At 40.4% G+C, this 72,089-nt stretch overlaps 1 protein-coding gene across 1 annotated transcript; it reads left to right on the forward strand.

Annotated features, from left to right (window-relative positions):
* The first annotated feature begins 401 nt into the window (after positions 1–401).
* On the forward strand, positions 402–51,570 carry IPO8 (importin 8). Its single transcript, XM_082491598.1, has 25 exons — positions 402–581; positions 10,224–10,305; positions 12,952–13,108; positions 15,370–15,528; positions 16,481–16,637; positions 17,683–17,772; positions 18,593–18,687; positions 19,266–19,350; positions 21,896–22,030; positions 22,878–22,977; positions 24,678–24,754; positions 26,027–26,143; positions 28,429–28,518; positions 29,216–29,381; positions 29,992–30,152; positions 30,596–30,721; positions 32,530–32,596; positions 33,294–33,419; positions 33,920–34,017; positions 35,033–35,128; positions 36,610–36,839; positions 48,056–48,261; positions 49,733–49,966; positions 50,647–50,763; positions 51,462–51,570. Exons 1-25 carry the CDS (start codon positions 498–500, stop codon positions 51,467–51,469), a joined length of 3,063 nt encoding a protein of 1,020 aa, XP_082347724.1. The 5' UTR covers positions 402–497; the 3' UTR covers positions 51,470–51,570.
* Positions 51,571–72,089: the final 20,519 nt, after the last annotated feature.

Below are 72,089 nucleotides of genomic sequence, written 5' to 3' on the forward strand. Positions count from 1 at the left end.
GGATGGAGAACGGGGCAGGCGCCTCTGCATGCGGAGGCTGCGGCGGAGGAGCCGAGAGCCGCACACGCAGGAGGACTACAGCCTCCCCGTCGTCGGCCGCTCGCTCCCTCAGGGAGAGGAGGGACGCGGCGGCCTCCACGGCCTGCCTTCCGTACGGCGAGATGGCCGCCCCCACGAAGCCACGGCCCGGAAAACCACTCCCCGACCTCGCCCACCGCGAGCTGGCCCGGCTGACTATCATCCGTACAACAAAATGGCGGCCACCGGCTCGCCGACCTCTGCGCGCAGCCAGCCGTAAAGCAGTTGCTCGCTTCCCCGTACCCAGCTGTCGCAAACCGGTGAATGGCTCCGGAGAGGAACCGGAGGGGGTGGGGCACACGAGCCTGTGATTGTGGCCCGGGGGGGGGCGGCGGCGCGAGCGGCGGTGGCTCCTCTTCCTCCTCCTTCTCCCGCCGCCCCCGGGGGAGCGCTGCCCCCGCCGGCGCGGGAAGGGGAAGATGGATCCCAACAGGATCATCCAGGCCCTGAGGGGCACCATCGACCCCAACCTGCGCATCGCCGCCGAGAACGAGCTCGATCAGGTGAGCGGGAACACACGACGACGACGCCCGGCACCCGCCCCGCCTCCGCCCCGCCGCGCCCCGGCGGCCGCGCGGCACGGGGTCGCCCGGCCCCGTCGGCAGGGGCGGGGGGCTGTGTGTGTGAGGGGGTCGCCGTCCTCTTCTCCGCGCCGGGACCGTCCGCTCCGCCCGGCTCCGCTGCGCAGCGAGGAGCCGTGGGGCGGGGGTGTCCCCTCCCGCCTCCCCCGGCTGCAGCGGAAAGCGGGGCCGGGCCGGGCCGGCGGCGGCATCCCCCGCCGGAACCGGCTGTCAGAGGACGCCGGGCCGCAGCGGCGGGCAGGGGGCGGCCTGGCAGCAGGAGGCAGGCCCGGCCCGGCCCGCTCCGGCTGCCGGGACCCCTGGGGTGGGGTGTGCCGCTGCCAGACCTGCCGGCTCTGGGAGCCTCCCGCCGGGTGACGGGCGGGGAGAGCCGCCCCGGCCCCTGGGTGCCCGCCGGCAGGGCGGGATCGCCGCCCTCACACAGCGTTGCCCTCAGTTCGGTGACCCTGGAGCGGGGCGTAGCGCGGTGAATTGCGGCAGTTTTCATCCTCGGCGTGGCCCGGGGTCAGTGTGCGGTGCTGGGAGGCATTGGCATCGCGCTCCGCTGGGGTCTCGTCTCTTGCCCGCATAGATGAGGGGTGGCGGTGACTCCCGGGGGGTTGGTTTTTGGCCGGACCGGCGGTGTGCCCAGGGGAACTTTGAGAAAGGCGCGTTGGGATTTTTGAGGGTAGCGTTTGTATCACGGCATCCCGCAGTTCACGTAGCGGCAGTACGCACTGAATCCAAACTGTGACCACGGTCTCGATTTGGACATCTGGGGGGGGGAAAAAAAAAAAAAAAAAAGAGAAAGCTCCTTTGCACAGTATAAATAAAGCTTTAACCTCTGTAATTCGGTGGAATGTTTGATCGGTTCTGTTGGGAGGACTTGGATCTTGGATTTCTCAACGGTGTTGGTGTTTTAACAAAACGGCCAACGAGAATTGGCTGTCAGGAATTACTACTACTTCAGGATTGCTACTCTGGCATAATTTTCTATCTAGGCAACTCAAAACTCCTGAATTAGCTATGGCTAATGCTTGCTTTAGTAGTTGGCAAGTTCTTCAGTAAATTAATGGATTAAGTGCTGGACATTGAGAATGCTCTTGTGGATAGTTAGATAAAAATGCAAAATTTTTTTTTTTTTATTTGGCATAGTTGCTTTAAAAATTCATCACTACCTATTTTTATCCCTACTATTAAGGACTGAGAGGGAAAATATAAATATTTGTCATCAGCCTGTTGCACAGCAATCAAAACTACAATAATAAACTGCTGCATGTTTGGCAGGCTCAGAACAAAGAGGCAGCTGTCTGGATTCCTGGGTCCTGCTCCTAACACTGACGTTTTAACATCACCAATAAGTACTATGAAGCTCAGGAAAAGTTTTTAAAGTGTTTTAAGACCAATATCAGTAAAATGTTTTAAGTTCAAATGATGGACAGCACAATTTGCATGGAAGACCTGGGTTTTAATTTCAAGATTGCGAGTGTATTTATTGAGCACAGGTTGAGATACAGATTTTCTTTAAAATAGCTGACACATTTTCTCTTTTCTAACTATTATAAAGAACGGATCTTGAAATTAAGGCATACCTATTATTGTGTAGGCTTCCTGTTACTAAATGAAGCATGATGTATCTGATATAATGTACTGATGCAGTGTTGGTAGTTTGACATGACTCTTCAGATGAGTGGAACAAAATTTCTCCTGAGGAATGTCACTTAATGTGGGCCTTTGACATCTTGCAGCCTTTCAGTGCTTTTGAAGCAAGACTTCAAAGCGACTTGTCAGACTCCTGTGTATCTAATGATAGTGTTGACATGTAACTGTATTCCTGCAAGTACTGGAATCCAGATGCTGTTCTAGCTTTTATCTTGTTCTAGCAAAGGAACCAATCCACCAACCAACCAGAAAATCTCCCACAATAAGTAGTTGAAGTGGTAATACAACACTTGGCCAAACAGAACAGGGGTCACCTTTATTCTGTGCACTAGTTAAAGTGGTGCTGCACTGGTTAAAGTGATGCTCCTGATATGCGCTAATGGGTATTGAGGTAAAACTTTTGTGTTAGCCCATTTGCAGTGTACATTTGCTCTCAAGTTTGAATCCAGGTTGTGACAGGAGCTTGCCAGAGGGTGTAAATCTTAATAGTCCCCTAATATTGCACCTCTCTGCTTGTACCAATACAGAGTCCTTTAGAACAGTATTGTAACAGTCCTGACTCCATAGTTTGCTTACACTGTAGAGCGTGGGGAATGGAGTTAAAATGAATGAAAGATTGCCTACCTGTAAAAAGCCCCAGCATGTTTGAAGATGCCTCTTCGGTATGTTCCTGCACTTGTGTAATGGTAGAGCTAGACCAATGAAGTTGCTGTCTGCCTTCTGGATTATCATCTAACTGTATTCAGAAATGGAATCAAGATTCCTTTTCTTTTTTCCCCTTATTATATCTATTGGAAGGCTGTTTGTGAATTTTTTTCCTCCCGCAGCTAGAAACAAGTGTTGGTTTCCAACCTAAATTAATTTATGGTCCATTTATATCCATTTGTGCCAATCTTACTTCTTAGCTAGAATAGGTTTCTTGGTACCTGCTCTGACGTATTTGTCAAAGGCTGATCCCTGCCAGCCCGTTTTCCTAGCCTCAACAGGCTGTATTTCCTTTGCTGTATCATAAAACTGAATTTATGAAATCTAGTAATAGGAGAGCACGGCTCTTCTCCACACTTGTTTTCATTTGAATTAATCTTTCTTGTGTAATCTGGTCATTTGTGTTTGCAGCATTCCAGAAAGTCCCGTGCTCAATGCCACTAATACCTCATTTGATACATCCTAAAACTACAATTATCTTCTTTGTGTCCAATGTTACATACTTTTTATGACCTAATATCCTGAGCTCCTTTTATTCTATGGTTGTTCCTCGCTAAGAAACCTCAAACCTTTAGGAGAAATTCCTTTTATCCTTGAGTGCATGACCCTGTACTTTGTCCTATTACCCCACTCCATTTTTGTTGATGCAGTTATAAAGATCATTCAGTTCTTTGTAGGATTTTTCTGATCTTTCTCCTTGGATGATGTGTGTTGCTTCTAAGTCATCAACAAACTTCACTTCTGTCAGTGACCCAAACACAAATTTAAGTGTGGGATTTGTCTGAAATGTTATTCTTGATAAACTAGAGCAGTAATTTCCTGCCAGGTCAGTAACCTCTATCATGTAACTGCTGTCATTTCCCCATTAGCCTGTTGATTTTCTAAGTGTACGCATCTTTCCATCCCCCTCTTTTTCTTTTGTTCCTCCCTTCCTTTTTTTCTTCAGCGGTGTCACATCATAATCAGTGTGCACTTTATGATTGTGTTTATCAATCACATAGTACTTCTTAGAACAGTCAGTTGTCATACCAAGAGCTTTCTTTGATACTTGTTCTAGGCTGTTACTCTTGTTAGGTCTGTCTCATGGACTTCAGGGACTTTTGCTGGTTTTAATTTTTTTTTTTAATAGCTAAATATTGCTTTCATGTGCCAGTTCTTGAAGTGTTGTGGAATGTACTGTCTGATTGTCTGAATATACAAAGTCATCTCTGATTCCAATTCAGATAGGATTACTGTACAGTTTTTATGCATTAAACTTTATTGGCTCAACCTGCTGCAATACATTTCTTTGACCTGTAACAAAGGGGAAAATGAGAACACAATTGGAGAAATACAGATATTTATTTAAATATTGAGGAGTTGCAGAATTTGGCTTTGATGGGAACTGAGGAGCAGTGCTGGAAGAAGGGAAAGAAGTGTGAGAAGGTTGCCCAAAAGCAGCAGAGTGCAGGATAAAGTTGGGCTTCCTTCCATATCTTCCACATCTTTGTTGAGCTGGCTGCCACAGTAGGCAGGGATTCTAAGGCCACTCTCTGTTACCTAGAGGAAGGAGTCTTGGGTATCTTATTGCTGTCTACAACTACCTGAAAGGAGGTTGTAGCGAGGTGGGGGTTGGTCTCTTCTTGGGAGAAGAGTAACAGGCGATAGGACAAGAGGAAATGGCCTCAAGTTGCACCGGGGGAGGTTTAGGATGGATATTTTGAAAAATTTATTTGCAGAAAGGGTTATCAAATATTGTAACAAGCCGCTCAGGAAAGTGGTTGAATCACCATCCCTGGAGGTATTTAAAAGACGCGTAGACGTGGTGCTGAGGGACATGGTTTAGTGGTAACTTGGCAGTGTTAGGTCAGTGATTGGACTCGTCTAGGTTGGAAGGGACCTTTAACATCATCGATTCTATGATTTGTATTGAAGACCAATTTGATGAGGAAGTTGACTTGCATGATCAGAAGTTCTGTGGAAAGCGGAGTGAGTTTGAGACTGGATTAATTTGGCAGCAGAACCCACAGAGGAAAGAAGCTCAGGTAGATTCTTACACATGCTTATTTTCACTGTGTATGAAAACACACAGTGTTTTCACCTCCCTAAACCTTACCTTTGGATGTAGACAGGGAAAGAAAGTGTCTTTTGAAGTTCTAGTTTGTTTTAACAACTGTCTGTGACTGACAGTGTAAAACACAAGAGAGAAAATACTATTAACAACTGCAAAAATATTCCTGAGTGTGAAAAACACTGATGGAATTTCTAAGTAACACATTTTCAGTACACAGCAAACAGAAAACAAAGCTCAGTAAACCAGATAGTTAAGCATTCAAATCAGATGTACATAAGCCTTAAAATAGTCTTTGTAAACAAGTAATTATATATGTGTTCAAGGTACAAATTTATTCTGTGTGTTTGCCTTTGCAAACAAAGACGTAGTAGCTTGATTTTTCAGCAATTTTTATATGCCATACTTGGATGCAGAGGGCAGAGAAAGAGATGTTGTTTATCACTGGCAGAGAAGGATGATTGTGGCTTCACTTTCAGAACCTGAGGGAAGGCTCCAGTTTTCCGTATCCATTATCCTAGATAGTCCCATTGTTGTTCTGCGGGTGAAAAACACCTTCCTGTGCTGTTCTGCACTCAGCCACTGTGGTTGCCATCAGTGCAGTGGAAGGCTACTGACAAATGTGACTATGAAGCAGTTGCTTGCTGTGTGCTTTAAATGTGACAGCAAACAAGAGACAAGAATATACAAGACACAAGTATATACTGCATGAGAACCTGGGAGCCAAATCTGAATGTTAGATGCGAAAAGTATTTACTTTAGTAGGATCCATCTGGGGAAATTTTTATATATTTTTCCTGCTTTTCTCTCCTTTTATTGTAGTCCTTTACATGTGACAGTATTCATCTTGCTGTTTTTCAGTGGCCCATGTGAGGCTTTCTTGGGTGTCATCTGTTCTATGCCTAATCAAATGGAAGAGGAAACAGGCAAAAAAATGATGTGTTCTCTGACATTTTGAAGAGTGGAGCTGTGATGCTGAGGCAGGGAAGAATGCATGTTAGGCCAAAGGTGAAAGGACCAAGTGCAGAAAGCTGTACAGCTGCAGTGCACAGATCCTGCGACAGTGGACACAGGTGGAACAAGATCTGTGGGGACATACGCATCTCCTTGGTCATTGCTGTAAATTTACCCAGTTGTATCTTAGCAGTGCTGTATGACTCTCCCAGTTTAGCTGCTAGCCTTGCACGTGCTGTATCCCATCCTCTTAATTCCAATGGAAATTAAATGAGATTTTTTTTTAGCATAAATGTTCTGATTTGTGCTTCACGCAAGAGGAGTCAGTATGTGTTTTACACAGCTTTAAAATAATTGTTCTTTATAAGTACTCAGTGAAAGCTTATTTTTCAAAAACTGTTACTTTCTCCTTCAAAATAAACATGTCCCCCCATCAATCAGCACCTTCATAGAAAGTTTTACCAAATCACAACACTGTGAATTCAAAGCAATGTAATTATTCACAAACTGCTCAAAGCAGCGTGCTGTGTTACGGGAGTTGCGCTGAAGGTCTTTTTCAGCCATCTGGTGCCTCCCTGCGGCTCCTGGGCACGGCTTGTCAAAACTAGCAGCTGGCTTTCCGTTCCTCCCACGGGACTGACCATATTCCTGCCCTCCCTTTGTAAAAGTTCAGGTGTGGCTGTAACGGTACAAATAACTGTCTTGCTGAACTCATCCAGCTCCGAGGTCTCTTCCTTGCCTCTTTGCATTTACACATTTACAGATGATTGCTCTGCACCTGCTGGCGTGATATGTACAGCTTTATTCGCTGGTGGTCCGGGTGCCTGCTGGATGGTTTCCTGAGCAAGGCAGGGAAAGGATACATCCCAAGATCACAATTAGCGCAACAACTAAACCAGCGAGAATGTGCTGGTATAGGAAAAATGTTGCTGCGTGCAGCTTTTTTAAAAAGTCCTCTGTTCCAAAAATTGCAAGCGGCGTGTAGTTTTCCTGACCGGCTTTGTTGCCGCACAAGCGAGCAGGATGGTATTTGAGCTTCACAAATACAACAGAATCAGGTGTCTTGTTTCTAAAATGGGCACACAATCTCTTTCGATCTCTGCAAGCATTTGTGTTTCTGATAATGAGTAGAAAATGAAGCTGTGTAAAAAATGTGAATTATGGTAATGACAGTAGTACGGAGTAGAAGGATTTAGTGGGAGCTTGGTACTGTATTCTTGTGATCTCCTTAGGGGTGTTGGTATGTGAAGTATATAGAAACCCTCATAGCAGTGTGCTGGTAGGGATGGGGCCCCCTCTGAGACGCTGTGCGTACCTTCTGCGTAACATGTCTTTTGTCACTCCGGGCGCTTGCTGGGAGAATTTGCTGCACAGGCCAAATAACCGTATTTGTATATATCCTGGCAAAACTTCAGGGATAGCGGTTGTACGCCAGCACAAGTGGTACCAATAAAGCTTCCTGGAGTAGCGGTGACTTAATTGTAGATTCAGTAAAAGCTGTTTGCGCAAAGAAAAGGAAATAATTTATGCTGTTATCGCTGTGTCCACCCTAAATGTGATACTGGTAGGATTACTACAGGAAAACAGTAACAACAACAAAACAAACCCCAAAAAGGTTGCATTCTTAATCAATGTGTTCATAGTAGTAAAAGCTGTGTCTAGATTGGGTCTGAGAACAGCATATTGGCACTGTTTAGAAGAAAAAGAATGATTAGAGTTCACACACATTTTTTGGTTTTCTATGCTGCAGGGATTTCTCGTGCTTTCCTTATTTCCCTGGGAGTTGGGTGTTGAGTGCTGGAGGCTGCTGCAGCCCCCGTCAGAATGCACCAGTGTTGTACAGATTCTGTCTGGTAATGACTGAAGGACAAGCTTTGGACTCCAGGGTACTCGATTAAAAGGTGATCGTTTGAATCCAATACGCTTCAGCCAGTTAACATTGAAAGCTGGTATTTCAGCATGTCCATAGATAAATGGAGTTCCTGTGCTGTCTGCTACAGTTTTTAATTTATTTAGAGCATTTCTTATGGATAAGGAAAGAGAAGAGAATTGCAGGAAAATATGCTTTTGATTTGCCATTACCGCTCTTATCTGTGATCTCAGATTACTCTATAAATATCAAATGAGCCCCTGAGCACAGAGCAGGTTAGAATTACACTATCATTATAATGACTAAAACGAGGGCCAGAAAATTAAGTGATTTGGTAAAATTATTGAATGATAGTGTTGTGATGCAGCTGTTACACTTAGGCATCATGAAAGCAATGCAACTTTACCTCGTTATGGAAATGTTAGATCAAGGAACTGGGTACATGAAGAACAGAATGTACCTCTTATCTCACAGCTTTCGAATGAGGCAAAGTTTACGGAAGTTGTAGTGTGTTTGTACTTAAAGCGCAGTTCTGGTAACAACCACAGAACAGCCAGGCATAGTCTAGTTGGAAAGAAATACTATAAAAGGTGAAATAAAGAAAGCTTCTGCCATCTAGCCCCAAGAAACCTCTCTCTTTGAATGTAAAGCACATGGATCTAAGTGATGAAAGATCTGACCTACTAGTAACTACTGATGTTGCCGAGGCTTAGTAGTAACTGCACCATGCTAAGTCAGCGATTCTTCATGTTGGAGGACCCCTGTTGAATGACAGCAGTATAATGCTATCAGGTTTTCACATCTTTTAAATCTGGTGTGCTTTGCTCAGAAGTTCAGTGAGCATTGTTTTCTCTTTGAAATTCTTCAGCTGCATGGCTGATGTAATGTTTGAAAAGTTCCCAGGAAGGCTGTGGGTTTTGAAATGTTATCTGTCTATGCTTGATTTTAATTAAAAATGGTTATTCTGCTGTGTTTCCCTAGTTTTTATTTTTCTGTTAAGATGCACTAAACATCTAGTTTATTAAAAGGTAGCTGTGTAATATATGGCTAATACAGGTGCTGTGTACACTTGAAAATAATTTTAAATGGTTTTCTTGGTCTCTTCAAAATTCAGTATTGCTATTATATGTCCAGGGGGACCTTGACGGGCTTGAGAGGTGGGCCTGTGTGAACCTCTTGGAAGTTCAGCAAGGCCAAGTGCAAGGTCCTGCACGTGGGTCGGGGCAATCCCAAGGACAAATACAGGCTGGGCAGAGAATGGATTGAGAGCGGCCCTGAGGAGAAGGACTTGAGGGTGTTGGTTGATGAGAAGCTCAACACGAGCCGGCAACATGCACTCACAGCCCAGAAAGCCACCCGCATCCTGGGCTGCATCAAAAGAAGCGTGGCCAGTAGGTCGAGGGAGGGGATTCTGCCCCTCTACTCCACTCTGCTGAGATCCCACCTGGAGTACTGCATCCAGCTCTGGGGCCCCAACATAAGAAGGACATGAAGCTGTTGGAGCAAGTCCAGAGAAGGTCCACAAAGATGACGAGAGGGCTGGAGCACCTCTGCTATGAAGACAGGCTGAGAGAGTTGGGGTTGTTCAGCCTGGAGATAAGAAGGCTCGGGGGAGACCTTATAGCAGCCTTCCAGTACCTAAAGGGGGCCTACAGGAAAGATGGGGAGGGACTCTTTATCAGGGAGTGTAGCAATAGGATGAGGGGTGAAGATTTTAAACTGGAAGAGAGTAGATTTAGATTAGATATTGGGAAGAAATTCTTTACTGTGAGGGTGGTGAGGCACTAGAACAGGTTGCCCAGGGAAGTTGTGGAGGCCCCATCCTTGGAAGTGTTCAAGGCCAGGCTGGATGGGGCTTTGAGCAACCTGGTCTCATGGGAGGTGTCCCTGCCTATGGCAGTGGGTTGGAAAAGGTCCCTTCTGATTCTAGCCATTGTATGATTCTATACCATAATCTGTTTTGCAAATAATTGGTATGTATTGATGAAGCGTGTCAATATCCATTTGACTTATGAGTCTAAGTTAAATAATTCAAAGACAGATCTATAGTGCTTTTCATTATACATTCTCAGAATTATTTAAATATTCATTATCACTAATCTCTAATAGAGAGTGTTGTCACATTACTTATTCCACCCATGCGCTGTTATGTGCTCAGCTTTTACAAGTAATTACTTGGATTGCTGCAGATCTGGGTAAATCCAAGTGCTAAAACCTTTCATACCTCATGAGGAGGGTCAAAGAACACTGCAAAATCCTTAGTTTATCTTTCTTATTCAGCTTTTGGTAATACAGTTGTCTTTAAACATAGTGATTTGCTAACTGTGTTTTATATGTATTTCAGTCCTATAAGATCATCAATTTTGCTCCAACTCTACTGCAAATCATAGTATCAGATGAAGTTGAATTTCCAGTGCGTCAAGCAGGTGAGATAAATTCCTCGTTTCATTTTCTTTCAGTAGAAAGTCAGTCTGTTAGTTATTCCAACAGAGTATTGAGCTGTTGCAATCTAAGTAAGTTCATGTTTGTTCTGAATGTGGGAAAGGATCTGTCTTTGCCATTTCTTTCCTACACGAGGGTCAGATAAAACCAGGCGTATAGAGTCCTTCTTTGGCTTCTCTGTGTCTGTAGTGATCCCTACTGGATTGCTGTGATTCTGATATGAAATGAGAATGATTTCTGCTCAAAACTGGGTATGCAGGGAGCCTTGGATACTCATTCTCCTGGTGGTGAAGAAGTAGTGATGCTGAGACAAGTGGGAATTTTTAAATAAGTGGATCTCATTTGAATGCACGTTTCCCTATTTGAATACCTTTTCCTGGAAAAATTAAAGTTCTGGAAAAATGAAAAAAAGCCATAGTTCCCTAGGTCAAGGGTAGCCACATAGGCTTAGTCAGTGTCTATGGTCTCCACTAACAAAAGTAGATACGAAGGAAGGTCACATCACTGATAAGTAATAAATTTATAGTCTGAGCATGTCTGGAAAGATTGCCCAACTCTGTGTGTGAGTTCAGGTATGGTCATGTAGTTGACTTTAGGGTGCACATTTGTGTAAAATCAGGTTCTAAATTCTCATAATCTATTTTAACTGCTCCTATACAGTATTTTTGACAGATACAGAAAATATTCAGCTTTTTTAGGAGATCGATGAATATTTGTCCTGGTTTCAGTTGGGATAGAGTTAATTTTCTTTCTAATAGCTGCTATGTTTTGGCTTTAGTTTAAGAATGTCAATAACACATATTGGTTTAGTTGTTGCCAAGTAATGTTTACATGGGTCAAGGACTTTTTCAGCTTCCCATAGAAGCTGAGAGGGAGCATAGACAGGACAAGCTGGCCAAAGGAATATTCCATACCGTAGACATCATGGTCAGTATATAAATGGGGGTTGGCCGGGGAGCAGGAATCTGTGATCGCTGCTTAGAATGGGATGGGCAACTAATCATGAGGTGAGAGCAACGTGTGTTGTATCACTTTATTTTGTATATTCTTTTACTATTATTGTTATTGTTATTTTCCTCTTCTGTTACTGTTCTATTAAACTGTCTTTATCTCAACCCATGAGGTTTTTTCCCTTTCCCCTCCTTTTCTTCCTCTTCTCCCTACTGTACTGGAGGGAGAGGTGGGGAGTAAGTGAGTGGCTACATGGTCCTAGTTGTTGGCTGGGGTTAAACCATGACAATACTCTTTCATTCACAGCTCTGTTTTTATCCTATGGAACAGCATTTCCCATAGAAGCACTGTGGGGTTTGTTTTTTTTTTTACAGATCCTGTTAATCCCCTGAGTGCGTTGGGGCATGCTGACATATGCTGTTTGTCATGCTGGCATTTATTTTTTCAAAGATAATCCAACTTTGAATGGCATTGTTAAACCATTCTGTAGTAAAGTTTGATGCTTAATCTAGACTCCATAAGGTTATTTTTATAAATTAATCTTTCATTTCAGTATAATTCAGGGAAAAAAAAAACCCCAAGTATGTAACTTTTTAAAATTTTTGTTTAATTTTCTTTTTATTTTTTACAGACTAGGGTTATAAAATAGAAAAGTGCATATAAATTACATTTATAAGTCAACAGATTTCCCTGGGAATTTTTTAAAAGCCAAGAATTTGTATAACAACAGATCTGTGGACAAAGTAAATTACAGTCTTGGGCTGGTCTTTCTGGACCTGTTTCTTGTCTGAATATTCTGGCACGTCACAAACAAAGAACTGTTTTTCCTCTTGCTCCTGTGAAATCTTTTACAAACTACGTTTTCATACTTCATAATTTTTCATCACCAAGAAAAATGATTGTACCCAAGGATATCTTATTTGTACTTTAAACCCCTAGCTAGTAATCAGCCAAAATAGTTCAGGGATAAGAGCTTATTAAGAATGTCTTACACCATATTTCCTATGTTTCCTAAAGAATGCCTACAGGCATTTTAGTACTGAGGCATACATACTGCTTTATTTTCAGGTGAAGCTTAACTTTATTTTTCATGTTTTTTCGTGTGAGACAGAAGGCAACAATTCTAAGGGATTATGGGAAATCCTAATAGTGAGATAAAGCTTAGGGAATTCACAACAAACATTTCTGTCTGAATAGAAGGTAGGCCACGTGCCAGTTTCATACTGGGCATTTCCCCAAGCAGAGTGTCCCATCTGCGTGCACAATGATTTGTTTACACGAACTTTCCAAACTTCACTTACTGAGCTTGAGTAGTTATTTTAGGGATGAGTAAAAATGCAGATAAGTAGATTTTTGTTTGCTTTTTTAGAACAATGGAATGTTATGTCCATATGTAAGACTGCTGTAATAAAGAATGTACCCCAATAGAAGCTGACTGAAATACTACCCTATTCTGTTTAGGACCAGGCACTTGGGCCTGATCTTGTGTGGGATCATAAAAAACAAAATATTTCTGACTCAGCTGTGCTTAGTGCCTATAATTGTCAAGAACTCGTGCAGTGGTTTTCAGTTGACATTTCAACTCTTTGTTCTACTTTCAACAGTATTATATGTTGAGCACAGAGTAACGTGGAGATGTGTTAGAATTAAATTATTATTTCCCCAATCTTTATACTTAGCTGCCATTTACCTGAAGAACATGGTGGGATGGTACTGGGCGGACCGTGAGCCACGTCCTGGAGAAGTAGTATTTCCATTCAACATTCATGAAAATGATCGTCAGCAGATCCGTGATAATATTGTAGAAGGAATAATTCGTTCTCCTGACTTATTGAGGTACCTTATATCGTGTAGAGATATTTCTGTAGCTCATGTTTTCAGACTCGTAGTCCATATATAGTTAATGTGAGAATCTCAATTTCTTGGGATATGAAGCAAGTACTTCTTTTGAAAATGTAGCAATAATCAATTTTACCATATTTATTTGCACTTGTTTTTCAGAAACGTATTAACCTGGCTAAGAGCTCTGTGATGTGATTTCTCCTCTTAGGGTGTAGTTTAAAGTGTCTTCTAACGTTTGCTGTAGGGACAGCCTGTCTGTTTCAGAGCAGATAGTATAGAGGGCTGTCTGCACTGCAGAATTACCCATTCAGGGAAATAGTGCCCAAGATTATTTTTTTTTTTTTCCCCTAGTAGCCTTTTTCTCAATTACTTTTGCATTTTTTATATGTGATCCTAGTATTTAAATGTGTGTTAGCATTCTTGGTTTTAAGATGTTAAAAGAATGGAAAAAATGCTGTTCTCTTTTTGCTGGAAGAATAGTTAAGATTCACAGACATACTACAGTCTATGATTGTTCACCACTCTAATTAAAGTAAAGATGATAGGATTGGATTAGGCTGTAGTGTATAGACGTTCATCTTTGAAAAACAGAAGAAAATCTTCGTCTTCTCTCCTCCTCCTCTCCACCGGCTAGGTGCCCAAAGATGTCTCTTTTTTTTTTTTTTTTTTTGTCAATAGTCATATCTGGAGGAGGAGTGATTGTCTGTAGATTGAAATCAGGATTAGAGAAAACACTTAAAAAAACCAATGAAACACCAGAATGCATTAGGCTGCTATAGCATTGCTGTCACTGGAGGCCTTTATGAATAGGTTAGACAAACACCTGCCAGGACTGCTTAGATCCTGCACTGAGACAGGAAAATGAACTCAAACATTGTTTCCAGTTCAGCTTTTCTAACATGCTCTGACACAGATGTCCAGAGTCCCCACTGCAAGAAATAGCTGCTCCTTGCCAAGGTTGTGCTACAAGGTTAGGAAGCTCGTGTTGTTTCTGTAATAATGTAGTGAGGGCATGAAGTTTCCCCTGCCATCAAGTCATAAATATGAAGTCTAAGTTTATACAAAAGAACACAAAATAATGGAAATTTGAGGAGGTTTTTTTGCAAACTAGTTCAGGCATCATTTCATAACCTGATATTCAATATGCTCTGATATAAATGGGAGTTGTCAACAATGGCAATCTACATCTAAAAGGATTGTTGAAAACCTCAGGACAATCACCTGGAATAAAGTAGAGGATTTCTAAATACTGGCTAAACTTGTAGATTTCTCAGAGGTTAAAAAAGTCAAAGAAAATTTACTGGAACTAGTCTGATGCTGTAATACTGATTTTTCACTGTTTGCTTGTGAGAATAAGGGGGGAGGAGGAACCAAATCTGCAATGAGCACAAACTCCAAAGGCTTGAGGGGCAAGGAAGTTTGTACAAAGCTAAAAGGATTAGTAGGTGGAGGGCTCCTTATTGAACTGCTTTGTAATAGTGGCTCCTTATGTAATGGACTGCAAGAGGATACCTAAGGAAAACTAAATGTAGAAGAACCAATATTTTCTGCACTTTTTTTTTTTTTTTTAATTCCTTAGCAGAGCCAAGAGTACTTATTTACAGCTTCTAGTACAGTGCTGCTCGGCTTTCTTAGTCACACCTTACTTTGGTCAATTAACAAACCTGTCTTGCCTCACCATTGTGAGGGCATCTAAAAGTGTGTGGAGGGAGAGGAATGGTAAGATGTTTTTACCTAATTGGCTCTGCCGTATGCTTCAGAGGTTGAGCAGTGGTGGTCTAGATGTTCCCAGGAAAACCGTGATTTCATGAGGAATCTCTGACTTGGATCATAACACAAGCCAATATTGTTTAATAAAAATGTACAAATTTGTGTTTTTGTGGTTGCTTTCAGCCTCCTAAGCATGTAGAAGTATAAACATTCGTTTTCAAAGTACAAAGCTATCTGGTTTCATAAGCAATTAATTGTTTTCAAACATTGCCTGATGGGTGTGGAGAGGCAAGAGGAAGGGAGAAAAGTAGCTAAAACGTGCTGAAATTAGTTTCTTTCTCAAAGTTAAATCCCCTGGGATTTTTTTCCTCGCTTTTCTTCTGCTACTTCCCAGAACTCTTTCAGTGCTGTCAAAATGTGGACAATACTTAGGTAACATGTATATTGTAGCCAATAAACCAAGATTTGGGATCTGTCCTTTGATATTGAACACTATACCATGATCTTATTTACGTATAACGTATTTCTTTTTCCTCCTGCCATAGAGCCCAGCTGGCAAGGTGTCTCCATGCTATCATTACGTATGACTTTCCTGGCCATTGGACAGCCGTGGTAGACAAGATAGGCTACTACTTGCAGTCTCAGAACAGTGGGAGTTGGCTCGGGAGCCTCCTGTGCCTGTATGAGCTGGTGAAGAATTACGAGTAAGTTGAAGTCCATCAGTAGATGAGGAATCGGTACTTTTAGTCTCAGCTGATTACTGAGAATGACATTCTTAAGAGCACTGGCAGTTCTACAAGGAATTCAGATAGAAAATGGGAATTAATAATTGTCATGTGCTTCCTTTCCTGCAAATAAATGAAAACTGTTCATCATTTTTATATCTCCAGCGAATTGAAAGCAGAGATGTCAGCAATAATCTGTATGAATTTACTGACATTTTTTCTTGAGGCTTTGTATTTTTAATCTGATTTAACTGCTCTGTGAAAAAATTCTTAAATGTTTGTAACGTCTTTTGTTTGAAGATTCCCCAAATTCTGGATATATGAATGTAAATTATTTTCTACTTCTATGCCATGAATACAGCACTGTCATTGTCACATACTCTTATTGCATATTGTTACCAATACCATCATCCTAATAGTCTAAATCCACAAAGTGTAAATTAGGGTAAGTGTTGAGTACTCTCTCACTGCTTTTATGAAAAACAGTTATCTGTGGTTAGAAACATATGTATAAACTGCACAAAAGAAATGTACGTGGGGAAGGAGAAAATCTTTTCAAAACAAAAGAATTGTCTTTCCCTTTCAATTGCTGTTCTCTCCTATTTGTTCAGCACCCAACTTGGGTTTGGCATTGGTATGAATGTCAGAGAAATTAAAGCGCCTGCTCCTCTGAGCTGACAATTCAGTAGTAAAGAACATTAATTCTTCTTCCCAATAGCTGCATTTATATAAGGTAACACTTGCTGTTTTTCATAGTTACAGAATTTGCACAAATTGTTGAGATGGGGGCTAGAAGAGGGGAGAGTGAATGAGTGAGTGCTGGATATTAATTTGATTTTTTTAGGGTACAGAAATTAAATTGCTGGTGAGGAATAGGCATTAGAATCTCCAGTGTGTAGATCCTGGACCAACATTTTTGTTTCCTTTGCAGATGCCGAAAAGCAGAGGAGCAAGGTCCTCTCATAGCAGCAATGCAAATATTTTTGCCTCGGATTCAGCAGCAGATGATCCAGCTTCTGCCTGATAACTCCCATTACTCTGTACTGCTTCAGAAACAAATCTTAAAAATCTTCTATGCTTTTGTTCAGGTTGGCATCTGTGTAGAGGAAAACAGAAACTTTTACTTTGCTGGGCACAATGACCCCCTTCAGCACACTCTTGGGTGTGATTGAAAAATAATACCAATTTGGATGGGAAAAGTCATATACAATAAACAGCTTTTATAAAAGATGATCTTTATAGATTTTTCTATTTAAAAACTGGTCACATGATCCCCCCCAATTAAAGTTTTGATGAACCTAGGTACTTCTGCACATCCTGTCTGTCAGCTTACTGGAGAAATGTTCCTTTCAAGTCACGCGTAACCTGATATAAACTATATGGGTATATAGACTCTGCTGGATGGCCTCTGAAAGTGTCAGTAGTGCATAGTGTAGTATAATTGTCAAATAGTGCACTTCAGTAGGTGGCGTTTCTCATTATCTTCTGAAGATCTGACAGAGATTATTTATCGAGGCACATGCATTTCATCGAGATGAGTTTGGCTTTTACAGGGACGAGTTTGGTGAGGAAGTACTTTTAGAGAATGAGAAACAAAACAAGATCCTACAAAAGGGGCAGCCTCAAAAATCTTACTGGGGGTTAAAAAGCTAAAATAGTTGGTTAATAGATGTGGGGAGGATTAAAAAGATCCTGAGATCCTATTTTACTTTTCAATAGCTTGCCTGAATATTGTCACTTCGCTTCGGATTTTGTAGAGAAGAAAGATTTACTAGATAGTAGCTAGGTAGTAATTAGGAGTGCATTTCACTTACTACAAGGCTATCGGTTTACCTAAGCCCTGTAGTATAACTACTGCCATGGTCCCTAAAAGTCAGCTGGGCTATTGTGAAGAAGAGGGAAAAAATAAGAATTAGCAAGTTCTCAGACCAAGGAATTTTCCTCAAATAGTGTCTGAAATTACAGAAATTCCATTGTAAATTGTGCCAAGAAGGATGCAATTAGAGCAGTATTGATACCTAACCTAGTTAGTTTTACTTAAAACCTCATCTTCCTCAGAATGTAACTACTGTAGAAACATCTTCTACCTTTCTTGGAGAAAATTAGTATTTCATGACGGTGTTTTTATTTCAGTATGTGTTGCCACTCCAGTTGCTGAATAACCAGACTATGACTCAGTGGATGGAGTTCTTCCGTACTATCATTGATAGAAATGTACCTCCGGTAAGTTTTAATCTTGTAAAGACCTCTGATACTTGTGTGTTGGCATTTGAGGAACAGTCAGTGTGAAGGTTTTCTAAGTGTTCGTTTGTTGGTTTTTTTTTTAAGATGTCACCTATTAAAGATTCTTATCCTTGGAATAAGTGGTGTTTCTGACAGAAACGTAGGAGGATCATGTAAGCTGTCAGAATTTCATTGTATGAGGTTGTGACACCATGTAAACTCCAATCTGGGATATGTTGGAAGTTTCCAAATATTTTAGCCAGTTTTTCTCAAACAAGAATCAAAAGCTTATCGCAAACCCATCATTTGTCTCCGTTGCTCTTTTTCTTCCATCTGTCCTTCATATTTCTTGAAGAAAATAAAAGTAGGAATTAAATTCTTGTTTGTGTGTGTACAACATTAACTGGCATTTCCTAAGTTTTTTAGAAATCTATTTCACAACCTTAACATGTTTTTAATAGCTTTTGCAGTAGTATATGGTTAGGGTTTGTATATTTGGAGGAGTTAGCATCATGCTTAATTTTTAAGCCTGAGTTGCACGCCACTGTGTAGTATTCAAGTATATGTAAGAGTTTCCATTTTTTAAATATGCATAATTTTGAAAATCAAAGTACAGTCATTGTACAAGTATTGCACATATAAAGTTATATTGACTAATTAAGATAAATGAAAGTTCCTGAATGTTATATAACTGTTAACATAACCAAAGCTCGAGTCGATGCTGTGAATTTGGATTAGTTTACTCAGCAAGGAATGTTTAAAGCATCGTTTCTCTCAACAATACATGCACCTAGTTTAAAATAAATGTATTTATTTGTAGGAGACTTTGCAAATTGATGAAGATGATAGACCAGAGCTGGTGTGGTGGAAATGCAAGAAGTGGGCATTGCATATTGTAGCTCGTCTTTTTAAACGGTAACAAACTAACAAACTGATTAACAACTAAATTTGGGTTACAAGTCTGTAATATTACTTGAGGTGCGATTAGACCAAGACCGTTCAGTCAATTTCATAGCTCATGGTCACCAAAGAGGTATTCCTGCTGCTGTCCTCTGCCTTGCACTGGTGCAGCAACTGGTCTGAGCTCTTAGTGAAATGATTTGACTCTCTTCAGAGGGCAAGAAACTACCCCTGCAGAGAAAGTACTTTTTTTTTTTTTTTTTTTTAACTACATCCAGCTACAAGTGCTTATATTCTTAAATATAAAGGCAGGGGAAGGTTTGAAAGGAAATCCATAAACATGGAAGTTACAGAGCTTGTAACAAAAAGGGGAATATATTTATTTGTCTATAGTATCGTACCTTATGAGGTAAGAAAAGAAAAGGGAAGTGGGGTATTATATGGGAAATAATGACTTAGAAGGAACTTGTTGGAAAGGATTCCTTTGGGAATGGGAGACTACTCAGGGTCCTTTGTGTTTTAGAAAGTACTGTGTTTTCCTGACACAGTAGACTTCTTACAATGTAAATATCTGTGTGCTCTCCTTTTTAAAGGTATGGAAGTCCTGGAAATGTAACTAAAGAATATTTCCAGTTCTCGGAGTTTTTTTTAAAAACCTATGCTGTGGGCATACAAGAGGTAAGTACAGTTCATTTGTTTCTGAATTTGGCTGAACAAATGTATCATTTTCAACAGTGTGCTCATATTGAAGTTCATTCGTTAAATAAAAATGAACAGATTCAGACAGGTTTTCCTCTTAGTGATTGAGAAGTTCTTTAGAACTCGGTGCCATACAGCTGAAGTGCAATAGCACAAATGCTCAGCAATTCAAAAAAAACCCTGCAGGAAAATTCTCAGTAAAGGCAAGTGCTAATAAAATGGTTTTATCATCACGTATAAACATTCTAGATATAGCTGAGAGAAAAAACTATTGATACAGAGGCTTCATGTCATAGAAGGGTGTATTTTCAGGCCAGTCATTAGTAAGTGCTTTTGCTGCAAACAACTGAGGCACAGTAATACAATGATACTGTTTTATTTCAGGAAGATACAAGCAGATTAGAAGGTGACTGAAGAACAGCAATAGAAGTTGTTTTATACCTGGAAAGCATATTTTATGAAAATATAGCATAAATTCACAGTTTGCAAGGAAACTATTTTTGTTGGGGAATGCTAATTATTTGTCATTAACACATTGTTGTGGAGACAGTTCAGTTCCGATAAAGTAGCATAGAAGAGGGGCAGTTCCTATCAGTTTTCTGTTTTTCGGCCAGCTCAACTGTGGGCCTCTGGGAACGTGGGTTTCCAGGCTTCCAGTATCACCCTGGTTTGGTGGAATGGCTACAGCAATTGGGTGCCTGAAAGCACTGAGAGCGCTGGCTCCCAAGATTGGATATTTTTGGCAGAGCTCTTCCTGTTTCTCATTCAGCCTGCCATATACTGGATGACTGGGAGCAGTAGTTCCCAGGCTTCTGGCTCAGCTAAAGCTCTTGGATGTCCAGGCGTTTGGGTTACATACTCCAAACAGGCTTCAAAGAAGCTGGGAGAATGCAGTACGCTCTCCTGCTCATGATTTTGGGCTCTTGATTACCTTTGGTCTACAAAGCTTGAAAAACACCTGGGAATGCTGTTTTTCAAGTTTTTCATTTCCAAAATGTGTTGCTCCTCAGCACGCTGCCAGGTGAAATACCACTGACATGGTATCTGCAGGCTCCTTACAGTTTCAATTTCCAGTGTCTTTGATGCAGTGTGCCAGGCTGTTGTCGTCACTTCAAGACAATTTTAAACTAAATTTCAAAATACCAAGATTGTCTCCAAAACAAAATTACTTTTCTCCATCCAGTTTTGCAACAGAATAGTTTATCCGTCAGCGTCTTAATTCGGTGTAAATATGTAAATGTTAAGAACTAAAGAGAGGAATGGTTGTGGTAAGGCTGTAAGCATTAAATGAAAAGAAACGGGAAACAGTCTAATCTCTATTCTAAACTCCTTGCAATGTTTGGCTCCTGAGTGGAAAAATAGACTCCCGTGAGCAGTTGTCCTTTGAAATACCTAAAGTTTGTCAGTTGAGAGATTGGGCTATGTAGTAGAGGGTGCAGTTTAGCTTCTGAGATAAATAAACTGGACAGTCTGCACATTTCTGCCATTTTTGGCTCTTAAATGCTGATTTGTCACGTTTCCTTGCAGCGTTAGTAAGAATTCTAGTGTAAATATTACATTACTAAGCCTTCATTACTTATTCATCAGTTGTTAAGTGCTGACATTGTGCTAGAGTCTATATGAGATATAGACAATTCTTGCCCAAGGAGTGTATCGTATAAAAGGCTTAAGATCAGACTTAGTACTCCTAAGGAAAGAGTTATGTTACATTCAAAATAAAATTTGTTACAGCATTGTGAAGAATTACGAAGCACAGTTGGCCTTCTGCAAATATATGACTCAATATTTTGTTATGCATTGCCCTTGATTTTTCTTTTTATTTATGTACATGCCAGTTCTTTACACTTCTTAACACTTAATAGTTCATCTGCCATTAGTGCTTCGTACTGTAGGTTTTTCTTACTATAGCAAGCCTTTATATTAAGGAAGCATTGTGTGACAGAGTCGGTGATAGCATGCTAGGTGATACTATCTGATGGTTACAACAGGTAATTGAAGTTAAGGGTTTTGCATGTCTTCCAATTCACAGATTTAGGTACTAACCTATTTTTCTTTTCTAGTTTAGTATTTCTATTCTTATCACTGTCCTTCCAAAGTAATTTGTCTTCTTTAGGGGCCTGTCCTTAAAAAATGAACACAGACACCACTAACAGATTTAGAAGCCAACCAGTTTGAAAATCTCACTGTGCCTTTTTTCCTTATCTATTTCAAGTTTTTCTGAGGTCTGTGTAAACTCTCAGCCTGTGAATGTTGAAGTTTATCTTTGGTTTACAATCACAAGTGGTCACATGGTGGGGCTAGTAGTAAAGGTAAACGTGTACATAAATGCTTGTGGGATTAGCTCCTTAATGTTTAAATGATTTCTGATTTTTGGATCAAAGGCATCACAGTGATTACTAAGACTAGAACCTCTGCTGTAAGACTAATTAATCTGTCCATGTACATACACTGAAGAGGTGCACTGCATGTCTGTGAGAGAATTTTTCAGTCTTCATTTAAAAATATCAATGTGTCATTTCTTTAGGTTCTCTTAAGAATCTTAGACCAATACAGGCAAAAAGACTATGTTGCACCACGTGTTCTTCAGCTAACGTTAAATTATCTGAACCAAGGGGTTATTCACTCTGTAACATGGAAGCAAATGAAGCCACACATGAAGGTCAGTATATAAAACCCAGTCATAAACACTGCATGCCATCAGAGTGATTAAAGAAAAAAAAAAAAAACCCAAACAAAAAATCCCCACCAGGTTTGTAGTTTTAAAGAAGGTTTCATGAATCTTTCATGCAGCAATGGACCTGGGCAGAAAACAGCATTTCTACAGGAATGTGGTTGTGGTTTTCGGTATTATAACTAGCTTTTGTTGCAGATATTGTTAACTCAATTAAAGATTCCGTTTATTTTTATTTTTTAAGTCTGCCAGAAAGTCATAATGTTCTGGCTTTTATTAGTTGCTAGTGTTCAGAATTCTTTATAGATTTGGAAATTCATAATTGATTGTTGTGCAAAGATACCAGGCAAAGAGAACATGAACTATAAGGAGCTGAACTGTTTTAAGGACATGTTTTATAAGTGAACTAAGAACAAGTGAAAAGTGATGTTCATACTTTTATTTTTTCATATCATAAGCTCCCCTGTTGTGGTGAGTTAATCCCATGAGTGTTGAAGAGCAAGGACTCTGAAATGCATTCTCATGTTAAGCATTGCATTGGTGAGATCCTTCTGCAGAATGTGACTTTCTGCTGTTTGTAGGCTACATCCTGAAGTATATTTTGTGCGTGGTATTATAAAGTTAGATCAAATAATTACTGCTGTCTGGGGCTGTTGCAAAAGGGAAGTATATATATAGTAAGTTTATTTCTGTTAGCCAAAATAAAAGAGCACTGGTTAAAAGAATTTTACTCTTCAGAAAAGTAGGTCTAGTAATTTAGTGCATAGTAGAGGGAAGCTGTACTGGAATTTTGATTTTATGTGTACTTGCATGTATTTGGCTTCTCTAATATTAGAGTATAACAGAAGAAGTGATATTCCCTCTGATGTGCTACAAAGATGAAGATGAAGAGCTCTGGCAAGAGGATCCATATGAATATATCCGCATGAAATTTGGTAAATGTTTGCATTTAGCATTTATTTTTTGCTTTCATCATAACTGTACACTGTAGTCTCAATTAACAGCATGGCCACTGTAATGTCTCTGTCTTCACCAGTGTCCTGAACAATAGGAAGAAGAAAATTTGTTTCTTAAATCTCACCAATCTGTAGTTCAAAGAAGAAGTCAGATCAAGTGAGTTTTGGCCATTTGGCTGGTAGCTTTAAACTAAGTTATTCTGTTAATGTTTTTTTTTTCTACTTCACATGTCCTCAGTGCAGCCCAAATACACTGGCTTGCTCACTTTTTAGTGCCAGTTTCAGAATCCTGAACTGCAGATGTGCCAGCTGTCTGCTAGTTCTTGCAGCTCTCACTGTGACCAGAAGAGGCCTGACTTGCTCTTTCCCTATTGAAAATTGTTAATGTCTTCAGCATTTTTTTGTCTATTATTATTACTAAATTGTAAGATAATTAGAGATACGTATTCTTTCAAAAGACACAGTGCAAAATCTTGGAAATATCACAGAGGACCATATAATGAATAACTTCTTTTAATAAAAGAGTCATGTCATTGAAAAAGAGAAGGGTACTTAAAAATATAGCAAATTTATCTGGAAAACTCCAGTAAGACAGACACCACAGGGATGTGTAACATTTGGGAATGTTTAATTAGTTGATTTGGGATTAGCATATGTGAAAACAGAATTTAAATGTTCATAGAATAGTTAAAAAAAACTTGGAGAGTTGTTATGCAAAAAATCAATCATGATATAGTGTTGATCACTGGGGTTGCTGATTTTTTTTGTATATGAATTTGGTTCTTTCTGCATAAGGAGTGACTCCTATTTTTGTATGTAGCTGAGACAGTTAAATACAGACTTAAATTGTATTGTGGAAGGTAAAAAAAAAACAAAAAAAACAACAAGCATAAAAGTACATGAAGTTTAGTGAGGCACGTTTAGGTTTGGAACAAGAATTCTGGTAGTCTGGTAGTATTTCTTAATCGTGTTTTATCTTCAAGTTTTCAGGAAACGTTAGTGTATAATTTTAACCACATTTTAAGATTACCTGTTTAGATCTGTTTATTTAATTCAATTTGTGTTAGAGATGTTTGGATTAGAACATGTTTGGCAGCATGGATTTTTTTTTTCTCAAGTTACAAATTATATTTTCAATATGATTAAAGGAGGTTTACTTGTAATGAATGAAGCTAAAAAGCTTCGACTTTCAGCAGTTTTAAAACTACCCCAGGTCCAAGTAGTTTTTTCATACAAGAAGTTTCCCATGAGGTTTTAATAAAATCAAGCCAAAATTGTGTACATATGGTATACATATGGTACTGGAATGTATTGTTGTTCTTCCTGTAGTGGTTTTAATTAAAAAAAAAAAAGCCATGATTTTTCATCCCTTAAATACATGGTCTCAAAAGAATTAATGAATAAATAACACATTCCTAGTAAAGCGAATGATGAGTGGTCAGTAGATTTGGAAGGCAAGAAGTAAATGCTTTCATAAGCTATGTGACATAAGCTTGGGTCTGACTCTTTAACCACAAAGTTAAGACAATTGTGCCAGTAGTTTTGAAGTAACCTATTCACCTTGATTCCTGATTTTGTGATATTGTGATATCCCACAAACAAGATGGTTTACATAAATTTTATTATTGTGGTGTTCAGAAAAGGAAATATTTTTTTTGCCTTTTTTTTTAATTTGTTAGATGTGTTTGAGGATTATGCATGCACTACAACAGCAGCACAGAATCTTCTTTATACTGCTGCGAAGAAGAGAAAAGAGGTATGGAAATAGTGGGTTTTAATGATTTGAAGTTTTCTTAATAATGTTATTTTCCCTTAAATTTGAAGATGCTACGGGAAGCAAGTCTTGAAAATCTACTTGCTAGTACGTAGTCAAATGCTCTCCTGGCTGAGTGCTGTCAATTTTGGGAAAATTAAAATATATGTGTATGCATAAATAAATAAATAAGTGGATTCCTCTTGCCGTTTTAAAATTAACCTGCTGGATACGAACTGTGTTGTACTAGATGTACTGGTATTTTCCTAAGTACACAAACAGCCTCTGTCGTGGCTGTTCTGAGCTTTCCCAGTAGGGGGAAAAGTGAACCCGATCCTTATTAATTTTCACTGATGCTATTTAAAATCCTGTTGACAGCAATGAAATTAGCAAGAGTGAAACCAATTTCATACAGCTGCTCTTTAAATAAGGATATAACTTTTCTGTAGCTCTTTCCATACTTATGTTGATCTGTGCAAAAGTAGCTGACCAAGCCCTGGAAAGCATATGTCAGTTTGCTAGAACTACAGGCTTTTGTCTGGGTACCATTTTAACGTCCAGTAAATACAGAACTCTCTTTCCAGATGGATTTCCAGAGAAGGAAATAGTCTTTAAGTCAGGTGGAATAGCCTATGACCTTTCTACTTCTTTATCGTCATAACAGTCCTTGCCCGCTGACCTCCTCATTTTCATAATTTGTACTGAGACCGTCAAAACATCATAATATCCAAAAAGCACATAATAAGTGCGGAAATGACATTAAACAATTGGTTTTGCCAGGAAACCTTTCTAAGTCGAGTCAACTTTAGAAGTCATTGCCAAAATCATTAGATTAATATAAATTTATGAGGTTTTAGTCCAAGCTGTTCTTGAATATGTATATGTTCATACATATATGTACACACATGTATTTATTTATATGTGTGAGACAAGCCAGAAGAGAAGTTAAGGAAAAAAAAAGGGTGAGGTACTGTTTGAGCCTCTTGCCTTTTCGTCGCATTTTTCGATTTGCCTCAAGACAACAAAAATACCTTATATACTATTACTAATGTGAAATTTCAAGGAGAATAATTTAATTTTTACAAGTTTGGCTGAAAAGTTGAAAAATGAACCTTCTATATTTTAACTATGGAAAGATACTACACATAGTCCCTCAGAGTTGCTTTGGCCAAAATAAAATTTCTACTTTAAAATGTCACGTGAATTTTTTTGACTTAAAAAATGCCATTAAAATAATTTGACAGAAGGAGATTGTGCATTTTCTGTCTTGCATAGGTATTACCAAAAATGATGGCATATTGCTACGAGATTCTGACAGAGCCAAACATTGATCCGAGGAAAAAAGATGGAGCTTTGCATGTTATAGGATCCCTAGCAGATATTTTACTGAAGGTAAGTGGGTAAAGAAGTGAAAAAGGTTTGCAGTTCTTATTATGAACTGCCATTTCCAATAAAAAAGTCTTAGCTTATAAATTACAGCTACCCCTTAGCCGTATTTATATAGTCTGTAGAGGGATTGAACTGCGATAAGAATCTGAGGGTTTGTTTCTTTAAAAATACTAAGATTCTTTCCTGCTTTTTACATTCTCATTTTATATGCAGATTTTTCTTCTCAAGTTTCTCCAAAGCTCTGTTTGTTTGCTACAGAACAGCCCCTTGGTCCTCTCCTGCTTTACTAGTAAAATGGAAGGGTGTTAAAAAAGCAAACATGCATTCCATCAGTAACATTGCCTATAATTCTTTAGCAAACCCCCCAACAGCCTGAACTATTGTGGGCTGCTTCTGGTTCCAGAAAAATATTTACTTAACATGTTGCAAGAATGTTTTGTCTAGCTTTCCAGCTTTTTTACTCTACAATGCCTGGCTGTAAGGCTTATTTCATCAGCCAGCTGGGAGTTTTGAAAATAACTGGAAAGAGCACAGAGTTTCTATCCTTTCTCCATTCTTTATAGGCAGTATCTTCAGAATTTTGAGTATTTTTTTGGAATTTGAATATACATTTAATCCGCACTGTTGCTCTGTAACGTAATCTTGATTACAGTTTCCCTTTAGTAGACGGTGGAGTCCAAAGTATGCCCTGTCTCCGTATCAGAAGTGACTGCCAAAAAGTTATCATTTTTAGCATGAGAATGGCAGCTTTGTGCTGGAGCCTTCCTTTTTAAAGTAATTTATTTTATTTTATGCGAGTTGTCTCTCTGTGCAGGATGTCTTCATGTTACAAGGCACGTCTTGCCAACGTTTAACATCTATTTTTTACCAGTGTACCAATCTGTGATCTGATCTGAAGTGCTGAAACATCAGTAACATTTGCAGAATTTTTGTAGATTAATTTGCATTGTAAATGCCTTCCCTCATGCTGGAGTATTGCAGTGAAAGAGGAAGACATTGTTTGTGTTGTGAGGAGCCTTTCATATTGACTGTGGGCTTCTAAACCCATTTATCTCTGTCCTGAGGAAAAAAAAATGGATTTATGCCAGTATGCTCCTCTAATTTGAGATTTTTCAGTCTTGAAACATGAGGTTTTAATATACTTTATAAAAGAGTAATAATCCCCAAACACTGCAGACTCCTCTCAACTCTGAATTTCTTGTGTTTGTGATTTGGGAGATTGAAAAATTCCATGAACTGTTTCTGCATAAAATACTTGACTTGTAAGTGGCTGGTGAGCTGACTGAGATTGTAAGGAGCTCGTAGACACAATGTCCCTGCCTTAGCCACCTGGCTTTCCACAGCGGCTCCAGTTTAATGCATCCAAGCCTCTGACCTGTGTGCACAAGGGAAAATTCTTTTCCCTTCTCTGTGTTTTTTCTCTGCTCAGGTTTTCAGCTGCCTCTCTGAAGGTTTGGGAATCAGTCTGGGGAAAAAAATGATGTATGCTTTGGTGAAGTAGAAGTGCGGTCACCCAAGATACATGTTGTATTGAATGTCCGCTTTCACCCTCTTCCTATCTTAGCCACTGAGTCATTCCTTTAGATGGTAACACGGTCCCCCACATATATCTCTTCCAGTATGCTGGGTCTATAGGTGCTAAGAAGGTCCCAAGTCTGCATGTTGGTGGTCCTGGCTTCTTGTGAATATCTTGGGGGATTTGCCAAGGTTGGAATAATGAAGGATAATTTTCATCATATATCCTTCTCCAGTCAAGGAAATTTCTATAACAAGGGAATTATCTTAGTCCATTAATAAACATGCAAAAAGATGTGGGTTATTGTTGTAGTATGTAAAATAATTAGGTTTGATGCTTATAGTAACAGTAGGTCATTTGAAACTCAGATCTGTTTCATACTAAGCTTGTATTTAACTTCAACTGTGTATGTACTCCTTTGTAGGAAGAATGGAGGTACTAGGTTATTGATTCTAATTATTTTTTTAAGAAAAATCAGCTGGAATAAATTGCCTTAAAGAAAATGAAAATTCCAGTTTACAGTATTGTAATGAGTAATGCAGAGTTGAATGTTATGTGCCCAGTTCTTTCACTTGTCTGGCTTTGAACTTGCTATGCTTATGACGTTTGTTCAGTTCAAGGTACAAGATCCAGATCTCTTCATGAGAGAATACCTTTATTACATAGGCAAATCATTGTATTTCCCATGGTTGATAGTTGAAATGGACTACTGGCTAGAACTAAGTATGTAAAATGAATGGTCTCTGAAATTAATTTTTATTTACACCAACAGAAGAGTGTCTTCAAGGATCAAATGGAGCTGACATTACAGAATCATGTCTTTCCATTGTTCATGTCTAACCTGGGGTACCTCAGAGCTAGAGTAAGTTCACCAGTTATATCAATTTCAGTATTTGCCATGATTCTTTCCTCTGCAGTTTCACTTCATTCTGAATGTCAGTGAAAGAAATAAAGCAAATACCTAGCAGGATTTCAAATAACCACCCTATGCAGTTACTTTTTCAGAATTTTGATTTAAAAAAATCATTTGTCAGTTAAATGAATTGATGGAAAGTCTGTGTGTCATATTATTGTTTACCTCTTTGATCAGACTGGAGAATTTGAGCAGTAGTTGTGGCCCTTTTGTGACCATTTTTTGTTAGCAGATCTCAATAACTGGAGCAGTTGGATGGCTGTGAAGAATAGGTAGGATTTCCACAGAGTAGATAATGTCGGTTTGAATGTAGGTTGAAGAAAATCCCAGAGTGCCCATATCAGTCATAAACAAACAGTTAATTTTCTTTAATTTCTGTTCTTTTTTTTTTTTTTTTCCCTGAGAAGGTCCAAAACTATGGATGCCAATTATGTGCATACTGAATTTATTGGAATTTGGGAAAGGAAAATAAAGAACTGCTTGAGTGCAAAAACTGTGTGACTGACTGTACGAATACACCATAATTAAGGGGAAAAAAACCAACAATACATGCAAACATAGAGATAGTTAGCATTATTTTTGAATCAGTTAAAAAAATGCTAAAAATTGCAATAGTCCTTAACTTGCTTTTCTTTTTGTTATGCAGTCCTGTTGGGTACTTCATTCATTCAGTGCTTTGAAATTTCACAATGAGCTAAACTTGAGGAATGCAGTAGAATTGGCAAAGAAGAGCCTGATTGATGATAAGGAAATGCCTGTCAAAGTAGAAGCAGCCATCGCTCTTCAGATGTTAATAAGCAACCAAGAGCAAGGTATGCTATAGTGATTCATCAGTTGTATATAGTGGGGGGTGTGTGTTCGTTTTTTGTAGAGATGAGGAGGTTGGTGCAGATTTATCTAAACATTTCTACCAATTAAAGATGTAGATTCCAAAACATCTCATCATTTTTAGAGAGTTTCACTTGCTCATCAGTTACTGTATACACCCTAGAATTCTGACTTGAAGTTTTCACAGCAGGCATCTGCACAAAAGAAGTTGGAGTCAACATATTTTCTTTAATAAAGTAAATAGCACCTGTCTGGCTTTCTTTAGTGAATCAAAATAGTGTCTACGTTTAAGAACAAATACTATCTATGTGTAAGGGCATGTATTTCCCCCAGACAGTGGATTTTTGTTGAGATGGCCTTTCAGTATTGAATGTTATAAATGTACAATTTCCTTTGTTAGTGTACTAGTAATGGACTGCAAAAGTCCCTTGGGTAGTTTTTTTTGATTGTTTGTTGTTTGTTTTTTTTAGAGAATTAAACTTAAAAAAATTATTTTGTTAAAGAGTAGTCAGTTACCTGGTAGTTTTGAGGTACTGTATAATCGTCTTTGTGGATAATTGATTTCACCTAATTTCAATGTTGTTTTTTTTTTAGCCAAGGAATATGTGAAGCCTTATATACGGCCAGTTATGCAAGAGCTCTTGCACGTTGTTAGAGAGACGGAAAATGATGATCTTACTAATGTAATCCAGAAGATGATCTGTGAGTACAGTCAGGAAGTAGCTACCATCGCTGTTGACATGACTCAACACCTGGTAAGAGACATTAGTAAAGTAACAGTCCAGTCAGAAGTACCTGCCTAGTTGGTAAACATTTAATGAACTTTGTTTGAAGTGCACAAAGTAACATTTATAAAGGTCCACCTGCAGTATTCACAATATTAATTTTTTTTTCTGTATACAGCATCTTTAAAAGCTGTAGGTTTTTCAAAGATACTGAATTTTGTCACTGCTTTTAATGAGCTAAGCTCCAACTATTTAACATTTCAAATGACTTATCATTGTCAGACTTCTCAAAAAAAGAGGAGTTTTCAATTTTCTGTATTTCCCCTTTCAAAAGTAAGGAGCATATTTTTCAACACTAACAGCTCTTACAGATAAGGCATTGCTGTTGTTGCATTAGCTGTCTTGGTTTTGCATGACAAATTAGAATTGTGAGTTTACTCTTGAATGTCAGCGTGGTTGTTTTTTTTTCATAGGCTGAAATATTTGGTAAAATAATTCAGAATGATGAACAAGATGAAGACCAGGACAAAGGAGCTATGGCCACCGACATCTTGCACACAATTGACACTATCCTGACAGTTGTGGAAGATCACAAGGAGGTGAGATTTTCTTTTAGATGTTTTTTCTCCTGCTGTTCCCTCATGCCTTTCATTCATGACAACAAGCACTTCTATGTATGTTGCATCACTTGAGTTGACATGAATGTGCGTTAAATGTGCAGGACGGTGAATTAGTACCAAGTGATCTCTGACAAATTTGGATTCAAAGCCCAGTTTACTTTTGTGATTTCTTAATTGTTTAGCTCTCAACTTCGAGGGAAATTTATATCCTGAGGGTAAAATCCTTAGCCATTATTCTGTTAAACACTTCATTGGATAATTGTATTACAGACTGTTAAGATAGATTTTAGGGAGAAAAATTTTGCCTAAGGCTAATTTTTTACAGTGGTGTGACTTATATTTTTTGTTTACCCATCAATTTCTTGGATAGAATTCCTAGGAATTGGTCTCCCAGTTGTGGTGCAATTTAAGTCTACATTTCACATATTCAGAGAAGAAAGAGATTCTTTCTGCTCATACCACCTGGGCGGACTGAGGTAGGAAGGAGTTAAGTGACTGACCAGAGAGACACAATCAGTCAGTAACTTAAGCTCAGTGGGCATAAAAGTGCTTTGTCCTAGATTGTTTTGCTTCCTTGGTTTTAAAATGAGAAAGTTTCATTGTGAGTGAAGCAACGAAGTGCTTATTTTTAAAAATATATTTATTAAAATATTAATTGTTTTCTTATAAGACCATTGTGTTCCTTTGGATTTCAAAACATCTTTCATTCCTTTACAAGAACCCCTACACCTTTTGAAAACTCAAATGGAATCTGGTGGCTAAGCTAAGCATGAGGAATGATAATCTGAAGTGGATCTTCAGGTTTTAGCCTAGGAAAACCTTTGGGGTTGGGATATTGTTGATATAAACTTAGCAGCTTGTTTTTCTGTTGTGGGAAGTATGAACTAAAATACTGTGCAGAGTGTTTTTCATCTCAGGATCTTAAATCATTTAGAAGTTATATAAAAGATACAGAAATTACATATCGAGGCTGAAAACTCCTTAGAAATTCCTTTCCTTAGAAATAAAGAATTCCTTAGAAATTCACCGTTAAGTATGGAGAGTATTTAGGGGATGATTGCTTCTGAGTCAGGTGTCTGAAGGTAAGTGGATGAGTCTGTGGTCACATACTTAATCCCTTCGCTAGAACAAGCCCGGAAAGTCTGACATCCTGCAAGATTATGTCTGTAATGAATGACCTGTGGTAATAACATGAAATGTCTGTATTTGCTGGTTTTAATTAGATTTATAATGTGGCTGTATGGTTCTCCTTGTAATTTAGTTTAATTCCTAGTCTAACATGGCAAGGCTGAATCCTGACTTCAACACAATTGTATGCTCCCAATTTCTGCGTGTGTTCCTCTTGCTGAGCTGAGAAGCTCTCCGTAGACCTTAGGCAAAAGTGTCTCTTCCTTTCTTCCTTTTAACGTGTTCTACTTCAAAGATTTTGGACAGAGGCTTTATTGCAAACACTTTGAGTACAGTGTTACTTTATATATAGACAGGACAACAGATAAAGTTTTTGGTAGGATGTGTAGAATAACCATAAAATAAGTTGTTTTTTTTTTTTTTAAAATAAAGAAAAATGCTGTAAGTGACAAGTTTTAAAGCAAAACTGTTTATTGAAATTTGATTACTTACATTAGTGAGATCTTAGTTTGTAATATTGTAATCATTAATGCAGCATATAAAAACTGATAAAAGCATTTTTGCTTTGAAGACCTTCTCAAACTGAATTAGTCAAAGATATCAATTAAATTACTGTATTTCTAAGTTTTTAAATAAACTGCTTTATATTTTTATTTCAGATAACTCAACAGCTTGAGAGCATTTGTTTACAGATCATAGGCCTCGTTATGCAGAAACGTGTCATAGGTATGTTTTAGAGATAATTTTTAGAAAAACACATGTTTTTACATTAAAAAAATCTTAAATGAATTAGTGCAAACAGTACTGTCTTTCTGGACAGAACTTCATTTTTTTGTGTGTGTGCTTTGTTAAAGGAAAAAATATGTTAGTTTTCAGTTATGCTTTGTTTCTCCTGATCTCTTCCTGTATATTAGGCAGGCTGGTTATTGTGTTTTGAAGGTCAGACTCGAAAGCAGAAGGTGCAGTTCTGATTATAGTTCTAACTAGCTGTGTTAAAGGACAATGTTTACAATTACATTAGTATTTTATGGACATGGTCTGCAATTAAATTACTGCTTTATCAGTACCCTGCACTAAAGAGCTACACGGTTTTGTGATGAGACCTTTAAATAGAAGCAAAGGTTGGGAAAATAAAAATATTTTGCAGTAAATTGTTTAGAAGCAATGTCTTTGATGTGCTGGTAATATATTTTTCTGGTGTGTATTTATAATGAAAAACTGTGCATATTGGCATATTGTTGTAAATAAGGCCTGTCTAAAAGAGTTTTTTCCAATTTGTGTTATTTTTCTACATATTGATTTTGTTACTAATTGCTGCCTTATAGTTGTTATATGACTTGGGCCTTGGTTTCAGGTTTCAAGATATTTGCAAGCTAAATTTATTTTTTAAAGCACCCTAGTTCAAGTTGTTTTTGCTTTCCAGAGTTTTATGAAGACATTCTGTCCTTGGCCTACAGCTTGACATGCCAGATGATTTCACCTCAAATGTGGCAGCTTTTAGGTGTTGTATATGAGTTTTTCCCGCAGGTTTGGTATGGGTGCTTTGCAGGTATGATCACATCTCTTCTGTTGATGTTTCCACTGTTTGGGAATTCATCTTTAAAACTCACCTTAATAAGGGTCGCTTCCATTTAGCGTCTTGGTTTATACTGATCGTGTATTTGAGTCATGCCCTGACCGTCTGTTTAGTGTGGGAGTATAACAGGAGCATATTTAAGTAGGAGAAGCATGTTCAAATCTGTTAGTGTGATCAGTTATTGTAGGAGGTCCTGAACTCAAAGAAAGCTGAAACATACAAAGTTAACGTGAAACTACAAATTAATTATTTAGAACATAGTCCTGTTCTATTTAGTCTTCTGAGAATGCAACCTGCATGGTGCATTTTATGAAGAATTGTGCTAGAATAGACTTTTGCAGGGTTTGAATTCCCAGCCATATCCAAGAATCTGAGCTAATGAATCCCATTATAGGACTACAGCCTCACTCATTAGCACTTACATGGATTAGGCTGTAATTTTTTTTTTCTCTTTTGCTCTCCCTTTTCTGCAGAAATGATGCCTCTCTTGCATAATTATGTGACCGTTGACACTGATACTTTACTGTCTAACCCAAAACATTTAGAAATCATTTATGCTATGTGTAAAGAGGTAAGGCTTCTTACTCTTAACGCTTATCACTGTTACTTAACAATCACATTAGCAGAGTGACCTGAGCATGCCAGGTGGTGGCCAGTCATTTCAGAACGAAATGAAATTTGGTCTGGGCTCAGTTCCGAGTACACATAGCACCTTCACAGTTTTTAGGTGACATGCTTTTTAAAAAATTACATGCACAAATCTGTGTGGGAGAAAGCTGCTGTTCGTCTTGACTCTTTTCTATGAACAGCTATTTTGGTAAGTAGGGGAATTAATGAAGCCTGATTTCCTTGGGTTGTTTGTCTTGTGATTGGATTCTCTAGTTGTCAGCTAAGGTGCGAACTCATTTGAAGTTCTTCCTACATTTATAATGTTTCTTTTATGCTGATTCTCTCATGTATAATAAAGTATGAGATCACACTGCAGCCTTTCTCTGATTTTGGGCATTATAGAGATGCATCTAGCTACCTGCTTATTTTTAAGAAAATTAGAGAGATTGAATGTGCCTGAGAATTCTGCTTCTTTGTCAGGTTTGATTGACACTGACCATAGGGTTGAAACAGAAGAAGCAGTCAGTTTCACATGTATGCACATAGAGTGATTGCTTACATCTTGTTTTTAATCAGAAACTAGCCTAGAGATAGGACTTCACTTTGTTAGGCTGTTAATCTGCCGCTGTCTGTTAGAACTGAAGTCACACAGTGGAAACAGCATGTGGAAAACGTCAATGATACTTATAAGTATCGTTTCCTTTAAAAAAGGGAAAGCAATGGCATATAAAGAATACTAACATTCATAAAGAACTATAGCAATTTCTTCTAAATTTTTAAATTAATCTTTAGCCACTTGTCCTTGTTTATGTCCTGTAGAGATGATTTTTTTATGTGTCTTAATTCCTCACAAAATATAGCATGAATAGATATGTATATGCCACACAGAGGTTTTTTGATGTATGCATGTACAGGTGCACTCGCTTTTAAAGTTGTCAGTGATTACTGATAAACTAAATTGTTGTTCTGGTTGTTAGGTGTTAACAGGAGATTTACGAGAAGATGCAGAGTGCCATGCAGCCAAACTCCTAGAAGTAATTGTTCTTCAATGCAAAGGACGGGGTATTGACCAGGTGATATATATTGAACAGGTTTTCTCTTTTACTGGCTTCCAACAATACACATATGATTCCTGAGAAAAGCGGTTGGAATTAGAGAATTTGAGGGAAATGTGAAAAGTAAAAATGGGGAGAAATACAGAAAGAAGTAAATGGGCACAAGAGAGTTTGTAAGGTAGGGTGTGTGTTTGTTTTTTGTTGGTTGGTTGGTTTGGTTTTTTGAGATGAGAGATTAGTATGCATGACCAGAAAATGAATATAGAATGAATATAGATATAGTATGATGTACAGGATTGTCTTGTCTTTTTTTTTTTTTTTTTTTGCTTTCTCCTAATAACATTTCCCTTTTGATGCAAAACACACGTTCTTAAAATTATTGTGGCTGAGAGGCTAACTATACATATCCAACTACTGAAGTTGTTTCTCCAAGCAATATGAACCTGGTCCTTTTTAATATTTTGAATTACTCAATGCATTTGGAAATGAAGAAGTTTTAGTGTGGCTGGATTGTGATTGCTGGGAAAAACATAATCACAATTTTCCTAAGTTTCTTAGAACACACTTTCAGATAGTAGTCTTTTTCCTATTAAGGGCTAAATTCTGGTCTCATGTTTTACATAACACTCCAGCCTAAGTTACTTTCAACAGATCACTCTTGATGTTGCCACAGTGCAATCCATGGACTTCAGTGATAAATTTTCAGTTAATTTCACTGAAAGCAATACTACTTTACTAATGTAAATCTGAAGTAATCAAAGATAAAAATGTTCCCTGAAAGATTTTATTTTTAAAAAAATCTGGAAGGGATTAAGGTGGATTGTATGCACTTGCATTGAAATGAGTATGTGGTGGAAGGCTTAACTGAGCTGCACAACTCTGAATTAAAATGGTTGCACACTGAACCAAAACTCATAAACTAAAACATTCATAATGCTTCCCAAATTATTATAAAGCATAAACCTGCACATTGAAAGATACGTAATGTTTATTCCGTTGTGCAGAAATTTGTGCATACTTGCTTTTATCTGAATAAACTCACACATTTCAAACTTCTTTTATAAGAAATCTAACATCACTTTACATTTACTAGGAAAATCTTATTTTCTTTTTCTTGCAGACTTAGATAATTTCATTTTTAATGCCTGTTAGTTTTGAAATTGTTGGATATCTTTATTGAAGGATGAGAATGTCTTTGAGTTCTTTTCTAAAATTTTTATACACACTAGAACAAATTCCACCAAAGAGCCCTAAATATTCTCCTCTGTGCTGAAGAGGATAGCTGTTTTGGGGAAGATTTATAAGCACGTAATCAGAGGCTTAAAAGGCTTTTACACTAGGAAGTGGATAGACTGCGTTCCTAGGTTATACCTGGACTTCAGTTAACTCTGGAGCTCAATTCTGATAAAAGTATTTTAATCTTTTGTATAATCTGGCAGCATGTATAAGGCCTGTTTTGGTTAGTTTGTTTGGTTTTTTCTTCTCCTTTATATGCCCAGTGTATTCCACTCTTTGTGGAGGCTGTTCTGGAGCGGTTAACTAGAGGAGTTAAAACAAGCGAGCTTCGTACCATGTGTCTTCAGGTTGCCATAGCTGCACTCTACTACAATCCTGACCTACTTCTCCATACCTTAGAGAACATGAGATTTCCACACAATCCTGCGCCTGTCACTGCACAGTTCATAAACCAGTGGATGAATGACACAGACTGTTTTCTTGGGCAAGTATTGTGGGTTTTTCTTTTAAAAGTCAAAGGTTTTGATTATTTTTTTTGTTTACTTCTATTTGTATCCCTAGTTGATGAAAGAGTTCTCATTCCTTGGTTAGTCTAAATAAGAGTGACCCACACGAGGTCTAATTTCAATGACACCAGTAAAGGTGACCTATATCCATGTAGCTTTTCTGGGTCTGTTGAGCTACATGCTGAATTTTCTGTGTTGTGAGGATACAAGGGTAAAATATCACATTTCAGAATTCTTTTAAGTTCTTTAATCACAAACTATGTGCTTCTTCAAAAGATGGTCCAACATGCATTGAGGCTAATGTTCAGAGCTGACCAGTAGGATTTCAGAGATGTTAACTTTTTTCTGAAACACAGTGTATACATATTTTCTGTTATATATTTATAAATATTTTTAACTGATCCATTTAATGTGAAAAAAAAATTATTCTGTCCAATGAATCCCACACTGATTTTAATCCCCACAAGTTGTTCATGATCAGTTTTGCATATTTATCATTATGCCATTGATGTACTGACTGTTTAGCATACTCCTAAACTGTAACTTCATTCCAGCCTGCCTTGAACATGTGTACACTGCACTAGTGTGCACTTGGGCAGGAGCTGAACATTTGTAAAGTAAATGAAGGTGGACAAAGCCTGTCATCACATAGCTAAGCATGCACTTGATGCTGAGGGGATGTGAAATCCAGCGCTCAACAGTTAGTGCTTGCCTCTCGGGTGAGGTGTGGTGTCTGACTGTGAAATTCAAATCCACTTAAGGGCAAAGCTGTCAGTCAGCTGTAGTTAACAGCTACCTCTCACCTTCCTGCTATGAGTTACGTTTTGTCATTGGAGGCTGACATCTGACTGCAGGTGTACAGATAGGCTTAGAACGTCTCTTCTCTGCGCACAGTCTATGCCAACAGATGAAGTGAAGTGTCAGCATGTTAGGAGTCATGCCATGAATGAGCATGGGCCAAGACAGGCAGCTCCTGACCCACAGATGCATGCTTTATTTTAGGTTGTCATTCTTTTCCCACCTGTTTTTTATTGGTCCAGTCTTGTCTTTCCTGTTCTAAACAAGTCTCTAGGGGCCTTTTTATGAGATGGTTTCTCCACTCCCCAGCTTTTTTCCATACCAATTCTTATCCGAGTTAATCTGTCTTGAACAGAATTATATGCCATCTTGGTATAGCTTCATTATTGCCTCAGTGTCCATCCTGAATTTAGAACTGTGTGGTGCATTATAGCACTGCATTGCCTTTTTCATAACTAATAAAATAGTGCCTCTCAGTCAATCAATGACCAACTGGCATATGCAGGTTCTGCTCTCAACATGTCCTTTGTAGTATTTTTAAAACACATACCAAATATACACGATAAAGATTGTTTTCTTCCCGCCTCTGTCCTCAAAGCACAGATATAAAATAGAATCGTTTAGGTTGGAGGGAACCTTTTAGATCATCAAGTCCAACCATTAACCTAACACTGCCAAAAAACACCACTAAAACATGTCCATAAACACCATGTCTACTTGTCTTTTAAATACCTCAAGGATGGTGATTCAACCATTTCCCTGAGCAGCCCATTTTAATGCTTAATAACTCTTTCAGTGAAGAAATTTTTCCTAATATCCAATATAAACATTCCCTGGCACAACTTGAGGCCATTTCCTCTTGTTCTATCATTTGTTACTTGACAGAAAAGACCAACCCCAACCTCTCTACATCCTCCTTTCAGGTAGTTGTAGAGAGCGATAAGGTCTTCCCTCAGCCTCCTTTTCTCCATACTAAACAGTCCCAGTTCCCTCAGCCACTCCTCATAAGACTTGTTCTCTAGACACCTCACCAGCTTTGTTGCCCTTCTCTTGGCTCATTCCAGAACCTCAGTGTCTTTCTTGTAGCGAGGGGCCCAAAACTGAACACAGTATTTGAGGTGGGGCTCACCAGTGCTGAGTACAGGGGGACAATCGCTTCTCTAGCCCTGCTGGCCACACTATTTCTGATACAGGCCAGGATGCTGTTGGTGGTCTTGCCCACCCGGGCACACGGCTGGCTCATATTCAACTGGTGGTTGACCAACACCCCCAGGTCCTTCTGGACCTGCAGGAAAGCAGGGCAGCTTTCCAGCCACTCTTACCCAAGCCTGTAGCATTGCATGGGGTGGTTGTCACCCAAGTGCAGGACCCGGCACTTGGCCTTGTTGAACCTCTGTCATGGTTTAGGCCAAAATCCACTACTGGGGACCTGGGGGACCCCAGATGGGACTGACAAATGCTCCCCTCTACCCCTGTTCAAAAAGAGAGGCAGAGGAGGAAAAAGACACTTATGAGTTTAGAAGGAACTAAATGAAATATTAATAACAAAATAAAAAGAAATAATGAAAAATATATACAAAACCGTATCAAGCTCCCGAGATGACAGTCACGACACCGGCTGGCACTGGGGCAGTCCCAGGCTGAACTCAGTGACGGATGGGAACTGGATTCCGGATCTGGATTCAGGATTGGGATCACAGGCAGACAAACAGAGTCCTCCTCAGACGTCGGCTATTGAAGGAAGAGAGCTGACCCTTTGATCCCTCAGCTTTTATACTGAGCCTGAGGCAGATGGGATGGAATACCCTGTTCGTCAGTTTAGGGTCACCTGTCCTGTCTGCTCCTCCCCGCAGGTGGGACCCCACTATGCTTTTCCGCTTCCGACACTCCAACGGGGCAAATAACAAAGTGAGCTGCCCTTGGGTATTATAGCAATAAGTATCAGCAAGAGCCTCTCTGCATACCATGCCTGGGCATCAGCTATAAACATTTGGTCTTATCACTCTGAGAGAGTGAACACTGTCTGCACAATATGCAGTTAATTTCAGTAGTTAGAGAGGCCCAGCTAAGAAGTGAAGTTACTGAACAAAATTGGTTCTGTTTTACCTCAAACCAGGACAACCTTATACCATTGACTTCAGCCCATCGATCCAACCTGTCCAGATCACTCTCTAGAGCCTTCCTACCCTCAAGCAGATCAACACTCCCGCCCAACTTGGTGTCATCTGCAAACTTACTAAGGTCCAGGTCACTGATAAAGATATTAAAGACAACTGGCCTCAGTACCGAGCCCTGGGGAACACCGCTTGTGACTGGCCACCAACTGGATTTAACTCTGTTCACCATAACTCTTTGGGCCCAGCCATCCAGCCAGTCTTTTATCCCATTGTATGCCCATCCAAGCCATGAGCAGCCAGCTTCTCCAGTGAATGCTTTAGGAAAAGGTGTCAAAGGCTTTACTAAAGTCCAGGTAAACAACATCCACAGCCTTTCCCTAAGCAGGTCACCTTAGCATAGAAGGAGATCAGATTTGTCAAGCAGGACCTGCCTCTCATAAACCCATACTTACTGGGCCTGATTGCCTGGTTGTCCTGTATGTGCCACATAATGGCATTCAGGATGATCTGCTCCATAACCTTCCCAGGCACCAAGGTCAGAATGACAGGCCTGTAGTTTCTGGATCCTCCTTCTGGCCCTTCTTGTGGATGGGCGTCACATTTGCCAACCTCCAGTCAAGTGGGACCTTCCTGGTTATCCAGGACTGCTGGTAAATGATGGAAAGTGGCTTGGTGAGCACTTCCACCAGCTCCCACAGTACCCTTGGGTGGATTCCATCTGGCCCCATAGACTTGTGTGTGTCTTAAGTGCTGTAGCAGGTCACTCACCATTTCCCCTTGGATTATGGGGGCTTCATTCTGCTCCCCATTCCTGTCTTCTAGTTCAGGGGGCTGGATACTCAGGGAACAACTGGTCCTGCTACTAAAGACTGAGGCAAAGAAGACATTAGGTACCTCAGCCTTTTCCTCGTCCTTGTTCACTATGTTTCCCCCTCATCTAATAAAGGACGGAGATTATCCTTAGTCGTTCTTTTATTGCTAATGTATTTCTAGAAAGCTTTTTTTTATTGACCTTAACAGCAGAAGCCAGATTAAGTTCTAGCTGGGCTTTGGCCCTTCTAATTTTCTTCCTACATAGCCTCATAACATCTTTGTAGTCCTCATGAGTGGCCTGCCCTTTCTTCCAAAGACTGTAAACTCTCCTTTTTTTCCTGAGTTGTGACCATAGTTCTCTGTTCAGCCAGGCCAGTCTTTTTCCCCAACAGCTTGTTTTTTTTGGTACATGGAGATGCCTGCTCCTGCGCTTTTAAGACTTCCTTCTTGAAGAACATCCAGCCTTCCTGGACTCCCTTGCCCTTCAGGACTGCCTCCCAAGGGACTCTGTCAACCAGGCTCCTGAATAGACCAAAGTCTGCCCTCTGGAAGTCCAAGGTGGCAGTTCTGCTGACCCCTCTCCTTGCTTCTCCAAGGATCAAAAATTGTCATTTCACGATCGCTGTGTCTAAGTTGGCCTCCAGCTGTCACATCCCCAACAAGTCCTTCTCTGTTCACAAACAACAGGTCCAGCAGGGCGCCTTCCCTAGTTGGCTCCCTCACCAGCTATGTCAGGAAGTTATCCTCAACACACTCCAAGAACCTCCTAGACTGTTCCCTCTCAGCTGTATTGTATTCCCAGCAGACATCTGGTAAATTGAAGTCCCCCACGAGGACAAGGGCTAGCAAGACTTCTCCCCGCTGCTTATAGAATATGCTATCTGTCTTTTCATCCTAGTTGGGCGGTCTTTAACAGACTCCCACCATGATATCTACCTTGTTGGCCTTTCCCTTTATTCTAAACAATAAACACTCAACCCTATTGTCACCATCATTAAGCTCTAAACATAACACTCCCTAGTGTGCAGGGCCACCCCACTGCCTCTCCTCCCTTGCCTGTCCCTTCTGAAGAGTTTATAGCCATCCATTGCAGCACTTCAGTCATGTGAGTCATCCCCCCACGTTTCTGTGATGGCAACTACATCATAGTTTTCCTGCTGCACAGTGGCTTCCAGCTCCTCCTGTTTGTTGCCTATGTTGCGTGCGTTAGTGTAGATGCACTTCAGTTGGGCTAATATTCTCTCCACCTTCTTGCTTGGAGAAACCCTGCTTCCTACCTGACCATTCCCAGGCACTGCAGTGGTTTCTAACCTATCAATAAACCCTGCATCTTTGCTGCCCCGTGGATCTCACAAGCGTACCGTCCCACAAACATTGGCACACCACCCCCAGGCTCATCTCTAGAGAGTTTTGTGGGATGAGGATGAAAGTGCTGTAGTTTGTAGAATTGCAGCATAGACTACCTTATTTCAGGTCTGCACGTTAATTCTAGCTGTTTTACTAGAATGAAAATCACTTGGAGATACAAGAGAAATCGCCTGCTTTGGTCTATACAGGCTTTGTGCAGATTCCCCGTTCATGTCTGTATTTGAAGGTATTACCATAGCAGTCTCTTCTGGAAAAAAAAAAAAAATTGGAAGTACTAAATTAAACTGATAAAAAGCAGGGGGGGAAATCTCTTATTCCTTATAACAAAAATGGACAGTTCATATTATCACAAACATTCTGACTTCTTCTACCTGCTGTGTATATGAAATGCCTATAGTATGTCCTGTATCTTCACATAAATACACATCTTATCAATTAGAGGTGTTACCTGAGTTGGTGACAAAGAAGGCATAAAGGAACCAACGTCCCTCATTTCTTCTGGAGTGCCAGTGACTGAAAAGGGGTACCTTTAAGTCTAACTCTCCCACGCCTTATGGGAATATTACACAGTATCACAGTATCACAGTATGCTAGGGATTGGAAGGGACCTCAAAAGATCATCTAGTCCAATCCCCCTGTCGGAGCAGGAACACCTAGACGAGGTTGCACAGGAAGGTGTCCAGGCGAGTTTTGAATGTCTCCAGAGAAGGAGACTCCACAACCTCCCTGGGCAGCCTGTTCCAGTGCTCTGTCACCCTCACTGAGAAGAAGTTTCTTCTCAAATTTAAGTGGAACCTCTTGTTGATTACTAAATTATTTTTATATCTACCAACTTTAGAAAAGAACAAGACATTTCAGGATTTCCATGTACTGATTTATTTTTTTTTTATGGCTGAAGCAAAGTTCTTGAGATTCAGCTCTTTGTGCTATCAGCTCACCCTCACTGAGAAGAAGTTTCTTCTCAAATTTAAGTGGAACCTCTTGTTGATTACTAAATTATTTTTATATCTACCAACTTTAGAAAAGAACAAGACATTTCAGGATTTCCATGTACTGATTTATTTTTTTTTTATGGCTGAAGCAAAGTTCTTGAGATTCAGCTCTTTGTGCTATCATTTTTTTCTGCATATCAAATGCTGAATGCGTACAGAGACAGTATGAAAGAAGATATACCCTACAGGTGGTAAGCTTGTCATTCCTTTTTTAAAAGAAATAAAAAACGAAAGAGATTTCTATCTTTAAACAGTTCATCCTGGAGCATTCAGTGAGAAACTAGTTAGATCCAGAGGGGAAAAATACTGCAGATCTGACTAGGCTACAACCTCAAGTACTTCTATGAGCTACAGCTTAACTTTCAGTTCTTTTGTGTTGCTTTTCAAAAAGCATCACCTACTGCAACTACTGTTCAATTAAATTCTTCTTCAGAGCTGAGACAAAAGTTGACAAAGCCTGTGAAAATGAAACACGGAGATCATGATGCTGGATTCTGCTCAGACTCTGCACTTGAACGGCAACAGAAGATTAAAATGTATCTCTTTCATCTGCTGCTACCAGCAGTGAAATAAATAGCTGTAATATTGCTTAAATCTAAAAATCACTCTTCCTTCAGTGCTGCCTCTTCAGTATGTGGCTTCCAGGTGTAGGGGTTTGGCTGTAGTACTGCTTGTCAGGCAGCATGGTGTGATGTGAGTGACTTCCTTTCTCTCAGGACAGCACTGCTTCTAGAAGACCATTTGTTTTAGCAAGGGTAGTAAGGGTCATCCTCTGAACAACAGCCAGATTTTCTGTTCCATTAGGCCTCTGAATAAGACAGAAATACAAACAAAATCTGGCTTTCTTGAAAATTTTCCTTGGGTCCACCCCTGGAGACTTCATGTCTTCATCAGTGAAGACGGTAGTGGGCACTCTGATTTGTACAGTCCTTTTTCTCACCAGCCATCATTCAGTGCTGCTTTGGTTTACAGTTAGATTGCTTTCTGTCAAGAGGCATTTTTACGCTTAAATTCAAATCAGTTGGAGGACTCACTGATGCTAGGGAAACTGGAGGAGACCAAAGTAGATCCACCTCCAGGTGTGAAGGACGAGGTGAATCTTACTGCAGTTTGTCAGCTGTGCAGGAAATCTGTGACTTACTGCTAACAGTGACTCTTCGAGATGCTTTGTCCACTTAAATCTCACATTCCTCTGTCCTTCTGCTTCTCTGAAGTCCTAACACCCATAGATCCTGCTCTGCCAGCAGTAGGGTTGTACGTGGCTGCATGCTCTCAGGCTGGAGTCAACCATGTTTGCCAAAAGAATGCAGTATTTCTTGAGCAGTACTTGTGAACGCATGAGATGGAATCCATGGGAATAATACGTCTTGAGGGGGAAAAGGAGTAACAGTAAGATAAGTAACTGTTCTTCCATGTTATTAAAAATATGGGAACTATTTAAAACTGACTAGAAGTTTGGAATGTTAAAAATGATCCAGGCAAGGAGAGCTCGGAACTCATTGTAAGACTGTGCATAAATCTAGTATGTCATTGTGGATATTGCATATCTGTGCATGTGTGCCAATAATGCCCGTGTACCCCAGTATATTGTATTTATTTATTTATAAATGTTTTCTACAATAACTTCAAATTGAATAAAAGCAAGAGACTGAAAAACTGTTTTTAGAAACATCTGTTCCTTCCTGTTTTCCACCTTTTCCCTGACAATCTGAAATTTGAGTGAGAATTCTGCATGACTTACGCTTACTCTCATACTAAAAGTTCTTCTGTGGAAACTAGGGTGAAAGGAAAATCTAAGTTGCTTCAATAAAACCCTAAAAAAGGGAGATTTTTTTTTTTTAGAAGCTGAATAGAGTGGTTTACTTGATAGGAGTTTAAATAGTTAGAAATTCTAGTTTTCTCAGAGTTGTATATAAAATCCCAATCTTATGTAGGAAAACAGGCATGGTTCCAACTTTGCAAATAGAAGGAAATGGCTAATTATTTGCTGTTTGTCCAGGAACTGGACTGATGTAATAGAAAGCAACTTGATCCTCACATAAAGGAGCACAGCAACCCAGTAAAGAAAAGGCTTAGTGACTTCCCTTTGAAATCCTTTCAGCTCAGTTTAAAATACAGAAGATTCTTAGATCTTTTTGTCCTGTATTGGAAAGAAGTGTATTAGCAAGAACAGATCCTGTAGATTATGAAGACCACACACAGCTTGTTAAAAATAGACTCGCCTAGGAGTTGTGCATTGCACTGCCGTGCGTTGCGTGTTTAGTACTCCAGGCTTGATATACCATTGAGGGAGCAAGCAGAGTCCGTGATCGTTAGGGAGGACCATTCTGTGCTGCTGGGCAAATAAGTATGGATCTCCAAGGAGAAAGCACTAAGGAGAATTGTATCCAGGCTCCCTCACACAGACGGAAGGGTGCTGAAATAATGAGCCTTTTGAAAGCAAAGGAGTGTTCCTGAAACCATTCTTTGCTGTTACGAAAATATGTGACATAAAACTCTGTATTGCTTGTTCAGTGCTGTGGGTACTTGATACAGCTGGGACGTAGTAGAATGCTGAACTTGAGGCAAGGCGGATGCTTGTCCCACTGTTTGTCTCTGCCGGCAGGTGGAAGAAACAAGTCTCCTTCTGGCACAGGTTCATTAAAGATGGCTTGATGCCTGGATTTCTGCTGTCCTGCTGGGCTTTCTAATAACATGCATATTCTGAAGACGTGTGTTCATTCTTCCAGTTTCTCTGTTTAGAAGCTTGAAAATGGAGCATGACAAATATGCTGTATTTTTTGGCCATTTGGGCTGTTTCCTAATGATGACTCCCTTTCAAGCAGCAATGCTTGATTCTTGCACTTTCATTTGCTGTCCAGAAAAGAGAACTCAGTGTGAAGCTAAGCCACTAATTACTGAATTTTTTTTACTTTTTACTGTGTTGCATTTAGCAATTAGCATTGTGTAACGGTACCTTTTTCAAATGTATTATAAAAAGTGGTGCCAAGTGTCATAAACTACTCTGGCACATGTACACTGCAAATGCTTCATCATACATTTGGGGCTTGAAGAAGTTTCATGGCTTCCCAGTGTCAACATGCAGGATGGATGTCTTGTGCATAGATTACAGAGCTTTGGTCAAACTTGGATGAAGGTGCTGGCAGAGAGAGGAGGTAGAGAAAGTTCTTTGTTTTTATACTTGCAGTAAGGACAACTCTCCCAGAAAAGCTATACTTCATTCATAGGTGGCATCATCTTTAGCTTGGATTTTGGTCTTCACAGTCTTGGCATGAGAGCAAATGGTGATGAGCTTGTTTTCAACACAGATAAACTGACAGGAGTAAGGGGTTTAATTTTTTTTTTTTTTTTTTTTTTTTTGTGAAAGCAGACCCTGTTCCCCTTGCTCGGTTTCCTTGGTTGGTTTGTACGCCCTCTTTTGTGCCCCATTCCTTCTGAAAATAAAGTATTGCAGTGAGCAATGATGGAAGTATGCTCTTTGCCTACTTGCATTTTGGTGCATTTTTCAACACATGTAATGGAGCGGCCAAACTCAACATGACAAAGCGTGTCATTTGATGTGCTAGTTGACTTTGTTTTTCTTGGAAGGTCTTCTGTGATCATAATGTTACGCGTGGTCATATATAATTCATTGGTTTTGTCAAGTACTCTGGGAATGGTATCACTTCACTAAGCCCTAACAAGACTATCAACGTGGGAAGTGTAATGGAATCCCTCCAGATCCCCAGCCTTGTTTAAGCACATGTAAAGTTCAGAAAGCTGTAATACACGATCACTCGTATTACTTAAAGTATATTATAGTTCAGTAGCATGTTACATGGGATCTTTGGTAATGAAATTGTAAGCACTATTAAAATTGTATTTCTATAGCAATTTTTGAAGTGTTGGATTGGGCTGGCTGTTCTCCTGTAGGCTTTATTGCAGTCTCTGGTGCACATCTTATTAGTTTCTTCTCTCTCAACTTGTATCCTCTTCATTCCACAGTAAAACTGACTCAGTAATGGAAGTATCTACTAAGAGTCTGGAGGATGGCCATTTTCTGCTAGCTCTGGAGGTTTGCTTGGTTTCTGTAGGTCTTGCTGAAACTTCTTGCTGGAACTACTTGTCCTGCAGAAGGCTTGTACAGAAGCTGTCAACATCAAACTGAATAGTTCAAACGAAACAAGCTCCTCTCAAGCCCTTAATAGCAAAATACCATGATGTTAAAGAAGAGTTGAATACTACTGGTGTTTCCAGTAAAGGAGAACCAAAGAGTACCTGTAGAGGCAGTTACAGAATTTTTTCCCTGTTTTGTTTGCAAATAAGTTCTATTTCTGGAAGTGAAAATCAATTTTTGTTTTTAAGAGCATAGGCTCTTACCTAGTTTCCTGGCTATGGTCACAAAAAAATCATTCTGCTACTGATTTTGTGATTTTCTTTCCCTTGAATTATCTATAGTTTGTTTGTTTCACTAGAGATCTGCTTATTTGCAAGTTCCCTGTTTGAGTGTACTGCCAGTCATTCTTGATACGGTGGAATTATTTCCGTGCTTTAACTGAAGTTAGCACTGTGTCTCAAGTTAGTGTTGGAAATTGGATGTATAATACAGCCATTCCAATGGATTCTTAATAAACATGTTTAAATACAGCTGGCCCTGTGGCACTCCATAAATGCACCCTGCAATTCAGTGCATTCCTGCTTATCATTACTCTTCACTAATAGTCTTTTTGTTAATTTCAATCCCTGAAACAGTACTGCTGTCGAAGCCAGGGCAAATTAATTTTCCATCCTATTTAATGATGATAATCTGTATCAAATGCTTTATTAAAGACAAGATATTCTACATAATTATTAAACAGTATTTATTTAGCGTTACAAAGTTTGCATTTGGTAATCAGAAACAGTTGTTCCAGGAATTTGACCAGTGCTTGAAAGGTATTTAATTGTTATTGGACAAATACTTTCCAGTGGGGAACTTGCATTCAGAGCAATGGAAATGATGTGTTTAGGAGCTTTGGGCATAGAATTTGAACATAGTCTCTGTGACATTGTCTTCTGCCATGTCAAGCACCAGGACACTACACATCCTTGCAGTGAAAAATCCATTTTTCATCTAACAAGTGTGTATTGTTTCAGACGCCATGACAGAAAGATGTGTATAATAGGACTGAGCATCCTAATGGAATTGCAGAACCGACCGCCTACAGTGGATGCTGTGGCTGCCCAGATTGTCCCTTCCATCCTCCTCCTCTTCTTGGGCTTAAAACAAGTTCGCACCTCACGAGAACTCACAGAACATGAAGATCATGCTAAACGTGAAAAAAACCTTGCAGAAGATAATGGTAAAGTCTCCTCTTTTCACATTGTGGATTTTGTCTGGATTTAATTTAAAGGGGGTAAGAAATTGCTGTTCATTTTTAAGACTCATTAGTCTGCTGGAAATAGCTCAGCTTACTGGGTGCTTGAAAGATCGCATTAGGAATTGATTTTTCCTCCCAAAATGGAATCAAAATGTTTCGATATAGAACAACTAACACTTTGTGAAAGGGTAGTATTGGTTTAAGAGCAACAATAAAACTTGCAAGTCCACTCTTCTGGGTTGTGAATGTGCTCCATCTTCTTACATAGGCAGCAGGAGTTTTCCAGGTCTGCACTAGTTATATTCTTGATTCCTGGAAAGAAGCTGTTCCTAGTACCCAACCGTTTGAACGACCTGTTTGATTGAACTTTGAAGGAAATCCTAGCGAGTCTTCTTTGTCCAAATGGAAAGTGATTTGCAAAGTGGAGTTTGAAACAGCTGAGGTTCCTGGAGTAGACAGACCTCTTACTGCTGTGTCTGCCAGAAGAGAAAAAACATCAAAGAATACCTTGTGGAGGGAATTGCGGGGAGTGAGTTTCACACAGTATTGCAGGCAGTTATGTGTGGCTGTATTTGGCTTGGAACAGGAGATAGATGGTTTGAGGTCTGAAAATCAGGTTGGACATAAGCAGATTATGTAATCCACTCAAATTTCACACATGATTGTTCTGTAATGGAATTACAGAATTCTTCTCAGAGCATAGGATTACAGTATGGAAACGGCACGGTAATTTTCAAATCTCTCTCCTTTGATTCAGTCCCTGGTTGTTGCAGATGTTGTCGTCTTTAGTCTTTCTAAACTGTTAACACAGGAAGAGCTGAAGGTTTGGACTTGGAGGGAGGTTATTTTAATCTTGATTGTAAGTCAGAAATATTTTTCCTTAAGTTAAGAAATAGCAGTGTTTAGACTTGCGTGTTGGAGTTGCATTTCATTCAGGATGTAATAGTTTCATAAGCAGAATGGAAGGTAAAGCTAAGTGAAAGATGCTATTTTAAGTTTGTTCAAATAAAGGAGCACTCTGAAGAACAGCAGGTGGCATTTGGTCTACATCTGGTTTTCTCTTTGTTTTGTGTCAATTTGTGAAGTCTATGCAAGTCTCTATTTGTTCGCAATTTAAAAAGCACGGTGATGGAGCACTATGTCAAAGACGCATTTCCTCAAAATTTTTGGATCCTATAATTGCACAATGGCTGCATAAATGAAAAAAGAATAAAGATGGCAGTTTCACGTTCCCCAGGTGTGCCGAGAAAGAAAAGTTTAACTGATCTTGAAAGTAGGAAACATTTTAACAGCCTCATTTTTCCAATTCTTCGAAGATTTGGGGGGAAGGATGTTAACAGGGAGTCCCCTTTCCAGCCAAAACCTAGATTTATTAATTGTTCTTCATTCATAAGTCATTGATTTCTTACACTTTTTAAACTTTGTTTTACAAAACACATCAATGCTTTTGCAGAAGAGATACCGAGTGACGAGGAGGAGACAAATGAAGTGAGCCAGGCAGTGCAAGAGAAACATAGCGGAGGAGGAGGTGACGGTGGTGGAGGTGGCGAGGAAGAGGATGAAGATGATGATGATGATGACTGGGATGAAGATGCATTGGAAGAGACTGCTCTTGAAGGGTTCAGCACACCTCTTGACCTTGAAAATGGTGTTGATGAATACCAGTTTTTTACACAAGCACTTTTAGGTATGTATTTGCTAGTTGGCAGAATGAAACTACATGATGAAATAATTTAGAGACGTTTATGATCATTACTGGGAAAAATCCTTTTCTTTGTTACAAGTAATAGTTTAGATTATTGAAACTGGAAAATGTGATTTTGCTTTCTAATGTTAGTCCTAAGATTTTTTGGCTTACAAGTACTGCAAAAAACAAATGGTAGCAAATACAGCCAGGGATTAATTCTCCTCATGTTCTCTTTCAGAACTTTTCAATCACAGCCTAAGTAAGTGGGACTTGGTCACTAGAGGGACTCCTAAATATAGAAATATTTGTCACTTTCTAGATGTTAAAATCATAATGGAGAAATTTTTTTCTACCTTTCCTGTTTGACTAATCCTGTTGCTTTTAGTTGTGATATGAGTTTTAAATTAGAAGATTAACTTCAGCATTGTCCATGAATAATGGCCACATGGTTAGCTTTCTGTTTCAGAAAGCAGAGGATGTAATTAAGTTCTTCAAAAAGAATTGCCTCTATTACAGTGGGGATTCTGTGCTAAGAAAACTGACAGGAATAGTGAACCTGTTTTGCAGTGCAAATTCTGTTTTAAAACTAGCCAGGGATTCTGTGTGTTTCATTTTGTTCTTCTGAAATTAACTTGCAATGCAACCTGATAACCCCTTTTCATCCCTTCCCGTTCTGACAGCGGTGCAAAGCCGAGATGCAGCCTGGTACCATTCACTGACAGCACTGTTGAGTGAGGATCAAAAGAAACAGCTGCAGGAAATTCATACGTTAGCAGAACACCGGCGAAATGCTGCAGGTGAGTCACTTTTCTGGGGCCATTTTATCTGTTGCAGGGATGTTGGAACTGCAGCTAATCTGTAACAACAGAGAGAAAAAATCTCTGTGCTAATTAACATTTCCTGAGAAGCATGGGTAGGATATTGCGCTTAAGTTATCTCTTGCCTGGAAATGTGTGCCATTCAGAGAGATTACTGTTGCTTCTAATTAATTGCCTTCTCATTGATATGTGCTGCTGTTTGAACAGGGTACGAACTAGTTTTGCACAATCTGACATTTGGAATGAAGAGCAAATTAAGGCAATATCTAGCTGTCAGCGAGGCATTTGATGATTACTATAGATTGTTGTGTGTTTAACAGTTTTGTAACTTTTTAACTGCTAACATTGCCTTCACGGTCAGTGCAAGGTTTTAGATGTTTAGAAAGTTTGCATCATGGAAAATAAATTCAGAATTAATCAAAAAGCGTGCAGAATAATGTAATGGACTGATTCCATAGAGGATTAATTTCTCAGCTCTGTTGTAGAGGTGTGTGCATTTATGCATTTAGAGAAAATCTGAGTGTAATTTATTACTGCCACTGCATTTCGGGAATGAAATTTTGACTCAGCCAAGAGTTTCTCCCACAACTTTGCATTCTTAGCTGAGCTGCATTGTCTCTGGCAAAAACGTTCTCTGTAGACTATTTTTCATATCCTTTCACCTCTTTGAATTCTAGAGACTTAAGACAATAGAACAACAAAGTGGCTACACATCTGACAACAAAGGACTGATCACAGCCTTTAACTTTGCGGGAAGTACTCCTGGTGGCAACTGAAGGATCAACTACAAAGGTCAATGGGAAGGGTCTCATCGTTATGTTTTCTTGACATCATCATGACTTCTGAGTGATAGGGGAGGGTAATTTAATGCTGCTGAAGGTTTTCTGGAAAATAGCAGTGTGCTTCCTCCACCAGAATGCTCTTTCTAACCAGCTACTGTAATGTACAAATTCTTGTGGTGTTTTTATAATTTGATGGACTTAAAGGAAACATTTGTCCTCAAGGAACCTGAATGAATGACTGGGAGGGGCCAGACCGCATCTGATAGAGTTGCACTTCTCAGGTTTTTGCTGCGCAGAATTGATAGATTCATATGGATAACAGTGCCTTCTGTTGTACATGGATTGCCTGAACAAATGGATTTTGGAGTGCATTATAATTTTTTAAGTGTAAGGACATTTCTTGATACACTGTAAGCCTTGGTTCCATGTTTTCCTCTCACCTGCTTTTTACTACTCGGTTTAATTGTTCATTGGTTGCATACACATTGCTGGATTCTGAATATTATCTCATCTTCACTATTTGGTGCACACCAAATGTGTTGAGGGGAGGTGTCTGTTGAAGTTGCAAAGCATACACTGGTTACGTCAAAGAGTCTTAACAAAATTGCAGATTTTCCCTTGATGCAGTAGTCTTAAATTATTTCTCTTAGCCATGAAATCAACTCACTTGAGTTATGATGGAATGCATGGCAGGTGGCTACCCTAAATCTACATTGATATTACCTCCTGCCTGGACAAGTCATGTGGCCCTCACATGGAGGTGTTCTACATGACAGCTTTTTATTTCCAGTATTTTTGATGAATATTGGATTTTACTTGGGATTTTATAAACCTCTTTTCTGTTTTTATTCATTCATTACCATTCCGGTGGTAGTACTGAATAAAGTGGTACAAAATATTTACAATATTTTATCTTGATAGAAATGAAACGGCTCCAAATTTATTTCTTCGTACTCTTACACTTCTGTGATTGAATTTCTGCTCTGCATTCCATTTGGCCGTTCTTGTCCTGAGCTGAAATTTCATTATCTGCCAGATTTTTTCCTAAATTTCAAAGAGTGGTTTCTCATAAATTGAAACACGTATAACAAGGTGTTTGTGAATATGTTCATTTAGTGAGAAACCGATAGCAGTGCTAATAGGTGCCCCTCCTTTAGATCTATTTGGATCGCAGTGGTGTAGCCAAAATAAGTAGAAGTGCTTTAGAATGTGAAGTTTGGATTGGAGATACAGTGTTTAGACCAGATTTTGTCTCTACATGTTAATTTCTTTATGACTTAAGAATATTTACCAAGCAATTTTAATAATTGATATTGGTATTGATAATGTATTTCTTTCAGTGCCCCAACTGAAAATTCAAAGCCCTTCCCATACCCCATCAAATTTTCAACAACTGTAGAGAATTACAGATTTCTGGCCCTGCACTGGGCTGAAGCTTTCGTTTTTTATATATGTTGGTGTAATTATAATTCAGTCAGATAAATCTGAAGCGCTTTACAGCTTGGCTTCTGGAAAAGGCCAAAGTGTCTCTGCCTATTCTGTGCCCCATCCCCTGAAATCCTCTCAGCCTGGCAGCTGTGGGGCAGAAGGTGCCCCACTGCTTTTCTTTTTCCTGCACCTTTGTGTCAGACTCTCTCTGCTGCTGCTGCCTTTTTTTTTTTTTTTTTTTTTTTTTCCCCTCCCACAGCAGCTGCAGAGTATAGTTGGCCTGGTTTGTGTAGATTTTTCACTGCTGCTACTCACTTAATAGCGACAGTGAAAATTTCTCACTTTTAGGTCTGTTGTACATACGGAAAATTGTGAGAGTTCCAGGGTCTGTATTTCCAAAAGGGAACAATATATTGAGCTGCATTGGACAGGCTCTTTAAGCTCAAGCAGCACAGGGCTAGAACATCCTTTATTTTGAACATCAGACCGTGAAAATTGTAGGTCACTTCTGCTAATTTAGGTCTGGGGGTGTATTGACTGAGACGGTAGAAAGGCATTACATTCAGTTTGATGGCGAGTTTCTCAGAAACCGCAGAAGTTTTGAAATCCTTCATGAATTTAAGAAATATTTTTGGAAGTTAAGGACAACAACTTCTCTCTTACCTGACAATTAAAGTTAAGTATTAAGCAGGTAAACTGTTTAAGCCCTTTATTATTTTATTTTAAAAAATGAGATTGTCGAGTTGGGTTTCTTTCAAAGTCCATTTGCCTTCTCTACACTGGCATGCAGAGTGGAAGAGGGATTTATTTGAGGGATTTATTTTTCTTCTGCTAATGAGGTTGCTTGCACAGTCACAAACTAATATTTAGGAGTTAATGTGTTCAAGGAAAAATCTGCTTTTGCATAGCATCATCTTTGTGTCACTCAGCTGAACTGTGGTTGCTCCCTAGTTCTGCTTCTTGTATACTTTTCAAATCAACTGGCAAGAAAATTTCATCCAGATGTTTTTTACAAGGGGTTTAATCAGTGGTGTGGAGTCGGGAATCTTTGTTGTCTATTTTGCAGTGGGGGTCAGAGATGTCTGAGGGGGTGGCATGTAAAAAGGTTAAATGCCCTTATCTTCCCAGGAGATTCGTGAGCAAATGTTTCTACTGGCAAAAGCAAATATTAATTATTTTATTCCTTTTTTCGAAAGGGATTTCATCCAAAAAGATTTATTGGGCTCTAGCCTCCACTTTAACATATGGTTCTCTTTTTAACATGATAAATATCCGTTTGTACATGATCATAAATAGGTAATGGATTTTAGGGATTTCTTTCTGAGCTGTGTCTAGCTTTGTACTACATTAAAGGGAGAGTATCACAAATGTGCATTACTGTCTCACTTTGAAGCCAAGGTAATCATGGAATATCAGATACCAGCGTCGGCCAACCAAGCGTGATGTATTTGCTGTTGGAATTGCAGAGAATCATGAATGTATTGTAAAATAAAACAAAGGCTGATAACCGATGACCTATGTTGCCCCATGCCTGTGTTCCCAAAGTGTGAAGGTGACTCTTATGGGCACCAGGGGGGCTTTACATAGGAAATTAGCATTGTGTAGGTTATAATCATAGCAAATGTTAACTTACGTGATAAGCTGCTTTTTCAGATAAAATTAACTGATCTTGGGTATTGAATTGCATATGCTGCTTTGTCACTCTTGAAAGGAAAATAAGAATCACCACATTCTGGCTGCTTCTTTTTGCTTTCTCTTTCAAAGTTGAAGTACTTGGTTTGCTCTCATAACAAAGCAAAGTCTTTAATCAAAATGGCCAGCTTCAAAAAGAATGCAGAATATCAAGCTAAAGAAAAAGCTAAAAAAAAAAACAACTCAAAACCCAACAGACCCCCAAAAACCCACGTGTACGCAGTATGATTGAAACAAATGTGCTTTGGGAGAGTAAGTCAAAATATGTAAGGAATGTTACACAAAATGATACTGTGAGATTCTTTGCGTTAGGGGGAAAGGCTGCCTGCGGTGTGTCAGGGAGACATGAAATTAACTGCTTTAGGACATGCCCTTGCCTATAAGTCCAGGCAGTTTGCGACTCTGGATTCCATCATACATTGTAAAGAAGAGAAGGTAGGACAGCAGAGGATTTTAGGTTTTGGTTTGTTTTTTTTTTTTTTTTACTATAAACCAATAAGTCTGTCCTGAGACTTTAGTGAGCCAAAGGAATTGTAGACAACATGAATGATTAACTGTCTTTTGTTTCCAGAATACTTTTCAGCCTTTTTTCTTCCCTCCTTTTCTTCCCTTTGCCAACTGCTATGTTATCAGCTACTTCAGGGGATATTCAAAATATCTGAAAAGATAAACCTTAAACAATTTTTTTTAAAATCCCGTTCTTGAAGCAATGCAATCTATCCATTGCATTTGTATCTGTAGAACGAAGTCTCTTGTTTGATATATGCAGATGATATGGAACTACAGAAACCCCTCACTTGTGTCTGTGGTTTGAGAAGAGTCTTTCTGTGATTTACTTCTTCATATGGGTACTTTGAAATCCCTGCACCTTATACTGAAATTTGCTCGAAGGATCGACAAAAGTGTACTATGTAATGGAGTACCCAGTCCCAGTTCTGAGATACACCCTAGTCAATCTTTTGATAATGTTTGGCAGTCTGGTGGTCAGTTCCTCAAGGATCTCCGCCTCTGATTTAAGGACATTCTTCAAGTCCAAGAGAGTCTGTGTCTTTGCAGGTGGACAGAGAATCCCGTTTCCCTCATTGCAGCAAAGCATACAGGAGGTATGACTAAGAACTTCTTGACGTTACAAGTGAAAATTGCCCTCTTGTCTCTTGAATGTCAAATCTTGCCCAAAATGGATGTGATATAGTAGAGTTGGATGTTCCCAGTGTGTTAAAGGAAGCCGGACACTATTCTAGATACTAGAAAGCCTTAGCATGAAGCTGTATCATAAAGGGGATGTACGAACAGCCCAAGCTGCTTGGTTTTGACACCTCTTCTACTGCTGTTAGTTTTGTAAAACAAGCCAAACAAAGCCAGTGTAGAACAAAAGAGAACTAAATCAGTGCTTGTGCACTAGACAGGTAGAAACTTCCCTGGCCTGTGGATCTAATCATAACATTCACTGCAAATTCAGTCAGATCCCTTTAAAATAGAATATCCAACATCTGTATGGTGTTCAACACCCAGAATCTGACAGCGTTAATGAGAGGTAAAGACTTCATGTGATTTTTCTCTGCCGGGAACAGATGCATCCCTTTAAAAAGTCTGGGAACCTCTTGTCCTGGATGATGTGCAATCACCAGCAAGAGAGACTCAGTGGGATTACAGCCTTTCTTAAATATTATCAGCGTACCTTCTACTAAAGGGCTACCTAAAGTGCTGTATAGCTAGAGAGCTAACTGACCAACCACTCCCTGACTAATGACTTTTGGGGAAGAGCAGTTCAAAGAGAATCTGCAGGCATCTGTAATTGTGATGATGTAGGAATCAGGAAAGCATCCATTTAAATTGAGGTCATGTGTTTGATATGATCTCATATCTGCAGTGTTCCAGATTTTGCCTGGATCTTCTAGAGGAGTATCCAAGAACTTTGTCCCATGCCTTTCTCCAGGAAGAGAATGTGCTTGACTCCTCAGGCAGCCCCAAATTTGGTACGATGCTTTGAACTCAGGATCAAAAAGCAATTTTGATTACAAGCCGGTAGTTGCCCGTATCAGAAAAATGAGGTGAAAGCAGTATATTAATGGTGGGATTCTCCTCATAGTCTGTACAGAGGTTCACTATTTTAAGTGCTTGGCTATGTGCATGGTGGGGTAGGAGGTGAACTTTGAGATGTGTTGATGTTCCCAATGTGAATGCAACAGTGTCAGCCCAAGGTGAATGGAGAGTGTTGGTCAGGGGCTGCCTGCTGGACCATCCAGGATTATGTTAGATGAAATGGAATGCAAAAACTGAAAAATGACTTGGTACTTGAAGCTGTTGAGCAACAAATACGAGTGTTTTCTTGAAATGAGATTTTAATATTATGTTCAGGTGTGTTTTAATTTTCACGTTTTTTTGCCCTTACACAAAATACAAAATTACTACATGACGTGTAGGACTATTGGTTTTCCACTGGACTGTTTACCATTGAAGGTGTTTATCCAAGAATTGTTCCTCGTTTTTAGATATTTTCAACGTGTTTGTTAGTAAAGTTGCACACATCCCTCTTTCACGACTTCCTATGTATGCACAGAAATGAACTTAACGAAAGGAAGAACAGTGCTTTGAAGACTATGCATAAGCAGGTTATTTTTAGAAAACAGAAGAACTTTGGCCTCTGAAGAAAATATGAAACAATAAATAGTTATGCAAAAGTGCATGAGGTAAAGAAATTAATATAAGACAATATAAGTGAGACTCCATTCTTTGATCACAGCTGTAATTGCTAAACAATGTGTGAAAATAGCTTTTGATTGCATATGCTGTTAGTAGTATGCTTAACGTAAATCACCTTAAATGTTTTTGGGCTCAAAATGCAGATTTCTTTTAATATTAAAAGCAAAGATAGGAGCCCACACCTGCAGTGACTAGAGGGAGACTGCTATGTGCTACATTAGCAGATTGAATTGCAGGATCATCACCTTTGTAAGAAGCCTAAAATACTAAACTGTGGGTTGGCTTTGAGGGCAAGAATTGACAAATGGAAAACAGGCATCGATGACAAGAAGAACCTCTTCCTAGCGTAAAAAATTCTGTACAGTGTTCTCTTAAGCTGTGCTGGATTTGCTTTAAAAATAGTAATAAATCTCATTGCTTAGGTCGAATGTTACATCTGTTGTGCATTTTTACGGGAGGAATAATATTTCTTAAAAAAATGTAACATGCCACCTACCAAGGAGCCCAATCTCATTTTATAGTCTCTCTTCATACAGTCATAAAACTTACTTGCAAGAAAAACCCAGAATTAATTTTAAACAAATGTGTGCTTTATCCAGAATTAATATGTACATTTGTGTAGCAGTGTGGGTTTGTTAACCTCAGACTTGTGAAGGCAACTGTTCACACGCATGCTTTGCCTGCAAAAGCACATAACTGACGTTTGATGTAGATAATACCGTTACGGATCATCCAAATGCAATTCTCACAATACCAAAATAGTGAAGATAGTCATCTTGCTGTCCTGAGAGAGTGCATTGCACCAGAGCTTGGGCCAGTGCTTTGTGTGTGGAATTTGTACAGAAGACAGTTTTACCAAGCCTCCACAGGACAAGAGATTAATCCTGCTGGTACTGCAAGCCTGGGGCTTGTATCAGTGGATCAACTTCAACTTGTATTGGTGGATCAACTTCAACTTGTATTGGTGGATCAGCTTCCCTGACGGTGAGTTGCTGAAGTAGCCAGTTTGCTAAATTGTACTGGTTGATTCCACTAAATTGCACTAGGTGCCAGTATAGGTTAGGGGTGGACCTGCTGGGAAGCAGTTCAGAGGAGAAAGTTCTGGGGGTCCTGGTAGATAGTAAATTATCCATGAGCCAGCAATGTGCCCTTGTTGCCAGGAACGGCAATGGAATCCTGGGCTGCATAGGGAAGAGTGTGGCCAGTAGGTCGAAGGAGGTCATTCTCCCCCTCTACTCTGCACTGGTGAGGCCGCAACTGGAATACTGTGTCCAGTTCTGGGCTCCTCAGTTCAAGAGGGACAGGGAACTACTGGAGAGAGGCCAGCGTAGGGCAGCTAAGATAATTAAGGGATTGGAGCATCTCCCTTATGAGGAAAGGCTGAGAGAGCTGGGACTCTTTAGCCTGGGGAAGAGAAGGCTGAGGGGAGGGGAGACCTTATTACTGCGTAAAAGTATCTAAAGGGTGGGCTGAAGGAGGATGGAGCCAGGCTCTTTTTTAGTGGTTCCCAGTGACAGGACGAGGGTCAATGGGCACAAGTTGGAACATAGGAAGTTCTGTTCAAATACACGGAAAAACTTCTTTATGGTGAGGGTGACAGCACTGGCACAGGCTGCCCAGGGAGGTTGTGGAGTCCCCTTCTCTGGAGATTTTCAAGACCCGCCTGGATGCAGTCCTGAGTAATGTGCTCTAGGCAATCCTGCTTTAGCAGGGGAGTTGGACTAGATGATCTCTAGAGGTCCCTTCCAACTCTGAAAATTCCATGATTCCGTGATAATGCTTGCTCTTTTCTGCATGGGCCACTTCTGTGAATCCTCCACAGTATCTCCAAGAGCAGTGGTTAGTGGCCCATGTTAATAACTGTGGAGGTTGAGTTAATGTAGTTTGCCCAAAGCCGTAGCAGTGTGTTGCAGCTGGCATGAGAAATTAAAATTCTGGCTCTGTAGAAGTGCCTGGGAGTTTTGCCATTTGCTCTAATGGAGGCAGGATTTCACTCAAGAAAATTGCTGGGTCCTAGTGTATGGATCACTGGTAATACCTTCCAGAGAAGCTCTGCCAGAACATACTTAATTTATGAAATTGCTTAGTAACAGCGAGTTCCTCTATTGAGCTACGATTTCAGTCTGTCTAGCATTGACATTGTTTAATTGTATCTTGTGTGGGTTGCTTGGTATGACGAGCTCTCCTGTAGAAAAATGGATGTCGGCTAGGTGATGATTGACATCCCAATTGCTAATTCCTCTTTGAGGCTTTGAAGTGATCCTGATGACGTAGGAGCAGAACTCCAGGTGACCCGCGGTATTGTCTGTACCATGTATCAGGGTGTTGGGAGGCTTATAGCCTCTCTCCAGGTATTAACAAACGTGCTGGATCGGTTGTGAAGTTGTAGGTTGTGATTGCCGCTTTTAACAAGCTCTAAAGAGTGGGGTTTTTTACCAAAGTAAATACATTGCTCCTATGCCGCCTCCTGCCCTCTGACAGCGTGTTGATCTTCTTTTAGCTGAATCACGTTCTTAAGCTGAATTCTAACTCCAATCTCTTAAAATGGTAATTTCTTTCCTTCGGGACCCGGCAAGGGTGAAATATGATCAATGTTTGCTTTCTCTTATTATCAGGTATGTTACACGTAATAATTTAATTACTTGTTTGATTAAATCACTGGGACTTCAACCAATCCCATGCAGTTTCCTACTGAGTTTATGGCTTTTCTGGCAGAGCTCAAGCTACACGTATTTGTGTGCACACCAGGAAAACTTCCTAGTCATATAAATGAGATTCAGGGTAAAATATAGAAAGTCTGGAAAGGTCATATCAGTATATGATAATAGATGTTTTCTTTAATAAAAAAGATGTGGGCCTTCTATCTCTCAGCACCTTGTAGAGCAGAGTATGCAACGGCAACAAATAAGGGTGCCTTAAGCAGCTCCAAAGTCTCCCTGCTCTTATTAAATATCAATAATCCTTACTGTCCTTTTTAGTATGACGTACCTTGCCTTGCACCTGTCTGTCTGGACAGATTGCTGTGCAAAGTGCGATAATGGAGCGAAATGGCTGCACCTTTGCGTAGGGATTTGACCACAGCTGTGGGGCTGACGCTCAGACCTCTGTAGCAGTTGTGGCTGTGCTATGGAAGAGCTACGTCTGTATGGAGAAAGCATACCCTGTGCTGTGTTTTCCTCCTGCCGTAAGTATCTTTCTGGAGGATGCAGGAGGTTAAACAAAACTGCAACGAGAGCAATCGGAGAGCACCGCAATGCATTTGAACATGCACTGAACAGAACCAGCTGTCACCATCCATTTCTATGTATAGACCGCTCAGAAATGTGTCGGCACGAAGCGAAATTAAACGGATACGTGGAGTCTAGTTCCTCAGTACAACAAGGATCACAGTTGTTGAATTCTGCTAGACAAGAATCAACTCGGTTAGGGTGAACAGCATGATTAGCTCAATTTCTTAATTTGCATTATTGTTTTGAACAAAGACTGACAGGATTTGTCTGCATCGTTGGGGTAAAAAACCCAACCTGGCCAAGAGAGAGGCCATGCACAAGAAGTCCCCCAAGCATTGATTTCAGTGGAAGAGCAAGCATGGAAATTGCTCCAAGGAAGAGTTACTACTCCTGATGTTTAGTTACAGAATATTTATCCCATTGTATTGTTAATCAAAAGGCTTACTGATCTCATGAAGGTAGGACTAAGGCGAGGAGATTGCTAATACTTTCCCATTATGCTCCTCTGATCTGTTAGTGCGGCTGATTTCAGAACCCAGGGCTGTCTGAGCCACCAGGCTGGAGGATCTAAAGGACTTTCCTGGCTGCCAAAGGTCGTTTTGTCAAGGAGGGAGAATCCTGCACAGTCTCAGGCTGCCTCAGTTGCTGTGGTTGCTTCTTCCTAACGGTTACAAAGGCGCATTTGATTGTTTAATGGGATTTTCTATTGCTCAGTGATTGATGTTCTTCTAATAAAATACACATACTGGAAAACCACTGCCACTGCGTGGCTGAAGTAGTGGCTGTTTGTGGTTGGAAATCATGCCTGGCTGCCTGTCACACAAGGGTGGAGGGGAATGCTTCTGATGGTTTCCTGTCTGCTCTGGTTAGGCTTCGTTACTCTCTTGCTTTGCTGACTGTTCTGTAGCTTTAGGATGCAGTGATCTTCCCGGGCAGCAGGATCTTGCCTTAGATCTTCATCTTTTGCTTTTTTGTAAACAAAGAAATATCCTCACTTAATCCTGATTCTGGATTCCTCTGTCTTCCTCTCACATGTGCACCTCTTGGGGGTTTGTGGCTGTGATTTGCTGAATTAGGAAGAATGGTGGAGTGCTGCCAGATAGATATTCCCACACAGCATGGATTATTAATCATGAGATTCTCTTACTAGTCTCTTTCTTTCTTTAGATACAGTATTGTGTAAAATGCTTTCAAATAGATTTTTTTTTTTTTTGAGCAATTTCTTTCAGTGTTTCAGGGCCCAATTACTGAATCGGGGCCCAAATCCTGACTGAGTGAAATTCTGTAACTGTACAGCAGGTCGGGGAAGATACAGAAAACATGCGGCAAACAAATCCAAGGTTAACTGTGACAAGAAAAAGAGAGTATTGCTTTGTTTATAAATTGTAAATACTCAGTTTATAGCTTCATATTCTTGCTCTGGTCCTGATTTTAGCGGGGGGGGGGGGGGGAGAGAATGGGGGATTTAATTTTCTTTTACTTTTCATTTGGGTATGGAGTTGTAGTTGACTTTTAACTCCGAATTTTACTTTATGACAGTACTGCTACAGGGAAAAAAAGCACCGGCTATTTAACGTCAAAGGACATGTGCTAGTTTATTTTGTTGCCATCTTTGTGGCTTTGATCCCAGGTCACTTGTGAGTTGAGTCCAAGATTTATTCTACTGCAGGAGATTGCCTAACAGGACGCTAATAGTTCATAATCTAATGAATTTCCAAAGCCGTATTAAAGCACCAGGAAACATTTCATCCTTTCCTGGATGGTTTCTGTTTCACAATATAATTTCATACAGTAACACTTTCTTACTGTTTTTTATAATATCCCTTTTTGGTTGAAGACAAATAGGGAGGGGAAATCACCAACTGTGGATATGACCTTTAAAGACACACAGGTGAGCACTAGAATGTGTAGTGCTAATGGAGAGATAAGGAAAAAAAAATAATCACACCACCTGATTTTAGGCACCTAATTTGGCTTAGGAAGCATATCTTTTAGGCTTTTGAGTGGGGGATAGCCAGAGTTGTGCTTCTAAGCCATCGGGTGCTCTAAATCACTGCCTGGCAAAGCCTGTTTCCTTCTCTTATAAAGTGAGCTGAGGGAAATGAACCATCCAGGCTGGGTAGGTAATTCTGCTAATATGAGCACACTCCCGGTAGGTTTATTTACAGGGAAAGAGAAACACTCAGGAGGATTATAACCAACAGTAATCAGAGAAGAAAAGTCTCCACTTCTTGTTTGCTGATTGTGTGCAATTGTATAGTTAGTTTTGCTGATGCTTGTACATAAGAGAGATTCTGAAACATGAGTAATTTGATGCGTATGCTTTGTCTTGCTGCGGTAAATTACAGCCTTTCCTTGCACAGGAGCTGAGCTATACCTCTTCTTCTGTTTTACAGTGAGTTATGTTGCCTTAATTGCACCATCTATTGTGACATTTTTGGTGCTTTTTATTTTTGTCTTTTACGGTGGATGCTCTAAGCCAAGTAAAAAGGATACTATGGCATTCAGGAAACTTGTCGGGCTGCATTCAGGGCAGCAGTTCATCAGCGAGCGCTATGAAAGATAATCTATGAACGTCAAAGTTGTAGGACCTTGAAAAAAGGCAATCAGCAGGAACAGCTTGGAAATCCGCTGAACGGAAGCACCTAAAGCTAGGTCAGGTTCTGATTAGGACTTACTGGATGTGGCAAGCCCCTGGGCATGTGGTGTCCAGATCCTGGGCTTTCTGTTGACCATTTGCCGATCCTTTTGAATAGGGGGGAAACCCTAAAGAAGGGAAATATATAGACCCATAAAGAAGGGAAACTAATGGGGGAGTGTGTAACAGAGCCAGATTTTCTATCAATTTCTATTACTATCCCTGCTTGGGAACTTAGAACCACAGAATACTTCGGGTTAAACGGGAGCCTTGGAGGTTTCTAGTCAACTTGCTGCCCAAATCAGGGTCAGCTTGCAGATCAGACAAGATTGCTCAGGATTTTATTATCCAGTCAGTCTTGCTGCTCTTTCTGTAGGATAGGCAGGGGGAATTCAGGGCTAGCAGTGGCGGAATAGCTCAGATGGGCTATGTGGGCAGAGATGATTAGGAGGGCAGGTGTTTGACTTGTTCAAAATGTGATAATGGCAATAATCTTGAATGAAGTGGCTCCGCTTCAGACAGTCAGCGGATAATTAGACTTTGCATTTGAAAGGAAATGAGCAAACAAAGCAATAAGCATTAGGCATGAGTCCCACTATCATGCAATTTCTAACCCTGGAGACTACAGCTTGCTTGAGGTAGCGTTAGCTTCAATTACAAGGGTATGTCATTTCCTCAGAGCAGTCCAAAAGCTGAAGCGTGAACTATTGAGTTCTGTGTTTTCATAAACTATAGAGTGTGTGGGAGGGGCAGGTATAAAAGGAGAACCTACATGAGAAATCAGTGTCTGCTTGGATTGCAAAGTGTCAGAAGGACTCTGGTAGGTTCTGTTTGCTGGGGAAGCAGGTGGCTCATTATTCACAAGAGAAGAAGGAGCATCTCGCCGACAAAGGATCTGAGCATGGGAAAACCAGATGAATGGAGGGATCTCTGGAGGTTTCAAGGAGATGGATTGTGACCTCCATGTTCTTAACCTTTTCCAAGATGACAGAGCATATTGGTGAAGGAGAAAAGGCTAGATGGGGAAATACTGGCTTTTGAAGATTGAGAAAAACACCTGCAGTCATTTACTTAATGTTACTGGAGGGGAAAGTAGAGGTATGTTCCTGACCCTGAAACGATTTACTCAGCCCTACTATAGAGACACGCAACGAGCACAACTGTGCCTTCCAGTCTCAAGCTTTGCCATCAAATTTTAGCTGCTTTGCAATGATCTGTCAATGAGAGGTGCAGACCTATTGTCTCTTTATGGATATGCCGGAAAAGCCAAATAGGAGAGACCAGGCTGTGGGAAGATCTAGATAAAAATGCGGCGGTGAGGAAGAGGGGGCCACAAGTTTGGGGAGAAGACACAGAGCTATTAATACAGTCACAGAGCCCGTCTGCCTGGCGGGGAGGGAGGGCGGCTGCGGGGGCCGGGACACGCGTGGGCAGGGCGGGAGCGGCGGTGCCGCTGTCCTTGGTGCTGACCGCCGCCGCTCCCGTCCCGCTCCCGGGTCCGGCTGGGAACGCGGCGGGGGGGTCCCGGCGGGTCCCCTCCTGCCTCTGCTGGGGCTGGCTCCTGCGGCCCGGCGGCAATCACCGGCTTTCTGTGGGCTCCCTGCTCGCGCTGAAAAAGGCTGGTTGCTCTGTAGTCTTTGTCTGCAGTCCCTCTGTGTCATTTCTCGAGTAGCGGGGCTTCGTGGCCCACAGGAACCCAGAGATTTTCGCCGTGGCAGGTAACTCTGAACACCTCCAGCCAGGGCTACCTTTCCTATTTCCTTGCTGAAAGCCACTATTACTGAAATAACTATTCCCTAAGCTGAGCAAAGTGGGGAGTTCTCAGGAAGATCATTCTTATGAAAATGGCTGGGGAGCAGGCCCTGCTTGTACCGTCCCTGCATGTTAACTGACACAGTTACAAAACTCGAATCCTTAAAATCCTGACTGAACTGATGTAACTGAGCTTCTGTGTGCTCTTGATTACAATACTTGATTGCCTAGAACTGCTTACTGTAGCTAAAAATATCTGATATATTCAAACTATCAACGACACATCCAGCATATAATACTGGATGCCACCCACTGGCTTGAAACGTTTTTTTCACCACGTGCCTGACTTGCTACAGGAGCCAGAAGGCAGGGAGAGAGACAGTCAGGGGTGACACCGAAAGAAAGAGGCTTCCTTATTACTTATATCACTTGTTGGATCAGTTTGTGGTTCAGAGCTTTGTAGTACTAAAAGCTCTTTGCAATGTGTAATTATTTAAATTGATGCAATCTGTCTGATGGCATTGGAGAGCTGCTTCAAGTCCAGCAGTTCCTAGGAAAGCTGATCACTCACAAAAGACATTTCTGCAGGTTTTATTTATAGGTTTTATTACATATGTGTGACACTGGTTTGGTCTACAGCAACCTTTGGGTCCATGAGAAGATCTATATTGGACTCAGCTGTACCATTCTATGGGTGACTAAAATGTAAAGATTTAACATCACTGGAATAAAGATAGATTTATTTTTCACTTTGTTGAAGTGTTCATGGATTCCTTCTGAGAGAGTATGTATGTCTGTCATGCTCAGGGAAGTAGCAATCTCAACACCCACCATCACCTTGATTCCCTAGGCCAACTGAGCATCCAAGGAAGGAGTATTTGAGAGGAGAAGATCCTAGATCTCTATACATGTGATTTTTGATGCTGTAACCTTTGTCAAGTATCCCTTTTGGCAGTCTTCTGAAAAGCTCTTGTTAGGAGTCTAGGACAGTTTTCGCTCCTGCTCCTACCTTTATCTTGCATTTGGTCCGTTTTTTATTTCAGGGAATGACAGAATGCCTTTATTCAGGGTGACAAACCTTAGTTGTAAGATTCACAACGTTTCTTTGCAGCTCTTGATATACAAGAGCTTTACTCCTGTTTGTGTTGTTCCCTTCACTTGCAGGAAGGATGTGAAGTTTCATCTACAGCAATCTTGCTTTTAGTATAAGGGCTTGTCCTCAGGATTATTGTTAGCATGGGACATTTTGGCATTATATATTAGAATTAATATGATTATAGAAATCTCTGCTTCATTCCTCCCACATGTTCAAATAATGGCTGTACAAAGAAGACTACTCATCTTGCTTATGCCAAGCAAGAACGCATTTCTGCAATTGATGTACCATCACTGCAGTCCTTGCCTATATTCTCTGCATAGGAAGAGTCAACTGCAGAGGAAAAGCTCCAAGAGTGGAGTACAACCATTTATAAACCTTCTGCAACAAAATGCAAAAAGTGTTTCCCGTTACATGCCAGAAGTGGTGCCTTGGGATTTCTATCAGGTATGACTTTTTCGTCCCATGATCTGCAAGAATGATGTACATGCAACTTTTACATTTTTTTAATAGTGATCATGTTAGGAAGAACAGGTCAGGCAGAGCTCAGCTAGCCATCAAGATGATTTTCATCCTGTATGTCACCAATTTGTCATTCCCAGAAGGCTAAATTTTTGGTTAGTTTTGATTGCATGAGGTGACAGGCGTAGGTTTAGCTTCCCTCTTCTTTGCAGTGTTCGAAGCTTAATTGATGGTGGTTGCAGAAAGATACCAGATACCTTCAGACGCTGAAACATTTAGATCCAGGTAAGAAATGATTCTGTCAGACCAGCATATTCTGCCAAGTGGAAGAGAGCTTCATTAAAGCACAGCAATGTCTGTTATGTCCCTGTTATAAAATACTAGTTTTCTGACCTGATTGTTTATACAGAGGTTTCAGAGAGAGAGGTGGAGCAACCCCCAATTGCTCTGTGAACTATCTCAACATGTTCACCTCCTAGTTTCCCTGGTCTCTGGTGTGAATAGGAACATTATATGTGCTTTATATTCCCTATAATGCAGAAAATTGCCAGTTTTGCATTAGCAAAGGCATGAGAGTTTGATGGAGCCCTCTCTATGCTCCATTGTGATATAAGGCTATTCAGTAAATTTACCAATGGCTTCTGCTGCCCAACAGGATCCCCACCATAAGACCATGTGGCAAATGTTCTGGTTTTGGAACACACATCTAGTTAATAAGTCTCTGTGGTTAAAGAGGCAACAGAGCAGCTGTGGCAGCACCTGTCTTATCCTAATGAACAAGGGCAAGGCCCTGACCTGCCTAAACTAGTTGGCACTGCTTTGAGCAGGACGTTGGACTAGATGGCCTGCAGAGGTCCCTTTCAGTCTAAATTATTCTGTGATTCTAATATAGCCACCTGAGCATATTGCCAGAATCACGGCTGGCTTATACAACCATTGCTGGAGCCATTGCTCCTGCAGCTGCTCTTGGGCAGAGGTTTGCCTCCAGGTACTGCCTTCATTTCTCCTGATGAGCGTGGAGGCACTCAGAGATACAGTCTCTGGGACTGCGCTGTGGTGTGGCTGGCTGTGCAGTCTGAACACTGCAGCACACGGCAGCCCTGACGTGCTTCTTCCTCCCTGCAGCCCACGCTCAGTTCTCTGCCTGCCACCACAGATGTGACTGGATGACTACCAACTACCTCTTTGAAGCACTTGCACCGAAGAGGAATCCCTGCAGCCAGACAGAGCCCCTTTGGGCAGCTCTCATACTTTGTAAAAGGCTCAGGAATCGCCAGATGTGAATACCTAAGGCCACCTGCCACCCCACCTGGCGATCCATTGCTCTCCACTGCGAGTGGGTCGTTCCCTGTGTTTCTTGCAGGGTTTCTGGTTGCGCAAGCCAGGACCAATTTATTCTGTTGGTAAGTCCTGCATCTTTACTGGAATGGAAATTTCATGTGCCCCTTTCTACTGCTTCAAAACAAGATAAATCACCCAAGACTTTAACTTTTATTTTCTGAAAATTATCTTTTTCAACCTTGTGTGCCATGAAACTTCCACGTAAACGGGCAGGAACTGAAAGAACAGGAGTTCCTTTGAGTTATACATAAATCAAGTTTGAGCCCCGATAGTGACATTTATAAAAGCAGGTGGCTTGTTGAATACTATGCTCAACTGCAAGCCATGATACTAAATGTCAGTCCGGAAATGCTATAAATCCTATCTAAAAAGCGCTCAGATTGTTTTATGTTTCAACATGCTAGCCCAAAGCTCCACACATAAGAAAAGAATAAACAGTGTGGGTGGCATAATTGTTACTTTTTTATATCCCAAACGTACGCTTTTAACAATCAGGACCTCATAAATTTTCCCTCGATGCTTGTCGGTGTTGCTTTGGTTTCCAACCAGGGGCTTTGAACTCTGCTGGCCCTTCTCCAGAGCTATGATCTTGGCTGCACTGATGTGTGCAGTTTTGGGAGTCTAGTAAAAATGCTCCTGAGAAAAAAGCGTGGCTTCCCTCAGTGAAAGACAGAACTTGACAGGTAGGACTAAGACTTGTTCCTATTTTAAATGAGCCTTCCTTTACTAATCACCTTCTCCTTTGTAGTCCCATCCCAGCCGCAAGCTGTGGCTGTCCTACAGTTTGGTCCTTTTAGGTTTAGCCTTTCGTAGCCTGTGCTGCTCCCGTACTCATTTGCTTTATAAGTTTCCCACCTGATTGGCACGTGAAAAATCCTGCTCGCCTCCTCAGCAGGATCTGTGTGAACAGTGCCACCAGATTTCAAGACTGTTGACTTCGGCTGCCCGCTCTGACCTGCAGATGAGGCTCTGTGAAGCCTGTGACTGGAGCTGCCGGAGACAGCCTGCTGCAGGGCTTGCAGTGCGCGGGAGTTCTTCTCAGGGAAAAGGTTTGTATTTATTTTGATTTCATATGGCTTTCTTGGTTGTTTTGCCACATTTATTTTTTTTTTAAGCCTTCCTGGTATTGCCCAGTAGTCAAAGCCTTTTGATGAGTGTCTCCTGTAGGCTGGGGTCTGATAGGTCCTCAGCACTGGCTGCAAAGGTATCTCCTACAGCGTGACTTTTGCTTTCCTCTCTTCAGGCCCCTATCACTGTTCTCACGACAGGACCCCGAGCGCAACGCTGCTCAGAACGCACCCGAGGAGCTGGAACGGCGACATCCCGCCTCTCCTCTGGCATGAGCTGATGTGACGCTTCAGACTGGGATGCGAGTGCCAACCCGGGAACATCTGCTGCCCATGTGGGACGCTGCTGAGAACAGCAGGAGCACGCTGGGCTGATGCCTGGGCAATGAGCAGTGGGGATCGCCTGGCCGGGCGGCCTTCCTCAGCCATGGCAGGGGCTGCGGGGCCCACTGATTACTGGCTGCTGCCCTCCGAAACAGACGCAGCTTGGCCTGGGGAGGTCTCCCTTTGCCTCACAGCAAGTACCCTTCCTTGGGTTTATGGGAAATGGTTTCCCCTTACTGAAACATAACAAATGCAGCGCTTATTTGGGATGTCTCTGATGACAGAGAAGTGGGGGTGAAATTTGGGGTTGTCTGCACGACTCTGAACAGACTCATTCTGATATCTTTTTTTTCCTCCTTTTCCTGAAAGCAGATTTCACCTTGATAAGTCTAACCTTTAACGATAGCAGACCCACCACAGGGATGAATGTCATCTTTATAGAGGAAGAAAAATTACAGGAAGAATTATGTAGTGCTGCAGCTTTTCAGTGTGGGAAATTTAAGGTACTCAATTTGCACCATTATAACTCTTCAAAATGATCTAAGAAAATCACCTCTGAAACCCAAACTTTGCTTACTTCTCAAATGCAGAGATTAACCTCTTATGAAATCTTGATGTTAAACCTAGCTGCAATTTGGCAGGAGTTTAGGGAGGAGAGGAGGAAACGATCTGGAAAGGCAACCAAGATTTAAGAAGCTGTTCTCAAACAAAGCAGCCTCATTCTTTTATTTTTATTTATCTAGCCTGTCTTTCAAAGAGCATTTCTTTGGCTATCAAAACATATTTATTTGGGTCTTTCTTTCATGTGATTAAGACCTTGTCAGCCAGTTCCTGGCTTGCAAGTGCTTGATCCTGCGACCTTAATATTCTCTTAACATTAGTTTGTATATCTTTTCCTACGCTTGGTCTTAGAAGCAAATTGAAAAAAACCCAGCTTTCCCACCATATGGAACCATATGTACCCTCACAGGGGTCAGCAAAATGGCTGAGCTATTTAGGCTGAGATTTACCAGAGATCTCCACTTGAGTTAAGAGTGTGCAGCGAGAGCACTCAGGAGCTATTCGCTCTGGCAGAGTGGTCTGCAGTCCACAACTGTCAGTGGCCACCATGAGTGGTCAGGAGCTAGTCTGCAGACTGGTGTCAAACATAAAATTAAGTATAAGTTAAAGGCTGAATATTCTGTTTCAAAAGCATGGGATGTGCTGTGGGTTTGCTGTGAACCTCTGGGCTGCAGGGTTTGGGAATTGCTGTATCCCCAACTGCTGGAAGAAGGTGGGCCACCTTCTTTGCCAAGGAGTTCTTCAGATGGTTGAAGAACCTGGGCTTTGATTGAGGTTGCTGTGGAAGAGTGTATACACAGACATCCCTCCTGTCTCAGCTCCTCCGTCTCGCTCTGTCGCTTGTGAAAGGGGTTGTTCCTTCTACCTGCACAGCCTGGGTCTCATCACTGAGAGCAAGGTGACAGAAGGAGAGGTGCCATCTGTGCATGTTTCTGCTCTGTCTTAACGCCACAGCGATCCCCGGCAGAAGAAAATTGCAGAAAAGCTTCTTTGATCCTAGTTTAAGTGAGTGGTAGCGGTGCTGGACCTTTTAACTCCACAGGCCCGGTCTACCCTGAATTTTTCTGATTCTGTGCTGCCTAAAGACTTCTCACGCATCGAGAAAAGCACATCCTTCTGCAGTATTTTCCGTATTTCTTTAGGGGTAAGCAGCTGAAGTGAATACAGCCCTGCCTAAGCAAAGACAATAGTAGAGATTTTTTGGCAGCGCTAACCAGGGCGTTGTCAGTAGCTGTTTATTAGAGGGGAAAAAAAAAAAAAAAAAAAAAAAAAGCCCTCCCACAACTCTAACTTAGAGCAGCTTTCTTATTCCCTCTTTCTGGCTTTCTCTAAAGTTTGCTGCCCGCCCCCATTGCTGTCTCTGTGGCCCTCTGAACACGGCCAGCCTCCCTTCGCTGGAGCCCGCAGAGCCAACACCATGTGGTTGCGCAGCGGAACACTTGCGGCATTGATCAGCTCCTTGTAAATGATTTTATAACCGTCCGCCGCGGGTTTCGCTGCGCGCCTTGTGCGAGCGGGGAGATCTCCCGTTGCGACAGAGCACGCCAGTGCGAGCGCATACGGGTAAGGCAGAGCTCGGCGCAAAGTCAACAGCTGAGTGTGAACTGCTGGCTCGGGGCACGTCGCGCTTGGGCTGTGGACAGATTTCCAAGGCAGCAGCACTTCCACTTCGGGGATACGGCATACAACTTCCTTTCGGTGTTTTTGAAGCCTCGCTTCAAAGCTTCAAGAGCTCCTAAATGAGGCAGCGGGAGCCTTTCTTAATAGGTGAAACGCTGTGGTTTTCCCGAAATTCGTCCTCAAAATGGCTGGGCTAGTTTTGCTGGAACTGGCTGAAAATATTTAGCCTAAGGCAAGCACATTAGAAGGAAAATTTCTGCGAACACTGAATGTTTGGCGGTTAAGAGCAACTGAAATCAGGGTCTTATAAAGGGAAGTATGAAGCAAATTTAACTATTGTCATGTGTGTCGGGTGTCTGCCTATACTAACATTTCTGGGTAGATACACAAGTAATATGTGCAAGATCATAATATAGCCTTTCTCTTTAGCAACCAGCTTTGTCCTGGTAAAACTCATTAAAGTCTATGGAATTACAAGGTCATAAATCTAACATAACGTTGGAAAATCAGGCCCTATAGATGTGCTCTGTGTGTGGTATCAATCTATTTGCAGTGTATATATAAATAAGACTTGTGGTGAAATGAGAAAAACAAGCTGCTTGTACATCA

The sequence above is a fragment of the Vanellus vanellus genome, assembly GCF_965231255.1.
Source record: "Vanellus vanellus genome assembly, chromosome: 1".
NCBI lineage: Eukaryota > Metazoa > Chordata > Aves > Charadriiformes > Charadriidae > Vanellus > Vanellus vanellus.

What these genes read in the sequence shown, in the direction of transcription:
- IPO8 (XM_082491598.1), top strand. Translation starts at nt 498, where the DNA reads ATGGATCCCAACAGGATCATCCAGGCCCTGAGGGGCACCATCGACCCC. An exon ending in TTGGTATGGGTGCTTTGCAG is followed by an intron (nt 33,420 to 33,919) that starts GTATGATCACAT and finishes CCTTTTCTGCAG; the next exon opens with AAATGATGCCTCTCTTGCAT. An exon ending in TTTTACACAAGCACTTTTAG is followed by an intron (nt 49,967 to 50,646) that starts GTATGTATTTGC and finishes CCGTTCTGACAG; the next exon opens with CGGTGCAAAGCCGAGATGCA.